This window comes from Triticum urartu, chromosome 2A, assembly GCF_056163025.1.
Source record: "Triticum urartu cultivar PI428250 chromosome 2A, HENAU_Tu73, whole genome shotgun sequence".
In the NCBI taxonomy this organism is placed as follows: Eukaryota; Viridiplantae; Streptophyta; class Magnoliopsida; order Poales; family Poaceae; genus Triticum; species Triticum urartu.
In genome coordinates this window covers 28,228,983-28,301,071 of record NC_141874.1, presented here as the reverse complement: position 1 = coordinate 28,301,071, position 72,089 = coordinate 28,228,983, and the positions used below count along the sequence as shown (strand labels likewise).

At 44.1% G+C, this 72,089-nt stretch overlaps 2 protein-coding genes across 2 annotated transcripts; both read left to right on the top strand.

Annotated features, from left to right (window-relative positions):
- Positions 1-19,461: 19,461 nt before the first annotated feature.
- On the top strand, positions 19,462-21,237 carry LOC147983140 (uncharacterized). Its single transcript, XM_087539450.1, has 3 exons — positions 19,462-19,734; positions 19,847-19,990; positions 20,559-21,237. The coding sequence occupies exons 1-3, from the start codon at positions 19,657-19,659 to the stop codon at positions 21,114-21,116; spliced, it is 780 nt and encodes a 259-aa protein (XP_087395576.1). The 5' UTR covers positions 19,462-19,656; the 3' UTR covers positions 21,117-21,237.
- Positions 21,238-29,957: 8,720 nt separating this feature from the next.
- LOC125540737 ((E)-beta-caryophyllene synthase-like) lies at positions 29,958-37,379 on the top strand. Its single transcript, XM_048704311.2, has 7 exons — positions 29,958-30,131; positions 30,383-30,647; positions 30,767-31,130; positions 31,235-31,453; positions 33,038-33,173; positions 33,825-34,076; positions 36,954-37,379. The coding sequence occupies exons 1-7, from the start codon at positions 30,030-30,032 to the stop codon at positions 37,233-37,235; spliced, it is 1,620 nt and encodes a 539-aa protein (XP_048560268.2). The 5' UTR covers positions 29,958-30,029; the 3' UTR covers positions 37,236-37,379.
- The last annotated feature ends 34,710 nt before the right edge of the window (positions 37,380-72,089 follow it).

The window sequence follows — 72,089 nt, the reverse complement described above, 5'->3', positions numbered from 1 at the left end:
GATGTTGGAGGTTTTGCCGGTTCTTCTCGGTTGGAGGTTTCACTCCTCTATTTGTTGACATACCTCCCCTGCCTCTTCTTTCTATAACTAGTCGCTGTTTTGATGCTACTCGTCGTCTTGTTTCCAACAAGCTTGAGTTTGCTCAATTCGGAGCTCATATGCAGAAGTTATGGCAGTTCTGGTTTTCTTGAGTGTGGTTTTTGTCAGTGTCCCAGCGGTAGTACCGTGGTACCAAGAGGTAGTACGGCTGAGGAGTCACAAGCGGTAGTACCGTGGTACCCAGCGGTAGTACCGCCGAGGAGTCACAAGTGGCAGTACCGCTCCGCAGCGGTAGTACCGGCGGTGACTCCGCAGCAGTACTACCGCTGGCTTACCAGGTCCCTACCGCGTCGATTCGAGGGGTCTTTTTCTGTGTCGGATTGTGCGGTACCTCGCCGCAGCAGTAGTGCGGCAGTACCGCTCCTTAGCGGCAGTGCCGCCCTTCCTCCGCGGTAGTACCGCCCGGTCCCTCTTTCCCTTTACCCTTCGTTCTATGCGGCACTACCGCCGAAGGGAGCGGTAGTACCGCTTAACCCAGCGGTAGTACCGCTGTCTCCTGCGGTACTACCGCCCCAAGGTGAAGGAAATATGCCCTAGAGGCAATAATAAAGTTATTATTTATTTCCTTATATCATGATAAATGTTTATTATTCATGCTAGAATTGTATTAACCGGAAACATAATACATGTGTGAATACATAGACAAACAGAGTGTCACTAGTATACCTCTACTTGACTAGCTCGTTAATCAAAGATGGTTATGTTTCCTAACCATGGAAAAAGAGTTGTTATTTGATTAACGAGATCACATTATTATTTGAATGATCTGATTGACATGATCCATTCCATTAGCTTAGCACCCGATCGTTTAGTATGTTGCTATTGCTTTCTTCATGACTTATACATGTTCCTATGACTATGAGATTATGCAACTCCCGTTTGCCGGAGGAACACTTTGGGTGCTACCAAACGTCACAACGTAACTGGGTGATTATAAAGGAGCATTACAGGTGTCTCCAAAGGTAGATGCTGGGTTGGCGTATTTCGAGATTAGGATTTGTCACTCCAATTGTTGGAGAGGTATCTCTGGGCCCTCTCGGTAATGCACATCACATAAGCCTTGCAAGCATTGCAACCAATGAGTTAGTTGCAAGATGATGTATTACGGAACGAGTAAAGAGACTTGCCGGTAACGAGATTGAACTAGGTATTGGATACCGACGATCGAATCTCGGGCAAGTAACATACCGATGACAAAGGGAACAACGTATGTTGTTATGCGGTCTGACCGATAAAGATCTTTGTAGAATATGTAGGAGCCAATATGGGCATCCAGGTCCCGCTATTGGTTATTGACCGGAGATTTGTCTCAGTCATGTCTACATTGTTCTCGAACCGTAGGGTCCGCACGCTTAACGTTACGATGACAGTTATTATGAGTTTATGCATTTTGATGTACCGAAGATAGTTCGGAGTCCTGGATGTGATCACGGACATGACGAGGAGTCTCGAAATGATCGAGACATAAAGATTGATATATTGGAAGCCTATATTTGGATATCGGAAGTGTTCCGGGTGAAATCGGGATTTTACCGGAATACCGGGAGGTTACCGGAACCCCCCGGGAGCCATATGGGCCTTGATGGGCCTTAGTGGAAAGGAAAAAGGGGCAGCCCATAGGTGGCGCGCGCCTCCCCCCTCCCCTAGTCCTATTAGGACTAGGAGAGGTGGCCGGCCCCCCTCTCCCTCTTTCCCCCTCATGGAAACCTAGTTGGACTAGGATTGGGGGGGGGGAGTCCTACTCCCGGTAGGAGTAGGACTCCTCCTGCGCCCTCTCCCTGGCCGGCGCACCTCTCCCCCTTGGCTCCTTTATATACGGAGGCATAGGGGCACTCTAGACAGACAAGTTGATCATTGAGATCGTTCCTTAGCCGTGTGCGGTGCCCCCTGCCACCATATGCCACCTCGATCATATCGTTGTAGTGCTTAGGCGAAGCCCTGCGTCGGTAGAACATCAAGATCGTCACCATGCCGTCGTGCTGACGGAACTCCTCCCCGAAGCTTTGCTGGATCAGAGCCCGGGGATTGTCATCGAGCTGTACGTGTGCTAAGAACTCGGAGGTGCCGGAGTAACGGTGCTTGGATCGGTCGGATCGGGAAGACGTACGACTACTTCCTCTACATTGCGTCAACGCTTCCGCAGTCGGTCTGCGTGGGTACGTAGACAACACTCTCCCCTCTCGTTGCTATGCATCACCATGATCTTGCGTGTGCGTAGGAATTTTTTTGAAATTACTACGAAACCCAACAGTGGCATCCGAGCCTAGGTTTTATGGTTTGATGTTATATGCACGAGTAGAACACAAGTGAGTTGTGGGCGATATAAGTCATACTGCCTACCAGCATGTCATACTTTGGTTCGGCGGTATTGTTGGACGAGACGACCCGGACCGACATTACGCGTACGCTTACGCGAGACCGGTTCTCCCGACGTGCTTTGCACACAGGTGGCTTGCGGGCGACTGTCTCTCCAACTTTAGTTGAACCGAGTGTGGCTACGCCCGGTCCTTGCGAAGGTTAAAACGGAGTCTATTTGACAAACTATCGCTGTGGTTTTGATGCGTAGGTGAGATTGGTTCTTGCTTAAGCCCGTAGCAGCCACGTAAAACTTGCAACAACAAAGTAGAGGACGTCTAACTTGTTTTTGCAGGGCATGTTGTGATGTGATATGGTCAAGACATGATGCTAAATTTTATTGTATGAGATGATCATGTTTTGTAACCGAGTTATCGGCAACTGGCAGGAGCCATATGGTTGTCGCTTTATTGTATGCAATGCAATCGCGATGTAATGCTTTACTTTATTACTAAGCGGTAGTGATAGTCATGGAAGCATAAGATTGGCGAGACGACAACGATGCTACGATGGAGATCAAGGTGTCGCACCGGTGACGATGGTGATCATGACGATGCTTCGGAGATGGAGATCATAAGCACAAGATGATGATGGCCATATCATATCACTTATATTGATTGCATGTGATGTTTATCTTATTATGCATCTTATCTTGCTTTGATTGACGGTAGCATTATAAGATGATCTCTCACTAAATTATCAAGAAGTGTTCTCCCTGAGTATGCACCGTTGCGAAAGTTCTTCGTGCTGAGACACCATGTGATGATCGGGTGTGATAGGCTCTACGTTCAAATACAACGGGTGCAAAACAGTTGCACACGCGGAATACTCAGGTTATACTTGACGAGCCAAAGCATATACAGATATGGCCTCGGAACACGGAGACCGAAAGGTCGAGCGTGAATCATATAGTAGATATGATCAACATAATGATGTTCACCGATGAAACTACTCCATCTCACGTGATGATCGGACATGGTTTAGTTGATTTGGATCACGTGATCACTTAGAGGATTAGAGGGATGTCTATCTAAGTGGGAATTCTTAAGTAATATGATTAATTGAACTGAAATTTATCATAAACTTAGTACCTGATAGTATCTTGCTTGTTTATGTTGATTGTAGATAGATGGCTCGTGCTGTTGTTCCGTTGAATTTTAATGCGTTCCTTGAGAAAGCAAAGTTGAAAGATGATGGTAGCAATTACACGGACTGGGTCCGTAACTTGAGGATTATCCTCATTGCTGCACAGAAGAATTACGTCCTGGAAGCACCGCTGGGTGCCAGGCCTGCTGCTGGAGCAACACCAGATGTTATGAACGTATGGCAGAGCAAAGCTGATGACTACTCGATAGTTCAGTGTGCCATGCTTTACGGCTGAGAATCGGGACTTCAACGACGTTTTGAACATCACGGAGCATATGAGATGTTCCAAGAGTTGAAGTTAATATTTCAAGCAAATGCCCGGATTGAGAGATATGAAGTCTCCAATAAGTTCTATAGCTGTAAGATGGAGGAGAACAGTTCTGTCAGTGAGCATATACTCAGAATGTCTGGGTATAATAATCACTTGATTCAATTGGGAGTTAATCTTCCAGATGATTGTGTCATTGACAGAATTCTCCAATCACTGCCACCAAGCTACAAGAGCTTCGTGATGAACTATAATATGCAAGGGATGAACAAGACTATTCCCGAGCTCTTCGCAATGCTGAAAGCTGCGGAGGTAGGAATCAAGAAGGAGCATCAAGTGTTGATGGTCAACAAGACCACTAGTTTCAAGAAAAAGGGCAAAGGGAAGAAGAAGGGGAACTTCAAGAAGAACAGCAAGCAAGTTGCTGCTCAAGAGAAGAAACCCAAGTCTGGACCTAAGCCTGAAACTGAGTGCTTCTACTGCAAGCAGACTGGTCACTGGAAGCGGAACTGCCCCAAGTATTTGGCGGATAAGAAGGATGGCAAGGTGAACAAAGGTATATGTGATATACATGTTATTGATGTGTACCTTACTAGAGCTCGCAGTAGCACCTGGGTATTTGATACTGGTTCTGTTGCTAATATTTGCAACTCGAAACAGGGACTACGGAATAAGCGGACACTAGCAAAGGACGAGGTGACGATGCGCGTGGGAAACGGTTCCAAAGTCGATGTGATCGCGGTCGGCACGCTACCTCTACATCTACCTTCGGGATTAGTATTAGACCTAAATAATTGTTATTTGGTGCCAGCGTTGAGCATGAACATTATATCTGGATCTTGTTTAATGCGAGACGGTTATTCATTTAAATAAGGAATAATGGTTGTTCTATTTATATGAGTAATATCTTTTATGGTCATGCACCCTTGAAGAGTGGTCTATTCTTATTGAATCTCGATAGTAGTGATATACATATTCATAATGTTGAAACCAAAAGATGCAGAGTTGATAATGATAGTGCAAATTATTTGTGGCACTGCCGTTTAGGTCATATCGGTGTAAAGCGCATGAAGAAACTCCATACTGATGGACTTTTGGAACCACTTGATTATGAATCACTTGGTACTTCCGAACCGTGCCTCTTGGGCAAGATGACTAAAACACCGTTCTCCGGTACTATGGAGAGAGCAACAGATTTGTTAGAAATCATACATACAGATGTATGTGGTCCGATGAATATTGAGGCTCGTGGCGGATATCGTTATTTTCTCACTTTCACAGATGATTTAAGCAGATATGGATATATCTACTTAATGAAACACAAGTCTGAAACATTTGAAAAGTTCAAAGAATTTCAGAGTGAAGTTGAAAATCATCGTAACAAGAAAATAAAGTTTCTACGATCTGATCGTGGAGGAGAATATTTGAGTTACGAGTTTGGTGTACATATGAAACAATGCGGAATAGTTTCGCAACTCACGCCACCCGGAACACCACAACGTAATGGTGTCTCCGAACGTCGTAATCATACTTTACTAGATATGGTACGATCTATGATGTCTCTTACTGATTTACCGCTATCGTTTGGGGATACGCTCTAGAGACGGTCGCATTCACGTTAAATAGGGCACCATCAAAATCCGTTGAGACGACGCCTTATGAACTGTGGTTTGGCAAGAAACCAAAGTTGTCGTTTCTAAAAGTTTGGGGCTGCGATGCTTATGTGAAAAAACTTCAACCCGATAAGCTCGAACCCAAATCGGAGAAATGTGTCTTCATAGGATATCCAAAGGAAACTATTGGATACACCTTCTATCACAGATCCGAAGGCAAGACTTTTGTTGCTAAATTCGGAAACTTTCTAGAGAAGGAGTTTCTCTCGAAAGAAGTGAGTGGGAGGAAAGTAGAACTTGACGAGGTAACTGTACCTTCTCCCTTACTGGAAAGTAGTACATCACAGAAAACTGTTTCTGCGACAGCTACACCAATAAGTGAGGAAGTTAATGATAATGATCATGAAACTTCAGAACAAGATACTACTGAACCTCGTAGATCAACCAGAGTAAGATCCGCGCCAGAGTGGTACGGTAATCCAGTTCTGGAAGTCATGCTACTAGATCATGATGAACCTACGAACTATGAAGAAGCGATGGTGAGCCCAGATTCCGCAAAGTGGCTTGAAGCCATGAAATCTGAGATGGGATCCATGTATGAGAACAAAGTATGGACTTTGGTTGACTTGCCCGATGATCGGCAAGCAATTGAGAATAAATGGATCTTCAAGAAGAAGACTGACGCTGACGGTAATGTTACTGTCTGCAAAGCTCGACTTGTCGCAAAGGGTTTTTGACAAGTTCAAGGAATTGACTACGATGAGACCTTCTCACCCGTAGCGATGCTTAAGTCTGTCCGAATCATGTTAGCAATTGCCGCATTTTATGATTATGAAATTTGGTAGATGGATGTTAAAACTGCATTCCTGAATGGATTTCTGGAAGAAGAGTTGTATATGATGCAACCAGAAGGTTTTGTCGATCCAAAGGGAGCTAACAAAGTGTGCAAGCTCCAGCGATCCATTTATGGACTGGTGCAAGCCTCTCGGAGTTGGAATAAACGCTTTGATAGTGTGATCAAAGCATTCGGTTTTATACAGACTTTTGGAGAAGCCTGTATTTACAAGAAAGTGAGTGGGAGCCCTGTAGCATTTCTGATATTATATGTAGATGACATATTATTGATTGGAAATGATATAGAATTTCTGGATAGCATAAAGGGATACTTGAATAAGAGTTTTTCAATGAAAGACCTCGGTGAAGCTGCTTACATATTAGGCATTAAGATCTATAGAGATAGATCGAGACGCCTAATTGGACTTTCACAAAGCACATACCTTGACAAAGTTTTGAAAAAGGTCAAAATGGATCAAGCAAAGAAAGGATTCTTGCCTGTGTTACAAGGTGTGAAATTGAGTAAAGCTCAAAGCCCAACCACTGCAGAAGATAGAGAGAAAATTAAAGATATTCCCTATGCTTCAGCCATAGGCTCTATCATGTATGCAATGCTGTGTACCAGACCTGATGTATGCCTTGCTAGAAGTTTAGCAGGGAGGTACCAAAGTAATCCAGGAGTGGATCACTGGACAGCGGTCAAGAACATCCTGAAATACCTGAAAAGGACTAAGGATATGTTTCTCGTATATGGAGGTGACAAAGAGCTCATCGTAAACGGTTACGTTGATGCAAGCTTTGACACTGATCCAGACGATTCTAAATCGCAAACCGGATACATGTTTACATTAAACGGTGGAGCTGTAAGTTGGTGCAGTTCTAAACAAAGCGTCGTAGCGGGATCTACATGTGAAGCGGAGTACATAGCTGCTTCAGAAGCAGCAAATGAAGGAGTCTGGATGAAGGAGTTCATATCCGATCTAGGTGTCATACCTAGTGCATCGGGTCCAATGAAAATCTTTTGTGACAATACTGGTGCAATTGCCTTGGCAAAGGAATCCAGATTTCACAAGAGAACCAAGCACATCAAGAGACGCTTCAATTCCATCTGGGACCTAGTCCAGGTGGGAGACATAGAGATTTGCAAGATACATACGGATCTGAATGTTGCAGACCCGTTGACTAAGCCTCTTCCATGAGCAAAACATGATCAACACCAAAGCTCCATGGGTGTTAGAATCATCACTGTGTAATCTAGATTATTGAATCTAGTGCAAGTGGGAGACTGAAGGAAATATGCCCTAGAGGCAATAATAAAGTTATTATTTATTTCCTTATATCATGATAAATGTTTATTATTCATGCTAGAATTTTATTAACCGGAAACATAATACATGTGTGAATACATAGACAAACAGAGTGTCACTAGTATACCTCTACTTGACTAGCTCGTTAATCAAAGATGGTTATGTTTCCTAACCATGGACAAAAGAGTTGTTATTTGATTAACGAGATCACATCATTATTTGAATGATCTGATTGACATGACCCATTCCATTAGCTTAGCACCCGATCGTTTAGTATGTTGCTATTGCTTTCTTCATGACTTATACATGTTCCTATGACTATGAGATTATGCAACTCCCGTTTGCCGGAGGAACACTTTGGGTGCTACCAAACGTCACAATGTAACTGGGTGATTATAAAGGAGCATTACAGGTGTCTCCAAAGGTAGATGTTGGGTTGGCATATTTCGAGATTAGGATTTGTCACTCCAATTGTTGGAGAGGTATCTCTGGGCCCTCTCGGTAATGCACATCACATAAGCCTTGCAAGCATTGCAATCAATGAGTTAGTTGCGAGATGATGTATTAAGGAACGAGTAAAGAGACTTGCCGGTAACGAGATTGAACTAGGTATTGGATACCGACGATCGAATCTCGGGCAAGTAACATACCGATGACAAAGGGAACAACGTATGTTGTTATGCGGTCTGACCGATAAAGATCTTCGTAGAATATGTAGGAGCCAATATGGGCATCCAGGTCCCGCTATTGGTTATTGACCGGAGATTTGTCTCAGTCATGTCTACATTGTTCTCGAACCGTAGGGTCCGCACGCTTAACGTTACGATGACAGTTATTATGGGTTTATGCATTTTGATGTACCGAAGATAGTTCGGAGTCCTGGATGTGATCACGGACATGACGAGGAGTCTCGAAATGATCGAGACATAAAGATTGATATATTGGAAGCCTATATTTGGATATCGGAAGTGTTTCGGGTGAAATCGGGATTTTACCGGAATACCGGGAGGTTACCGGAACCCCCCGGGAGCCATATGGGCCTTGATGGGCCTTAGTGGAAAGGAAAAAGGGGCAGCCCATAGGTGGCGCGCGCCTCCCCCTCCCCTAGTCCTATTAGGACTAGGAGAGGTGGCCGGCCCCCCTCTCCCTCTTTCCCCCTCATGGAAACCTAGTTGGACTAGGATTGGGGGGGGGGAGTCCTACTCCCGGTAGGAGTAGGACTCCTCATGCGCCCTCTCCCTGGCCGACGCACCTATCCCCCTTGGCTCCTTTATATACGGAGGCAGAGGGGCACTCTAGACACACAAGTTGATCATTGAGATCGTTCCTTAGCTGTGTGCGGTGCCCCCTGCCACCATATTCCACCTCGATTATATCGTTGTAGTGCTTAGGCGAAGCCCTGCGTCGGTAGAACATCAAGATCTTCACCACGCCGTCGTGTTGACGGAACTCCTCCCCGAAGCTTTGCTGGATCGGAGCCCGGGGATTGTCATTGAGCTGTACGTGTGCTAAGAACTCGGAGGTGCCGGAGTAACGGTGCTTGGATCGGTCGGATCGGGAAGACGTACGACTACTTCCTCTACGTTGCGTCAACGCTTCCGCAGTCGGTCTGCATGGGTACGTAGACAACACTCTCCCCTCTCATTGCTATGCATCACCATGATCTTGCGTGTGCGTAGGAATTTTTTTGAAATTACTACGAAACCTAACACAAGGTTCATGTTTTGTTGCTCCTTTTTCCCTGTTTCTTCCACCTGAGCGGTAGTACCGCTCGTGGAGCGGTAGTACCGCTCGTGTGCGGGCTGAGCACATAACGGTTGGATTTTCCCCCTCCTATAAAAGGGGGTCTTCTTCCCCAATGAACCTTATCTCTTGAGCTCGTGTTCTTCCCCCATTGTTGACCTTCTTCGAGCTTGCTAACTCTCAATCCCTCCATGGATTCTTGCTAGTTTTTGAGGGAAAAGAGAGAGGAGATCTAGATCCACATTTCCACCAATCACTTTCTCCTCTATGTGAGGGGAATCCCTTGGATCTAGATCTTGGAGTTCTTGGTGTTCTCTTCCTTGTTCTTCCTCTCATTTTCCTCCCTAGCATTAGTTGCTTCGGTGGGATTTGAGAGAGAAGGACTTGGGCACTCCGTGTGCCCTTGCCATTGCATTTGGTGCATCGGTTTGAGTTCTCCACGTGATACGTGGAAGTTACAAGTTGAGAAGCTTATTACTCTTGGGTGCTTGGTACCCTTGAGCTTGTTCCTCTTGGGTGCTTGGGCGCCCTAGACGGTTGTTGGTGTTCGGAGCTCAATCATTGTGGTGCAAAGCTCCGGGCAAGCATCGGAGTCTCCAATTAGGTTGTGGAGATTGCCCCGAGCAATTTGACAGGTACCGGTGACCGCCCCCAAGGGTTGCCAAAGTGTACGGGTTCGGTGACCGCCCCCAAGGGTTGCCATTTGTACGGGTTCGGTGACCGCCCTCAAGGGTCCCTTAGTGGAATCACGGCATCTTGCATTGTGCGAGAGCGTGAGGAGATTACGGTGGCCCTAGTGGCTTCTTGGGGAGCATTGTGCCTCCACACCGCTCCAAACGGAGATTAGCATCCGCAAGGGTGTGAACTTCGGGATACATCGTCGTCTCCTCGTGCCTCGGTTATCTCTTACCCGAGCCCTTTACTTATGCACTTTACTTTGTGATAGCCACATTGTTTCTTGTCATATATCTTGCTATCACATAGTTGCTTATCTTTCTTAGCATAAGTTGTTGGTGCACATAGGTGAGCCTAGTTGTTTTAGGTTTTGTGCTTGGCAAATTAACCGCTAGGTTTATTCCGCATTTGTTCGAGCCTAAACCGTAATTATTTTAAAACGCCTATTCACCCCCCCTCTAGGCGACATCCACGATCTTTCAACTGGGACATATGTGGGGAGGAGGTTATGAATGCAGTTATACGTATCATTGATGGGACGGAATCAGCAGCATCTATCAACGAGACAGTTTTGGTTTTAATTCCAAAGGTAAAAAATCCGACCCTGCTTTTATAATTTCGGCCGATTAGTTTGTGCAACGTTCTCTATAAGATTGTTTCAAAGGTGGTCTCTAATCGTCTGAAGCAAGTGCTGCCGGAGATAATATCTGAAGAACAATCAGCTTTTGTCCCGGGAAGGCTCATAACTGATAATATTATTGCTGCATATGAATGCCTTCATTTTATGAAGAGGAATAAAGCAAAAAAGAATCAACATTGTGCGCTTAAGCTGGATATGATGAAGGCCTACGACAGAGTTGAATGGGCATATTTGAGGGCGATCATATTAAAACTGGGATTTACAGAGAGGTGGGTAAACATTGTTATGGATATGATCAGCTTGTTAAGTTCTTAGTTATGTTGAATGGGAATAAACTGGATCAGTTCACGCCTACACGAGGTATAAGGCAAGGGGACCCTATATCCCCATACTTGTTCCTGATAGCAGCAGAGGGCCTTTCGTGCCTGTTGAAATCGAAGAGTGAGTCATCAAACCTACAGGGTCTGATTGTGGCACCTACGGCGCCACCAGTCAACCATTTACTTTTTGCAGATGACAGCCTGCTGTTTTTTAGGGCAAATAGTATGGGTGCTACGGAGGTGCACCAAGCCTTGGATGCTTATTGTCAAGCTTCGGGACAGCGTATAAGTTATGATAAGTCCTTGATTTATTTCAGCAAAGGGGTTCCTGATAGCGTTCGCCAGCAAATCAAAGATCTACTCCAGGTGCCCAATGAAACTTTGAATGAGAAGTATCTTGGTATGCCAAGCGATATAGGAACATCGAAGAATGGGGCCTTCAAGTATTTGAAAGATCGGTTGTGGAATAAAGTTCAGGGATGGATTGAGAAAACCTTGTCTATGGCAGGTAAGGAAGTATTGGTGAAGGCGGTTGCCCAAGCAGTACCGGTCTATTCAATGTCTTGTTTTAAACTACCAAGAGGGCTGTGTGAGCATTTGAACATGTTGATTAGAAATTTTTGGTGGGGAAGCAAGAACGGTTAGCGTAAGCCCCACTGGGTGTCATGGAAGGCAATGACACAACCCAAAAACATGGGAGGCTTGGGTTTTAAAGATTTTGAACTTTTTAACTTGGCTATGCTAGCTAAGCAACGATGGATGATTTTGCAAAATCCTGATTCACTGAGTGCTCGTATCCTCAAAAGTGTCTACTTCCCGGCTTCTTCTTTTCTGGACGCTGTCCTAGGAAGTTACCCGAGCCAAATTTGGAGGGCTGTGATCGAAGGGAAAGATGTATTGTAACAGGGACTCATCAAACGGATCGGTAATGGTGAATCAACTAATATCTGGAATGAAAATTGGTTACCACGAATAGAGATGATGCGACCGTATGGAAGTAGAGTTACAAACCTGCCTGTCCAGGTCGCAGAACTAATTGACGCCACTTCCGCTACCTGGGACAGGGAAAGGATAGCACAAGTGTTTCTGCCGATGGACGTGCCTTTTATACTGGGTATACCTCTTTGCACAAGGAATATGGGTGACTTCTGGTCTTGGCACCATGAAAAAACTGGTTCTTTCACAGTCCGGTCAGCATATGCCATGTTGATTTCTACCAGAAGTAGAAGGGAGGCATGGCTTGAAGAAACTGGGTCTTCGAGTGTGGACCACAATGGCAGCGCATGGAAATCGTTATGGACAACAAAAGTACCAGGCAAAGTACGCATGTTTCGTGGAGACTTGCGAGGCAATCTCTGCCAACTGAGGATGTCAGATCACATAGAAATATGTCAACGACAAGCTCGTGTGGTTTGTGTGAAGCGCAGGATTCCTGGCGGCACTCGTTGTTGGAATGCGCTTCAGCAAGGTGTGTTTGGGCCCTAGCTGATGTTGAACTATCGGAACACCTGAGTATCTCAACAGAACCGAATGCTAAACACTGGCGCTTCATGATGATGGAAGTACGTTCGCATTTTGCCTTTGTAAAGCTTTCAGTAACCCTCTGGGCTATATGGTGGGCTCGTCGGCAAGCAATTCATGAACGAATTTTCCAAAGTCCTTATGCTACTCATGGTTTTGTCGAGAAGTTTATAGGGGAGCTGGAGACTATTGGTACTAGCAAACCAAATGGTACCATGAGGGGAACAACAAACACAAATGCCACAGCCTCTACCCGACCTAGGGCACCACCAGCAGGCTTTGTCAAAATCCATGTTGATGCGGGAGTTGCACGGCACAATAGGGGAGGAACAATGGCAACAATCTGTAGGGATGACAGTGGCAATTACCTAGGCAGCTCAGCTTTGGTAATCCCAGGAGTGTGTGATGTGGCGACTTTGGAAGCTCTCGCTTGCCGGGAAGCACTCGCGCTCGCTGAAGATCTGCATATTCATCAGTTTATCATAGCTTCAGATTCAAGAGAAGTGATCAACGACATAAACAAAAGCTACAGACGGAAGAATGGTGCGATCATCTCAGAGATTATCCTCCGAGCCTCTGGTTTTAATTGTTCTTTTACTTTCGAAGGACGACAATCGAACGGCGATGCCCATAGAATAGCTAGATCATCACTTTCTTTACAGCAGGGGTGTCATCTTTGGCTTGTTTATCCCCATGCAAATTGTATTCCACAAACTGTGGCTTTTGATCAATAAAGTTTGGTCTTACCCCTAAAAAAAGATGTTCATAACATTTTTCTTTTGTTTCCAGTTTCCATATTTTGATTATATATATTAGAAAATATTACTTAAATTTTACAAAACCTTACCCACGCATTTAGAAAATGTTCATACAATGTAAAGAATTTATTTGTGCAATGTTTATTTTTTTTACCATTATAAAAAATTTCCACATTTTACAATTTGTTCACAACCTTCTTTCAAAATATTCACACAAATATAAATATTAATGTAACATTGAAAATATTATTCGGGACATTTATAAAATGTTCGCACATTAAAAAATATTTTTCATGGCATTTACGTAAAAATGTTGCGAATTTTGATTCTCGCCATTTTTTAAAATACTTCATAACATATGAAAATTCTGTGACATGAAAAAAAAGGTTTTCATGTTTTTTGTTCTTATGGGAATATACTCTAAATACATATATTCCAAAAGTATAAATATACTTTAAAATTTTAAAATCCATGAATTGGAAAATGTTAACATGGTGTAATTTTGTTAGCATAGTTTTGAAAAAGTTGATAGCATTAAAATGTTTTTTGTTACATTTAAAACATGTTGACATACATTTAAAAAACGCAGTTGACATTCACGAAATAAGTGTATGCAATGTAAATAAATATTGGTGCAATGAAGAAAAGTTTTGTACCACTCACAAAAAAAATGAAAATTTTAAAAATGATCATGCATTTCACAAATCTGTTTGTAACATTTTTAAATTGTTTTTAAAAAACTAAGAAAATACACGTGTACTATAAAAATCAATGTTTTGAATCATTCAAAAAATGTTTCAATGTGTATTTGAAAAAATTTCAGCACATATTTAAAAATTAATGACATTATTTTAAAAATTTGTTAATTACGTATTCGAAAAATGTTCAAGGTGTGCAGGCATATACAAAAAATATACTTAAAAAGTAGACATCTATTGACAAAAGGAAAATTTAAAACAAAGGAAATAATGAAGACTAAAGAAAACCAATGAAAATGATGAAAACCGAAAAGAAAAAACACACAATAAAAACAAGGCGTGAAAGCTTCTAAAACTGAATCGAACCGACTCATAGAAGCTTCCCAAAACCGCTCTACTGGCCCGACCCACTAAGTCAGGCCACAACCAAGGGCGAAGGCGAGGCTATCCTAAAAATCAGGACGGGTAAGAAATATCTCCCGCAAGAGGGAAAGCAGCGCCACTATAAGCACCGGCTAAATGGTCACCTATTGGCATGACCCATTAGCACATATATTTTGCCTTTTCCATGGTCTAAATGGGTCAGCCATGTGAATCTCTATGGTTTCATGTTTTTTCCTCCCTTCCTCTACGAAATCACTAATTAAGGGTTACCTCTTGCAACGGTCACTCCCATCTCCATTGGTGGTGATAAGTGGCGCACTGCATTGCACCATTTCTCGTCATTGTGGAGTTTTAGTGGGATTTCTTTCCATGGATAGGAGAGATGGGCGGGTTATTTGTGCTTTTTTCATGGATTCGGTTTCCACAATAATTTATCTCTTGACCGTATTCAAATCACAAACTGTTTTCGCTGTTCTTTTTCTCCCAAATTGATAAGCTTGGACCACTTTTTTGGGGCAAAATTTGTGATTCAAAACTGTATTGACACGTGGTTCAAAATTGTACATAGCTATACATAAAAAACTGCAGTAATTGTGCTTCACTATTGGGAAACTACAATTATAGTTTTCACATGAGAAGTATAATTGAGCTTCATGCCGAAGCACAACTATAGCACAATTGGGCTCCACTTTTTGTGGAAGCATAGAAATACAATTGTGCTTTAGGCGAACGCACATCTATGCTTCACTTTTGGGGGTGGCATAATTATTATGCTTTCACACGAGAAGCACAACTATGCTTTCACTTGGAAACATAACTGTGCTCCACACTCAAAACAGCAAAAAAAGAAGAAAAAAACGCAAAAAAGACAAAGACAAAAAAAAATCTAAAATGGAAAAAATATTCCCGATGCAGGAATCACCCAATGCGCGACATAGCAGCGCTGGGATGCTCTAAAACAATGCCCACATGGGGTACCCTCCAACTTGTTGCTCACCTCCCTCCTCTATCTCATCTTTTCTTTTTGAGATAATCATCTTTTCTATATATATGTAGACAACTTTGCATCAACGTTTCCACCAACTAGCAGCCCATGTTTGGCCCAGCATGGCCCGTAGAACTTTCTAGCATACTAAAGAAAACTGAAAAATAAGTGTGCCCTCCTTTACACATGGCTTGTCTCACTCAGAAACTGGGGAAATAATGCACCACTCCATGAAGCGCTGCAAGGAAAAAAACAAAAAATGGTGAGAGGAGATGTCATTTTGTTTCTCGGGAAAATATGCTCTCGTCTCCCTGATGAACGGTTAAACCATAAAAAATAGTTCGAAAGAAAAAATCAGATTTTTTTCTGACATATATCTTCAATTGCATGCATAATTTTATGAAAAAATAACATATATGTTAGAGCATGGTTAATAATATAGCCAGCTGATGGCTATAAAGAACTGTCATATCATCTATAGCTATCATCTATAGACACTCATACAATAATATGACCTATAAGGTTGATTGTTACATTAGAACTTTTTACTATCTTCTCTCTATCGTTTTCTTCATATTTATTGCATTTACCTATGGAATGCGTATATAGCTAGGCTCTTGCATGAGAGCTCACTCCCCTTACGTTTTCACATCTCTCTCCTTCATATAGGCAAAAGTGCCATGTAAGCTAAAACAGATTTTCAGAACATGGGGGCAACAGAGCACTTTATTTTGAACTGCTACAAAAAGATGCTTAAAATATTTCTTTAAATGATTTTTTACATGAATACGCATGCATGTGGTCTAAGTACCCGTGAAAATTTCGTTCAATAATACGTTGTATTATGCGCTGCACAAAAAAGACAATTTTTCTGCCCAAAAACACCAAAAAACAAGCCCCTAATTTTCATGTATTTTGTATTTTTTGTATCTTTCACATGTAAGCATTTATATTGCTGAAATTTTGCCCCAATATACTGCATTGCTATACATTCATGCACACAAAAATTTGAAAAAATTCGAGCCGTAAAAATGTGCCTTTTTGAACTTTAAAATAAAGTGCTCCGTTGCACCCGTGCTGAAAAGTCAATTTTCGCATGTAAGCGGGCTGTAAGCCCACCATTGTACTTGCTTTTATGCGCTAGAAATATCTGAGCTGTTAAAAAGCTACTCTGTCAAAATAGAAGAAGGAGGACCCCGATGTGCTGTTTTTGTCCGAGAGGAAGATGGTGCAAAGACGGCTGGAGTGGTTGAGGTGGAAGATGAACATGACATGTATGATCGTGCGAAATTGTGAGGGGCAAAGTGGTGGCCTTGCGATGTTCTGGAAGGAGATTAACCTGAGAGTAGTGTGTTTCATGTCCAAATACCACATCGACTCTGAGATAACCGAAGAGGATGGTTTTAAGTGGAGATTTACAGGCATCTATGGGGAGCCAAAGATGGAGGAGAAACAAAAAACGTGAAGACTCCTAAGAACCCTAAAGCACCAAAACAATATCCCGTGGTTGTGTGCGGGTGATTTCAATGAGGTGTTACATGAGTGGGAGAAAGAGGGTGGTGTGCCAAGGGGGCAGGTGTATATGGATAGATTCAAAGAGGCTCTTGAGTACTGTGAACTGGGAGACCTCGGGTTTGTTGGCGACACGTTCACGTGGAGGAATAATAGTCACAACGCTGATAGATACATTAAGGAGAGGATTGATAGAGCAGTGGCCTCACAAGCGTGGCGCAACCGATTCACATCATATCGAGTTGTTAATGGTGATCCCCGACATTCAGATCACAGGCCGATCGTCATAGAGACGGCGGGTGTAGCAACAGTCAGAGGGAGACCGAGCGGGGCAAACAATCAGAGGTTTCAGGCGAATTGGTTAGAGGAGGAAGGATGCAAGGAGATAGTGAAGAATGCCTGGGAGCGGGAGGTAGTGGGAGAAGGAAAGGAGGTTCCGGGAGCGATGCGGGGTGTTATGCGGGATCTAGTCGATTGGAGCCGGAACATACTGGGGGACCTGGAAAAACGCATCCATCGGGTGAAGAAGGAGTTGGAAGAGGTGAGAAGGAAGGATATCAGCGACGAGCAAGCCCGGAGGGAGGGTGTGCTTAGATTCAAACTGAACCGGCTCGAGGAACAACTTGAAACATACTGGAAACAACGATCCCATGTCAACTGGCTGAGAAGAGGAGACAGGAACACAAAGTTTTTTCATGCGTCAGCCTCGGAGAGGAAAAGGAGAAATAAAATAAAGAGGTTGCGGAAGGAGGATGGCACATTTGCAGAGAGAGAGAGGAGGACATGAAGGAAGTGGCTACTAACTATTTCTTGAATATGTTTACTTCACGTGCAGGTGTGAGGCAAGATGAATTACTTGCATGTATTCTGCCTCGAGTTACCCCACATATGAATGAACTCCTCCAAGAAGAGTACACCAGGGAAGAAATTTACCAGGCTTTGCAATCCATTGGTGATCTGAAAGCCCTGGGCCCGGATGGCATGCCTTCGGTCTTCTATAAGTAGTGTTGGGACGTGGTGGGAGACAAGACAGTGGATGAGGTGCTGAGTGTTCTGAATGGTGGTCCGATGCCAGAAGGATGGAACGAGACAGCGGTGGTCCTCATTCCCAAAGTAAAGAACCCGCAGAGCATGAATGATTTGAGACCGATCAGCCTATGCAACGTGGTATAGAAGTTAATCTCTAAAGTTCTAGCTAACCGGTTGAAACAGATCCTTCCTGAAATCATATCCCCAAATCAGAGCGCCTTTGTGCCAGGCCGGCTAATTATGGATAACATACTGCTGGCCTACGAGTGCACACACTATATGAAGAGAAAGACAAAGGGGGAAAGATGGATATGCAGCCGTGAAACTCGATATGAGTAAAGCGTATGACCGTGTAGAGTGGCACTTCCTGGAGAAGATGATGTATAAAATGGGGTTTAATGAACAGTGGATAAGCCGTATTATGTTGTGCATATCCTCGGTGACCTACAAAGTTAAAGTCAATGGGGAGACCACAGAGATGATTGTGCCACAACGGGGACTGAGGCAGGGGGACCCCTTGTCCCCTTATTTGTTCCTCTTGTGCACGGAGGGTTTCTCGGCCCTGTTACACAAGGAGGAGATGGATGGAAGAATGACGGGTATCCGGGTTTGCAATGCTGCCCCAAGTATTAACCATTTGCTGTTTGCGGATGATTCCCTAGTACTCATGAAAGCTAACCGTGAGAGTGCTATGGCTCTGCAACATGTTCTACAGTTGTATGAGGTTTGCTCGGGGCAGGTTGTGAACTATGATAAAACTCGATTATGTTCAGTAAGAACACACGACAATCAAAGAGAAGAGAAGTGATGGATGCCTTACATATTAGAGCAGAAACGTGGAACGAAAGGTACCTGGGACTTCCGGTATATGTGGGGCAATCTAGAAAACAAGTGTTTGAATATCTTAAGGACAGAATATGGCAGAAAATTCAGGGGTGGCTGGAAAGATTGTTGTCCAAGATGGGAAAAGATGTCCTCATAAAAGCGTGTGCACAAGCGATCCCAACCTTCGCAATGTCTTGTTTCGATCTCACAAAAGCTTTGTGCGAAGAGATTGGGACAATGATCTGTAGGTTTTGATGGGCGAAGCAAGATAAGACCAACACCATGCATTGGCTGAGTTGGGAAATGATGAAGAAACCGAAGAAGGAGGGGGAATGGGCTTTCGTGACATATATGGTTTCAACCTAGCTATGTTGGCTCGACAAGCTTGGCGCATGTTGTCCAATCCAGACTCGCTTTGTGCCCAAGTGCTTAAGGCGAAATACTTCCCAAATACGAACATACTTAAAGCTACTGCGCACCAGGGCATCTCATATACATGGCATAGTATCCTGAAGGGTGTGGAGTTGCTAAAGGAGGATCTCATATACTGTGTTGGTGATGGAACAACAATCAATATCTGGTCGAGTCAATTGCAAGAAACCACCACATTTGTGGCTAGGTTTGCAGGAAACTACCAAGTCGTTAATCTATTGCAAAAAACACCGTAAAATCTCTTAACCCGTTGCAAAAAGCACTGAACAGCCGTTTAGCCTCGTTTGATCTCTTTTCCGAAAGGTGGGCCCCGAAAACGCTGACGCGGCTTGACGGACAGGCAAACGGCGCCGTTAGGAACAAAACGGTCAAGACGCCGCGCCGGTCGGTCCTGTCGGTGCTCGCCAGACAGATCCCCCGCGCCCCCTCTCTCTCTCTCTCGCCCCTCTCCTCTGTCTCCTCTCTCTGGCTCTGGTCGCCGTCGGTGAGAAGCCAGCTCGCCGCCGTCCGCCATGGTTTCGTGGAGCGACGACAGCGAGGAATCGGGCTACGAGTACTCTTTAGGCGGCTCCCCTATCAAGCTCAGTGATGTGTACTCGTAGCTAGGGATCTCTGAGCTAGGGTTTCGGTTTGGGGATTTTGTTTTTCCTGCTCATTTTGAACCCGTGAGATGGATTTTGTGCGTTTCTTTTGTTGATGTAGATCCCGGCTACAATCGAGGACCCGAACTACTCTGGTGTTGACGATGAGGTGATGGTGATGTGTGAGCATGGCCAGCCAGCAAAGAGGCATGTTTGCTTCTCAGGCATTAGCACTGGGAGGAGGTTCCTTGCCTATGGACTTGATGTGAGTGCTAGCAAAAATCTGTAGTTTGCTTATTTTGTGAAGAAACTACAAGTTGTTCATATGCACTGTTCATTGTTCATGTTCACTGTTCATTGTTCATGTTCACTGTTCACCTAGTAGTTTAGTTAAAGGTACTGTCATGTTCCATACCATAGTGAGTGAGTGAAATAAATGAATTGTTCATACATATAAATGAACAACACCACAGTGATATAAATGAAGTATATGAATTAAATTGTGCTGTTAAAAATTAAGTACATAGATATAAAATTAAGGTATCCATAGTGACTGAGTGAAGTAAATTGTGTTGTTAAAAAGTATCACAGTGCATTGTTCATAGATATAAATGAAGTAAATGAATTAAGGTATAAATGAATTGAAGTGAATTGTATTGTGCTGTTAAATGAATTAAGGTATAAATGAAGTAAATTCAGTGTAGTATGCTGTTAAAAATTCAGATATAAATGCAGAATTGTGCATGTGCAGTATACAATAGTTGTTTTGAATTGGACTGAATAGAAGTGAAGTGAAAAAGGAAGTAAATGCATTTGTACTTGTTGTTTTGCAGGAAGCAAGCAGCTGTGGTGTTGTTCAGTGGGTAGATGAGGAGTGGCCAGAGCATCTGCAGAATGCTCTTCACAAACTATGGCTTTTGTATGAGGATTGCCAGCGTGCTAATAGGATGGCATGTCTGGAACATGCATCACTTGTCCACAATCTCACATCACAGAAGAACAAGCTACAGGAGACTTATGAGAAGCTTGTTGAGGATGTGAACAACCTACTTGATACCCAGGACAATATTCCCAAGGAAAATGAAGTCCAACAAGGTGAACATGAGGAGATCACTCCTCCTTTGGACAACAATATTTCAGCTTTGAAGGAACAGCTGGGTGCAATGGATGCTGAGAACAAAGAACTCAAGCAAAAGGTTGACCAGTTGAGGAGCATTCAGATTGCCCAAGGTAATGTGATTAGGAATCTGAAGTTTGCTCATTTGAAGGAGAAGGAAAAGTTGAGCACTGAGAGGAGGAATTTGGAGTTTCACATTGCTGATCTTGTCAAAGCTAGTGACAAGAACAAGAGAAAGCTGAAGGACATCAAGGATATTTGTGATGAAGAGTGATTTGTAATCTGACCATGTGGGTCATTATCTTAAGTTTCAAGCATTGAACTATGGCTTGTAATGTGTGAACTAGTGGCAGTTTGCAGTATTTGAAGTAGGGTGTAGCCTTGAACTATGTCTTGTAAGCTTTGAACTATGGTGTCATGATGTTAATTAACTATGTTGTTGACTAGAGTTGTTAAGTATGATGTTAACTATGGTGTCATGATGTTAACTATGTTAGTGACTAGAGTTGTTAAGTATGATCTTAACTATGTTAGTGACTAGAGTTGTTAAGTATGATGTTAAATATGTCATTGATGTTAACTATGGCACCCTAAATGATGGAATGAGGATATGTTGGATATCGTCGACGTCGAGGCACCGTAGATGATCAAATTAGGTTATCTTGGATGCCGTCGACGTCGAGGCACCCTAGATGATCAAATTAGGTTATCTTGGATGCCGTCGACGTCGAGGCACACTAGATGATCAAATTAGGTTATCTTGGATGCCGTCAACGCCGAGGCACCCTAGATGATCAAATTAGGTTATCTTGGATGCCGTCGATGCCGAGGCACCGTAGATGATCAAATTAGGTTATCTTGGATGCCGTCGACGTCGAGGCACCCTAGATGATCAAATTAGGTTATCTTGGATGCCGTCGACGTCGAGGCACCCTAGATGATCAAATTAGGTTATCTTGGATGCCGTCGACGCCGAGGCACCCTAGATGATCAAATTAGGTTATCTTGGATGCCGTCGACGCCGAGGCACCATAGATGATCAAATTAGGTTATCTTGGATGTCGTCAACGTCGAGGCACCCTAGATGATCAAATTAGGTTATCTTGGATGCCGTCGACGTCGAGGCACCCTAGATGATCAAATTAGGTTATCTTGGATGCCGTCGATGTCGAGGCACCCTAGATGATCAAATTAGGTTATCTTGGATGCCGTCGATGTCGAGGCACCCTAGATGATCAAATTAGGTTATCTTGGATGCCGTCGACGTCGAGGCACCCTAGATGATCAAATTAGGTTATCTTGGATGCCGTCGACGCCGAGGCACCCTAGATGATCAAATTAGGTTATCTTGGATCACAGTAGTAGCCACATTCATCACACTTATTAGCAAACAATAAGAAAATTAGGAGCCACAACTAACCAGAAGCAACACCAAGTTTAGAACATCAACAGCTAACCAGAAACAACACCAAGTTTCCATCACAGCCCAACAATTCCACTAGGTACCTTACATGAAAGTACTCATGACAACCAGAATAAAGATGTTTAGAACATCAACAGCTAACCAGAAGCAACACAAGTTTTCTTCATAGCCCAACAAGTCCACTAAAATGGAAGTACTCATGACAAGTTTAGAACATCACAACCAAAATGCAGATGTTTTGAACATCATCAGCTCAACACAACTTCACCTGCTCCCTTGAGAACAGTTGAACCACTCAGACATCTTAAAGGATGGCTTCCTCACTCTTCCACTACCTGCAACTCTTGGGGGATGAACTTGTTTCTTCCTCTTGGCCCAGCAGCAGTTTGAGAATACTACAACAATGCCATGTATGAAATTAATAAACAAAGACAATTAATAAGCAATGCAAGCAATGATTGGAGTAGAGATAGTAGTACCTTTTGCCTGTCAGATATAATAGTGTAGTACGCAAACTTGCCTGACTCACCACCAATGGCATATTTTAATTGAGTAAGAAACCAAGACCAGCTTGCTGTGTTTTCCTTGTCCACTATTGCAAAAGCAATGGGAAATATTTTATTGTTTCCATCTCTTCCAGTGGCAGCCAAGATTTGCTGCCCTGTGGTCAACTTTATGAAGCAACCATCCACACCTATCATACAAGATCACAAGTAGATTACCAACAAATTATTGGGTGTGCACATATAAATGTAGAGTCACTAGTTATTTAGTAGGTGTGCACATACCTATGAATGTTCTGCAACCATTAAGGAAACCCTCTTTGCAAGCATTGAGGCAGATGAACAAGCCATGGAATCTTGGGTTTTTGCTTGGATGTAGTTTCAGATGCTTTGTTGTGACAATATATCTACTTCCTGGATTGGTTTCTAGCACAGCTTCTAGGCAATCCCTTATCCTATGATATTGTGCCTTCTGATCTCCTAGGACTACATTTTTGGCTAGCTTTCTTGCCCTATAGGCCATATGTATAGATACCTCTATTCCATGCTTTTGCTTCAAGTTTGAAATTATAGTCTGGACAGGTGTGTTGGGGTCTGTCCTCAACTGTTGCTCACATTCATGTGCCAACCACTTAGCAATAACTTTTGTGCTCTCTCCTACTACTGGGCAGCTGTGGTGCAAGTTCAGTTTCTTTATACAGAATGTCTTCTCATGTGCTATCTGAGAAGCTGCAATGAAAAATGGACAATTCTCAAATTTGCAGACAGCTATAATCCTGTCTGGACAGTTCCTGTGGAAGGCATGGTTCCTATTTTGTGAGATGTGAAAATTAAGAAGTGCCCTCCTGAACTGGGTCACATCTAGGAAACAAAGCTTCTTCATAAATTGCTCTTCTGGGTTCTCCCTTTGCTCATCATACCAAACTCTAGGCTTCTTCTTTTTAGCCCTGCTCTTCCTATCAGCTGGAAGCTTCACACATGGTATTTGAGCCCCATCATTATCCTCCTGACTTAGGTCACCAGGGTTGCTCTCCTCATCAGATGAAGGAAACCAATCTTCCTCAATAATCTCATCCAAACTAGCATGAGATCTTGTAGTTGGCCCCTTTCTTTTACTTCCTCTGCTACTTCCTCCTATGCTGCTCCCTTCCTCCTCCTCCTCCTCCTCTGGTGCCTTCTCCTCCTCCTCCTCATCTGCTTCATATGGCTCATCCACATCAGTGTCCCCTTCAATATGATGAAGTGGATCATCTCTATGCTTCTTCATTGCCTCAAGCCTAGCAATTATATCCTCATCTGCTAGTAAATCTGTGTCACTGTCACTATCAGTGAAATCTTCAGCCATTAGCTCTGGAAGTTTTCTTTTAGCTGCCTTGTATTTCTCTTTTTCTTTCCCCTTTTTCCTGAACTTCTCAATCTCTTCAGTCCTCTTCTGCTCCATCAGTTGCTCAATTTGCTCTTGATCTTGGTCTTGCTCCATGAAATACTCATGCCTCTCTTCACCAATCTCCATTGCAAATACTGGTACTGGTGCACACTTCTGCTTCAAAAATGAACTCTCCTGTGTGTTAATGACCTGCACTGGCACTGGTTGTGGCTTTGTTGGGCTAGGAAACAGTACTCCTGCTGTATCTATCTCATACACCACTGGCACACCTATTTCAGATAATGGAACCTGCTCCTCACAAACTGGTCCAATGTTCAAATCACTAGGTCTTGGAGCATCACTTCTGATGACTGTTATGTTCACCACCTTCTGACCTTTGATAACTAGGTCATCCAACATTTCCTCCACCTTATCATCATCTGTCAGTTCTTCCATACCTGAAACCCCAACACCTGGATCTCTGACATAATACATAAAGTCTGTCATCCCATAACCTTCAAGCTCTATTAGTGCAATCAGATTGTAAAATGTGATATCATCCACATTTAGGCTTCTTTCAAGATTATCTCTGTCATGGAAATGGAATCTGACTTCCCACACTTCATCATTCAATCTACAGTTCAAGTAAAGCAATTCAGTTCAAGTAAACAATTCAGTTAAAAGTTAAAGATTCAGTTAAAAATATAGTTTCAGTTAAAAATTCAGTTAAAAGTTAAAGATTCAGTTATATATTCAGTTAGTAGAAACAATTCAGTTAATGTTTCACTTAAAGATTTAACTAAAGTTTCAGTTAAAAATACAGTTTAAGTTAAAATTACAGTTTCAGTTAAAAATTCAGTTAAAAGTTAAAGATTCAGTTATATATTCAGTTAGTAGAAACAATTCAGTTAATGTTTCACTTAAAGATTTAACTAAAGTTTTAGTTAAAAATACAGTTTAAGTTAAAATTACAGTTTCAGTTAAAAATTCAGTTAAAAGTTAAAGATTCAGTTATATATTCAGTTAGTACAAACAATTCAGTTAATGTTTCACTTAAAGATTTAACTAAAGTTTCAGTTAAAAATACAGTTTAAGTTAAAATTACAGTTTCAGTTAAAAATTCAGTTAAAGTTTCAGTCCAAAATACAGTTAAAGTAATTTGTTCACTTAGCAATTCAGTACAGGATTCAGTTATAAATTCAGTAACATTTTCATTTAAATATTCAGTTGTAAATTCAGTAATTGAGTAGGTTGAAATTGAGTTTAACATTCAGTAATTTCATGTAATTGAGTAGGTTCAAATTGAGTTTAACAATCAGTAATTTCAGTTAATGTTTAGGTGCCTACTACATACACTTAGAACCCTAGAACTACATAAACACTTCACTTACATGTCTGACCACATAAACAACCTACAAAAATAATCCTACAACACTAGAATCACAAACACTTAGAACACTAACCCTAGAACCCTAACCCTAGAAACCAAATCCGGGTACGGAAAGAGAAAACTTACGAGACACCGCCGAAGGAGGATGCGTAGTGATGGCTCCCCTCTGGATCTTCCTTCACGGCCTTGGCGAACGCCCTCGCCGTCGCGTACTCAACACAGTAAGACAGCGACGGCGGCTATGGAAGAGGCGGAGCCTGAGATGGGTTTGAACTGCCGCAAACCTCTGTTGGATCTGCAGGAGCACCACTGCCACCAGATGCATCACCAGCACCACCGCCACCGCCATCATCACCGCCACGCGAGGTGGCCATCACGGGCGGCGAGCAAGGGCGAGAGAGGAGAGGGGAGCAGGACGAGAGAGGAGAGGGGAGCGGGGCGAGAGAGAGGACAGGGGCGCGGGGGGGGGGGGGGGGGACTGTCTGACAAGGACCGACCAGCGCGGCGTCTTGACCGTTTTGTTCCTAACGGCGCCGTTTGCCTGTCCGTCAAGCCACGTCAGCGTTTTCGGGGCCCACCTGTCGAAAAAGAGATCAAACGAGGCTAAACGGCTGTTCAGTGCTTTTTGCAACGGGTTAAGAGATTTTACGGTGTTTTTTGCAACAGATTAACGACTTGGTAGTTTCCTGAAAACCTAGCCACAAATTTGGTGGTTTCTTGCAATTGACTCTATCTGGTCTGACCCGTGGCTGAATAGGGGAGGTGGTCGAATCCCAACAACTCCGCGTGGTAGATGCTTGCTAACCAGAGTATGTGAACTAGTGGATCCGGACACGCAAGAGTGGGATGAGAGTCTGGTAAGGGACATATTCAGTGAGGAAGAAGCACAGATAATCTTGGCTACCCCAGTCGGGGATGATTATGAGGATGTCCATGCTTGGTTCTACGATCGGAGGGGACAATTCTCTGTCAAATTGGCCTACAAGCTTTACGTAATGCTAAGAGATCGAGGCAAACTGGAGTCATCCAGCCCGCAGCCTTACGGATGGGAATGGAAGGAGATATGGTCTCTGCCCTGCCAACCAAAGATCCAACAGTTTATGTGGAGGTTTGCACACAACAGCCTACCTTTGAGGCTCAATATGAAACGCAGGGGGATAGAGTGTGATACCTGCTGTGTCTGTTGTCAAAGATTGGACGAGGATGGGGCGCACCTGTTCTTGCGATGCAAGTTGGTTAAAAACATATGGCGAGCGCTGCAACTGAGGTGCGCCAGCAGATGTGCGAATGCAGCAATGCCATGGAAGTTATGCTTGTGGCCCTTCGACTACCAGAAAATAAAAAGATGCTTGTTGCATGCCTGCTGTGGAGATGGTGGACATGGAGGAATAAGAGAAATGCTGGAGAGGGGACAGTGGCGCTTGATGGCATGCCAGCTGAAATCAACTACTGGGCGAGGGAGTCCGAGTTACTCGGCAAGCAACACCGAGCAAAACCACCCACGCAACCAGAGCAGCAATGGAAGCGACCCGAGATGGACTGGCTGAAGATTAATTGTGATGGGGCTTTCCTGGCGAATCACCGGACGGGTGGCTGGGGTTTTGCCATTCGGGACCATGCGGGTGATATAAGGGGATCCGGGGCAGGTCGCTTTCGAAATGTTGCATCGGCGCTACAGGCGGAAGCTGAAGCATGTGCAGCGGCGTTGGCAGCAGCAGCTGATTGGGGAATGGTCAACGTCCAAGTGGAGATGGACTGCAAAGAACTGGTGGGACCCTGGGAGCACTAACTGGTAGGGATGCGGACTTGGCAGCAGAGGGTCTCCTATTCAGAGAAATCCGTAACTTTGCCAGGCACAATTTCAATCATGTAATCTTCTCTTTTGCCCCGAGGGCATGTAATAAGCTAGCGCACGCTTTAGCGGCTTTCGGTGCTCGCCGTGATGTTCACCGGGAGGTTTGGACTGAAGCCATCCGGAACATAAGTTTTAAATAACCGGCTATAGCCTCACTATAGCTCTGCTATAGCTGTTTGAGGGTGTTGCCGCTAAATGATTTCATGTACAATTTACCGCTATAGCTCCGTTATAGCCCGCTATAGCCCAACTATAGCTGTTTTTAAGGGTCGTCGCTAAATGCCATAGCCCGCTATTTAAAACATTGATCCGGAACAATGTAAGTGTCTACCAGGCCAGCATGTTGGCTGGATCTGGGTTATGTATGGAATCAGTGTGTTCCATCTCAAAAAAATAAATAAATAAAATAGTGATGTAAACGCTTTTATATTTTTTTACTGAAAGAGTATTTTTGAAACAATAATAATTTAGTTTTTCGATATACTCGGATACTACTAGTGCTCCCTGTTCTGCACCAGAGACTCCAGGGACTCCAGGCCCGATCACGTTTTAAAATCCGCGAGCGCACAAGCCCTCCACCACATCCCCTGCTGTCGTCTTCGCCGCCGGTGGTCGCCTTGCTCAGGTCACCTGTCACCTGTCACCAGTCCGCCGTCTTGGAGCCACACGCTACGAGATAGACGTACGTACGAACCCGTGCGGTTTGCATTCTCTCTCGTTTGTATATGTGGAAAACAAATCTGATGCTATCGGCTCCACCTCCGCATGGACCAATGAAAGTTGCCTGGTGCACACATGCATTTTCTCAGAGAACACCCCCATGCAAGTCAATTGCGTGCAGAATACTGTGAAAGGAATGGCATATACTCCGTATATATTATGACCTAAAAATATCCGTGCTTTAAAAAAGTTATTTTGGAAATAATAGTTTCGTTTTCTGATATACCTCATCGTTCCACCGGACTGTTACCTCGCTAAGTACAGAGACACCGTCCACTCCATGCATGATCATATCGAAATCCGTGAGTGGACAAGCCTCAACCATTTTGTCCTCTTCTCGCTTCAGTAACGCTCTTCTTAACTTCTTGAGCTAATTTTTCTCCTTCGTAGCTTTGTTTCACTTTTCCTATCCAATCCGGCAACAACTTGCACAAAGAGTCACAGGGGTGTAACCACTGAATTGATAATGACACAATGATTTGAAAAATAACCCAAAGATATGTAAAAAACACATACAGTAAAGATAGAAGATCATTTCCGGATAGATAGGAGAGCTATCTCTACTTTTATAACAAACCGAGTTGGTGATGATGGTGTGCCTGCCATCTTGTAATATAGACCGTCCGATCTACATCTGACGGGTAGAAAGCAAACTATGACAATTTTACAAAAGATACCCGCACCTTTCTCTAGATAAGGCCTTGCCTCGTTCATCCTTATCTCCCACAACCTCATTGCCGAGTAATTAAAAAAGAAAGTCTCTGGAACAATCTGGCTTGGTGGCCGCTGCCGGTGGCGTTCATCCCCATGCCTCCGCCCAGTTCGACCACCATTCACCACCACACTTCACTCCTCCTTATCTTATCTCTCATCTTTCTCGAGATATCATTTTTTCGATGAAATTCTCGAGATGCCATTTTTCTGATAAAATTCTCGAGATATCATTAGTTTTTACACATGAGATTACTCCTGCATGGGTCAATCACAACAATGTGTTCTGTAAAAAAAAGCATCTTGATGTTCCGCGCAATGCACATGCATCTTGCTAGTTAAAATCCACAAACATGAATCAGAGGAGAGGTGCCGGGAGACACACAAAAGTCTTGGCATAGCTCACAATTGCCGGGGCACGCAACCGATCTTGGCCGCCGATGGTCGCCTCGCTTAGGTCACTTAGCACCAGAACCAGTCCGCCGCCATCGAGCCACACGCTAGGAGATAGACGTACGAACCCGCACGGTATGTATTCTCTCTCGTTTGTATCTGTGGAAAACAAATCTGGTGCTATCGCGGGTCCCACCTCCACAGGACCAATGAAAGCTGCCCGGTGCAGACATGCATTTTCCCAGAGAAAATAGAAATAGCCTTTCGATTGATACGCATGCATAAAATGCTCCTAATTAAGGCTTGTCAAACCAATAGTGTCGTGACAGATTCTGATTGGATCTCTCTTGTAGGTCATCTATCGTGATCTATATCTTTGTCTCCGCATCGAAATACATATTTAGCACACCAATATCATGCAATGCATCATACATATGCACGCAGCTGCTGCAATCAGACAGTGAGAGTCGTACATAGTACCGTGTACTACTAGTACGACCGTCTAGATGGACGACATTTTTGCGGCCGATTCCTGCCCGACACAGAATTGCAGCCATGCATGCTATTCGTTCAGTGAGCTACAGCCGTTGATCAAGAGTGTCGTGTGATTTTCGTCCGCCATCCATCGTCTGCAGTAATTTCGCGCTGATTATTGTGTCTTCTATGGTGGCGTAGATCCTACTACCTCTCCTTCGTCCGTCTATATAACATGCAAGGTAGTAGCACCGCACTTCTTCAAGCAAAGCAAGCTTACTGATCTTGGAGTGTATCAGGCCTGACTTGAGCACCACACATCATCAGCAACACATTCCCAGCAGTTGATCATATGGCTGCTCCTGTTATTGCTGACCTGCACAAGCCTCGGCCTTACACCCCCAGCCTCTGGGGCGACTTCTTCCTCAACCACAGTCCATGCACTCCATCACAGGTATAGTTATGGATACGTTTTACTCATTTTTTCCAAATAAAGGAAGTTCCCTTACTTTGTGTCGCTGCGCCACATTATCGAATATGTAGTAGCTTTGACTTTTTTTTGATGGCATATATATTGTTTTCCATGTGTTCATGTATGAATGTTTTCAGCTTTTTTTTTAAATGCTCTTGTTGAACCCGAGCATGCACTCTTAGTTGTTGGCTCTAACAAATGTCCAAGATGACATAAGTTTTCCTGCCTTGCAGTATTCGGCTATGAAGGACATGGCAAGTATCAGAAAGGAGCGGGTGAGAAAGATCATCTTGGCCGCCATATCTTCTTCTGATTTACCTATGAAGCTGGAGCTTGTCGACATGCTGGAACGGACTGGCGTGGCCTATCACTTTGGCAAAGAGATCCAAGAGTTACTATGTGGCATGCAAGGTGACGAACAAGGCTTTGGTGACGACCTCCACATAACCGCGTCGCGGTTCTATTTGTTGAGGAAGCATGGGTACCACGTCTCTCCTGGTATAATTATCATCACAATGGTTAATTCCTGCATATACGCACAACTACATTATTTCAATTCAAGTATTAGATACTGTGTACATATAAGCCATAATATATGCCATACCTACTTACTGCAGATGTGTTTCTGAAGTTCAGAGATGATGGAGGAAACTTTGCAAGTAATGATGTGAACTCATTGTTGGCACTGTACAATGCGGCCTATCTTAGGACTCGTGGGGAAGAAGTGTTGGATGATGCTATTATTTTCACCAAGAGCCGTCTACAATGCATGTTAGAACATCTAGAACCGTGGTTGGCAGAAGAGGTCCGGTGTACACTGGAGACACCTAGTTTCAGGAGAGTTGAGAGAGTGGAAACTAGACGTTATGTCCCGGTGTATGAGAAGAAGTCAACACGAGATGAAGACATATTGGAGTTTGCTAAGTTTGACTTCAACATTTTGCAAACACTCTATTGTGAGGAGTTGAAAGCTCTTACTATGTAAGCAGATTAACTATAATTTAAATAGAAAAGTGACCATGATAATTGCTATTTACATAGTATATATGACTTGCGCTAATACATATTTAACTATTAATTTACAGTTGGTGGAAAGGCTTCAAATCACAAATGGATATAAAATTTGCACGAGACAGAATGGTGGAGCTACACTTTTGGATACTTGGAGTTGTCTATGAGCCGCAATATTCCTATTCACGTGTAATGCTAACAAAACTGCTCGTATTTGTGTCGTTATTTGATGACTTCTATGACAACTATAGCACCACAGAAGAAAGCAACATCTTCACCGCAGCCATGGAAAGGTACATTCACATTTTTTTTGGGTAGTCTTTATCGACCTTTCACAAAGACAATGAAATGCAGAATACTTATCATACGTAAATCTCTCCACTTTGTTCTTAATTATTCTAGTTCCCAGCAAGCAGAGACCGTTAGGTGATAGTCGGAGCGCACACCCTGTAGTTTTGAAGCAAAACAACACAACTTTAGCTAGGAAAGTCTTCTCCTTATGAACAGCTCTCCGAAAACAATGTTTGACTTGCATTTGTTGAGGATATAGATAGCGTTCCTTCCAAGCAAGGATCAAACTCTGATATTGGCAATGATTGGGCCGAACGGTGGTAGAATACTTAAAAAATAGGTAAGATTTCATCTTAGGTTTGCCTCTTTTGCTGCCTCTCCTCACCCCACCTCCTTTTTCCATTTTATCGATGTTCCCATCTGTTTTTTAATATTAAAACCACCTCAACCGCTCCACGTCTTTGCTTACAAAACAAATCTTGTTTTCTTTGGTAAGTTAATAAGTATTGATTCAGTTGGCCGCTAAAGTATATTTTTGGTACATAATCACATTAACGATAAAATAGCAGGAAAATCAGCATGGTGCGTACAAAACTTGTGATTGTAAAATGCTTTAGCAAAAACATCCTACATGTAATTGTTTTCACCAACTTGATATATATAGCTATAATTGTGTAGAAGACATATATTTCTCTTTCAGAAGCTATAATTGTGTAGAACACGTATATTTTTCTATCGGAATTAATTTGATCAGTAGCATTTTCTGCCAAAAATATGTATTATAATAATGTCACTAGAAATATTATACCTCCAAGTCAGATTACTCCTTTACTACCAAACAATGTACACAAGCCAAATTTGTCAATACATGGCATGAATTCTTATGATAAGAGAAGCAGCGTCCTGCCATAGTGAATTCCTATAAATCAGTTAATTCTTGATCAGTAGCATTTTCTGCCAAGTCAGATTACTCCTTTACTACCAAACAATGTACATAAGACAAATTTGTCAATACATGACATGAATTCTTATGATAAGAGAAGCAGTGTCCTGCCATAGCGAATTCCTATAAATCAGTAAAGACTCTCCTACACAACCCTAACAATTGTCCTTGACTCAAGTTTATTACATGCCACCAATAAATACTTCTTATAACCCGCAGATGACGAGTTAGCTACTCATTTGTGACTTCCCGTAATTTTGCAAACACTGGCGATATAGCCATAATATTTGTTTTACTCAAGAGTTTTCCGCAAAAACATTTGGTGCTACAGTTCCTGATCTTTACTTCACATCTATCTCAATTTACAATCAAGATTCAACAATACTTAATTATACAACTTTTCTATATGAATTTTTGGGTCATATGTAGTGCATCAAGGTAACAACATATTGTCCAAAGTTGCACTTATAACAATGTGTGCAAGTTATCCATCTAAACGTCTGGGTCCCAAATAAATTAAGTTTTACCATAAAATTTGCATAACCTTGTTTACATGATATATTTGTCATTAGAAATTATATGCAACATTCAGTTCAACATCATATAGTTTTTTATATTAAACTCACATTTTCCTAAACTACAGGTGGGGTGAACAAGCTGCAGAGAATTTACCAGCAAACTTGAAGGCATTGTACATCAACATACTTAACACTACAAATGATATCGAGGAAGAGTTAAAGCATCAGAAAAATAAGAATGCTGAATTGGTAAAAGATTTGGTAAGTGTTTTTCAAGATTGCACCAAATTAGCCAAAAAAAAGAACCTTGATGTGTGCCACAAAAGTAAATACAGTAGTATTCAGGGATTTTGTATCAAGTAATATAATTTTTGTGTGAATGAAGTAATATACAAGTTTATATAAGTAATAAACAAGAGCATCTATGTGTTACATATGAGATTCTTGTCGGATAGGAAATCCAAATATAAGTTGTCCGAGCTTCTCACTCCAATAATTGGGTATCATTATTTTATTGGTTGGTGGTTTCCAAATGGAAGCTAGTGGCGGCATGAGCATATTAGTGAAATTGAAAAAAAGTAGCAAGTTTGGAGGAAAATGTGAAAAATCATCATTCTTTAGTTTTTTCTCTTAGACAGAACATATTGTATAATCCATCTATGAGTTTCATACTAAATATCTATCCTTTGATGCATGTATTGTGTAGTTCAACAAATGTTATTGCATGCTTTTAAGGTTGTTTATGTGCTAAAATTTTCTTGATGTTGCATTTGACAATGAATATGATTATATTTCAAAAGGAAATTATTTATGCTTCGTTATTACCCAATAGACTGCAACTATAAAGGCACCTTGAGAAAAACATTATCCATTTGTATACCATATTTAACATTTAACTGTCACATTGTTTAGGTAATCCATGTGGCCAAATGCTATCACGCTGAGGTGAAATGGCGTGACGAACACTACGTACCAACTAGTGTTGAAGAGCATCTGCAAATTTCAGTGCGCAGCAGTGCTTGTATGCAAATAATAAGCTTTGTATTTATTTCGCTGGGTGATGTGACTACAAGAGAGGTTCTTGAGTGGGCTTTAACCTATCCAAAAATTATCAGATCTGTATGCATTGTTGGGCGCATTGGCAATGACATGGTGTCACATGAGGTACGAACTCTTCATTAAAATTTTGATGTTGTAAACATATATTTTTCATACCAACGCGGTCCTAATTAAAGTTATCTAGTAATCACTTAATCGAACACTTGTGAACTAATATATAAATATAAAATTTTCTTATGGAACCTCACTGGAGGGGAATTCATTCACCATGAACAAAAACCAAGATTGGTCCAGTTTATGAGGGAAATTAGGTCGTAGATGTTACATGGAAAGATTGACTCAAAAAAATTATGCAAAACCTATACATCAGGAAGCGACTGACAAAACTAGGCCTATAGTGACAGCCAAAAAAATAAGCACAACAAGCACACAATATGATCATCCATTAGAAGCACCTGTGAAAGGATCGATACAGTCAACTAGATGGGGTGAATAGGAGACTACAAATTTAATCTTAACTACTAATTTTAGGAATACACGGATAAAGTAGGTTCTCTAGATATGCACTAGATGAACACAACCTATATGGAAAGCAAGCTCAAAGCAATGTAAGCTTGGCAACAATATCAAAGCTGACCAAACGGGTCGTACTAGCTGGGCCGGCCTGGTAGCATGCGGGCACAATACGACCCGGGCTAAACGAGTCATGCCTGGCATGCGACACGCCAGGGGCCATGCTTGGGCCTAGAGGCTGGACACGCGAGTCGGCACGACATGGCCTGCTAATTTTTTTATTTCTGAATTATATAAATATATATGGTCTATATAAACAACCTAATAGGCTGAAAAATGGCCCAAAACAGCCCATTAGGCCAAACTGCACATGGGCTAAGCGTGCTAAACGGCCAGCGTTCTAGCCCGATTAACAAATAGGTCGTGCCTGGGCCTGGAGACGCGGCACGCGGGCCGACATGGCACGACCTGTTTACTAAACGTGCCCATGTAGGCCGTGTCGTGCTAGGCACGATTACGGCGGGCTGGGCCTAGCCGTGCTGTGCCAGCCTGTTTGGCTAGCTCTGAGCAATATCATTAGTAAGCCTACAAGCATACAAAGCAAAGTAAAGTGCGGGAAATGATTAACCACAAGCGAGTTAGTGACGCATATTTTATCGCAAAGTTCACACTTCTTTGGGGAAGTGTGAATCTCCATTGGAGCATGCGGTGCTGGTGCCAAGGCCCCGGAACTCCACCAAGTGGGTCACCATTTTCTCTTTGAGTCACCCCAACTGATGAGCCTCGAATCACTCAGGGTTGTTCTTGAAGGTGACCACCACACCTTTGCATGCGTCTCTAGAGCACACCACAAGCAAGGAAGCTTCCGTGGGAATCCAACCTCTAACCACCTAGGATCCCAAGCTCCAAGAGCTAGTAACAAATTCTGAATGAAATCAATGGGGATACGAAATCGGTTTGGTGGAAGTGTAGACCGGGCGACCCTCTCTATTTTCCTTCAAATGAGTAGAGTGATTGGGTGGAGGGATGAGGAGTAAATGGAGCTTTTGATCTTTCAAAAATGGAGGAAGAGAGATAAAACAACTCAACTCAAGTGCGGGGAGAAGGATACCTCTTGGGGAAGAAAGGAAAACTGATGTCTTTTTCCTTTTTGCAATAGGGGGGTCAACTTCACCCGTAGACGACCATCGAGAGGCCAATGTACTGAGATAAACCGGAGAACTGACAGTAGTCCTCACTAACCCCATTGTCACCAACACCAAAACACCATTATGGATATAATGCACTTTCGACCAGCACTATGATGCCCCAGTCGACAACTTTAATCAGAATTCTACTAGCAAACACAGCCGCCTCAAATAGTAGGGTGTAAATGGAGCTCTTTTTGTTGATCCTAAAAGTAGGGAAGCAATATCTATGGATGCCACTGTTATTGGCCCTAGTGCCCCTGCGGGGGCAAGACTTCTATCTAGATCCTATCAAACTGCCACATTGGCAAAATCCCTAGGCAGGGGGATTCCAAATGCAACAGCCATCACGACCACCTCAAATCCAACCAGCAATGGTCATGTGGAGGTAAAGAAATGATTTCTCAATGATGCCTCCATGGAGTAGAAAAGACTCGTCGGCACTGACACCCATCGGGTAGAAGTTTTCAACCAGAATTTGTCATCCTTTCAACCCGTCGAACCGCATCTATATTGCCACTTTCACCCAGGAGACCTGATCAGATCTAGCCAACGCCCACCATGAACAACTCACCACTTGTAGCAATTGTCCACAAGCAAGCACCAACCATCTAGCATCTAGACACCGCTGAAACCACCCCCATCGTGTGCCTTTCCCAACACCAGGCCGTCCATAATCCCAAGTCAAGAGGTGGCGACTATCCCACTCTGGAACATGCAAGATCAATGATGCTACGCTAAATCTGCACAACAAGTGGTGGTTGAGCTGCCCAATCAAGACGACATTGTGGCTTTTTACCAGGTGCACCATTGAGGCCCTATGCCAGATGACCACCATCCGGCCAGTCAACTCCCATGCAAGGACACGAGCCGCTTTTGTCTAGGATCCAAAACTAGGGGATCAACTACCTCGTTGTCTTTGCAACAACCGCCAGTGGTGGCGGCAATGAGGGAGCACGGAGGCGGCAATGAGGGAGCATGGTGGCGGCAATGTTGGTGTAGCAATTTTCACCTCTTTGGTCGCCCGTGTTTTGCCTTTTTGTTGTTGTTGGGTCGTCTTTTGTACTCTAAGACTTTGTATCTCTTTTCTTCTATATTGTCACATGCAGTTCTCCTGCATGGTTCGAAAAAAAATCACCTCTTTGGTCGCCCGTGCATGAGAGGCACTATAGAATTGGGAGAGTTACATAATCCATATATGCAAAAGCATTTATATCTATGCATCCATGCATGCACATGATGAAACCTCATCTAGTTAATAGTGATATTTTTCTTTTTGTAGCGTGAACAAATATCACAACATGTGACATCCACGGTGCAAACTTGTACAAAAGAGCACGGGATAACGGTAGCAGAAGCCAATGAGAAGCTCAAGGTGATAATTGAAGAAGCATGGATGGACATAGTCCGCGAATGCCTCCACAAAAGACAGCCAATGGTGCTTCTAGAGAAGGCAACCGATCTTGCCCGGACAATGGATTTTATGTACAAGCATGAAGATGCGTTTACCCTCCCGTCTAGTCTCAAAGAGACCTTAACTTCACTTTATGTGAATTACATATGAACCATTTTTATTGCAATGATGAACCTTGTCTCAAGAAAAAAACATATGAGATGATGATCTCACATACACATTGTGTTTTTCAATAAATTCTTGGATAATATGAGGTGTACTACATATTGTATTTATTTTTAGCAACAAATGCACATGGTGTAGCATTATGTAATTTTTCTCGTCCATATCTAGCCATGCATGTATGTGTTTCATTGATATCATGCAAAACATATGCATGCAGCAGCTGCAATCAGTGAGAACTGCACAGTTTGTGTATGTCCCCAACGTCTGTACTACATTGTAGAGGTACTTCATTTAAGTTGTTTAGTGTATGTCTTTTTGTGTTGGCATAGATCATTAGATCCTACCTCCTGCAACTTGTCATCAGCACATAACTTTGGAGCTGACATCTCTTTTCTTTTTTGAGGTAACAACTGACATCTGTTGAGAAAACAACAAGACGTGAGGGGTGAGGTTCGGTTGACAAAGAGCTGCTAGAAAGACAACCAAAGCTTGGACCCACGTGCTCACAACGAAAGGAAAAAACAAATAGTAGCCTGGAAATCAGCAACACACCCAAGGTATAACAAATAGTAGCAAATCGTGGAAGCACTCATCTACAAAGCTAGGAATTTACCGCTTCGAAAAGCGGAAGAAAATTAGCCAGCTCTAGAGTAGTGCTTCCAAGATTTGACTACACGCTAGAATCGACCGCTATAGTCAACAGATCCGTGAACACCACCGCGATACAGAAAGATCAAAACAAAATGATTGAGATAAAAAAAAGCTGTAACAACTTGACCAACATAACAAAAAAAATGGAATTGGAGAACTGCCGAGCAATGTGAAATTAACACTGGTAAGAGCATCTCTAGCAGACCCCGCAAAATCCCAACCAGCATAAGTCTTTTGCAGTTCGCGGAAAAGTGTATATGCAGGCCGGCGCGGACGAGGTCAGACTCAGACCCCGCAAAACGGACCCGTAGAAAAGGATATTCGGTGAATATGCTCTTTCACGGGTCGGCTATGCGGGGTCTGCTCGGGCACCGCCGCGTCGATCTGTAAACCGAAGACGCCCAATTATCGAATTTGACATCGGTTCCGACAAATAAGTTCAAATTCAAACAATAGAACACAGTTCGCGCGCAAATAAAAGCTTAAGTTTTGTAAGACGAACGCAAAAGAGGGTCTTGCAAAAGTGACGACCACGTCCAGCATCGTCTTGATCGATCTTCACTCCGCGCCATCGAGTCCATGGAGTTCATCGGAATCACCGAATCCACCGTCGGCGCTTGTTCCAACTCCCGCACCGAAATCGTCGACTGGTGCACTGAACGCATCGGCGACATTGGTTCCAAACCCCGCTGAGAAAACACCTCCGGCACTGTAACATGCACTGACCGACGCAACCATTCTCCTCTTCAAGATTTCTCTTCTTGCCATATCATGCCATTCTTTGGTGAGGTCATCCATGTCATTGCGGTTCATTGTCATGATCTTGTTCTCTTCGGCGAGCAACCACTAGTAGAAAACAGGGCTTTGGTTCAGGCCTGGCCAGCTCATTAGTCCCGGTTCTTTATGAACCGGGACCCATGGGGGGCATTAGACCCGGTTCGTGAGCCCAGGGGGCCGGCCGGGGCCTCGTGGGCATTGGTCCCGGTTCGTCTGGATCCGTTTGTTCCGGTTCTAGGCACAAACCGGGACCAATGGGTCGCGCTCCTGGCCCACAGCCATTGGTACCGGTTCGTTCCTAGAACCGGTACAGAAGGGGGGGGGGGTTAGTTCCGGTTCCTGCCATGAACCGGGACAAATAAGTCGCCTATATATACCTCATCGCCGCAGCAGAGCACTCCACAGTGCTCTGTTTTTTGCTGGCCAGCGAGGGGGAGGGCATTGGGTGCTCCAGCTCACCTCCTATGCACACGAGGTGTTCGATGAAATGCCCGAGCCACACTAGTGAAGCTTTCTCCTCTCGAAGCTCGACCTCGGAGCTCCATTTTTCCCGAGATTTGTCTAGGTTTAGCGGTCCGTCACACCTCGTCCCCGTTTTCACTGCCGTCGATCGCCCGCGCCGATCTCGTCGCCGGCACCACCATGGTGAGCCTCTTGTTCTTATCTTCTTTCTGATTTTCTTACTTTAGATAGATACTTGTCTGATTTTCTTACTTTAGATAGATACTTGTCTGATTTTCTTACTTTTGACACACATAATTATATATAATGCACACAGATGAACCGGCAATGGATGTACAGTGACAGACACACCTCCGAGTACATTATGGGCGTGCATAATTTTCTCGATGTGGCTGAGGCAAACAAGCATAATGGTTTTATGTGTTGTCCATGCCCTAAATATGGGAATACGAAGTCTTACTCTGACCGGAAAATCCTTCACACCCACCTGCTTTACAAGGGTTTCATGCCACACCATAATGTTGTTGGGGAACGTAGTAATTTCAAAAAATTTCCTACGCACACGCAAGATCATGGTGATGCATAGCAACGAGAGGGAAGAGTGTTGTCTACGTACCATCGTAGACCGATAGCGGAAGCGTTATAACAACGGGGTTGATGTAGTCGTACGTCTTCACGGCCCGAACGATCAAGCACCGAAACTACGGCACCTCCGAGTTCTTGCACACGTTCAGGTCGATGACGATCCCCGGACTCCGATCCAGCAAAGTGTCGGGGATGAGTTCCGTCAGCACGACGGCGTGGTGATGATCTTGATGTTCTACCGTCCCAGGGCTTCGCCTAAGCACCGCTACGATATGACCGAGGTGGAATATGGTGGAAGGGGGCACCGCACACGGCTAAGGAATGATCACGAAGATCAACTTGTGTGTCTTGGGGTGCCCCCTTGCCCCCGTATATAAAGGAGGGAGGGGGGAGGTGCGGCCGGCCCCTAGGGGTGCGCCTGGAGGAGTCCTACTCCCACCGAGAGTAGGACTCCCCCCTCTTGCCTTGTTGGAGAAGGAAAGGGGGGCGCCGCCCCCCCTTCCTTGTCCTATTCGGACTAGGGGGGAGGGGGCGTGCGGCCTGCCCTGGCCGCCCCTCCTCTTCTCCCTTAGGGCCCATGTAGGCCCATTAACCCCCCCCCCCCCCCCGGGGGGGGGGGGGGGGTTCCGGTAACGCCCCGGTACTCCGGTAAAATCCTGATTTCACCCGGAACGATTCAGATATCCAAATATAGGCTTCCAATATATCAATCTTTATGCCTCGACCATTTCGAGACTCCTCGTCATGTCCGTGATCACATCCGGGACTCCGAACAACCTTCGGTACATCAAAACATATAAACTCATAATGAAACTGTCATCGTAACGTTAAGCGTGCGGACCCTACGGGTTCGAGAACAATGTAGACATGACCGAGATACGTCTCCGGTCAATAACGAATAGCGGAACCTGGATGCTCATATTGGCTCCCACATATTCTACGAAGATCTTTATCGGTCAGACCGCATAACAACATACGTTGTTCCCTTTGTCATCGGCATGTTACTTGCCCAAGATTCGATCGTTGGTATCTCAATACCTAGTTCAATCTCGTTACCGGCAAGTCTCTTTACTCGTTCCGTAATACATCATCTGGCAACTAACTCATTAGTTGCATTGCTTGCAAGGCTTAAGTGATGTGCATTACCGAGAGGGCCCAGAGATACCTCTCCGACAATTGGAGTGACAAATCCTAATCTCAAAATACGCCAACCCAACATGTACCTTCGGAGACACCTGTAGAGCTCCTTTATAATCACTCAGTTACGTTGTGATGTTTGGTAGCACACAAAGTGTTCCTTCGGCAAACAGGAGTTGCATAATCTCATAGTCATAGGAACATGTATAAGTCATGAAGAAAGCAATAGCAACATACTAAACGATCGGGTGCTAAGCTAACGGAATGGGTCATTTCAATCACATCATTCCTAATGATGTGATCCCGTTAACCAAATGACAACCCTTGTCAATGGCTAGGAAACTTAACCATCTTTAATCAACGAGCTAGTCAAGTAGAGGCATACTAGTGACACTCTGTTTGTCTATGTATTCACACATGTATTATGTTTCCGGTTAATACAATTCTAGCATGAATAATAAACATTTATCATGATATAAGGAAATAAATAATAAATTTATTATTGCCTCTAGGGCATATTTCCTTCAGTCTCCCACTTGCACTAGAGTCAATAATCGAGATTACACAGTAATGATTCTAACACCCACGGAGCCTTGGTGCTGATCATGTTTTGCTCGTGGAAGAGGCTTAGTCAGGGGGTCTGCAACATTCAGATCCGTATGTATCTTGCAAATTTCTATGTCTCCCACTTGGACTAAATCTCGAATGGAATTGAAGCGTCTCTTGATGTGCTTGGTTCTCTTGTGAAATCTGGATTCCTTCGCCAAGGCAATTGCACCAGTATTGTCCCAAAAGATTTTCATTGGACCCGATGGACTAGGTATGACACCTAGATTGGATATGAACTCCTTCATCCAGACTCCTTCGTTTGCTGCTTCTGAAGCAGCTATGTACTCCGCTTCACATGTAGATCCCGCCACAACGCTTTGTTTAGAACTGCACCAACTGACAGCTCCACCGTTCAATGTAACCACGTATCCGGTTTGCGATTTAGAATCGTTCGGATCAGTGTCAAAGCTTGCATCAACGTAACCATTTACGATGAGCTCTTTGTCACCTCCATATACGAGAAACATATCCTTAGTCCTTTTCAAGTACTTCAGGATGTTCTTGACCGCTGTCCAGTGATCCACTCCTGGATTACTTTGGTACCTCCCTGCTAGACTTATAGCAAGGCACACATCAGGTCTGGTACACAGCATTGCATACATGATAGAGCCTATGGCTGAAGCATAGGGAACATCTTTCATTTTCTCTCTATCTTCTGTAGTGGTCGGGCATTGAGTCTTACTCAACTTCACACCTTGTAACACAGGCAAGAATCCTTTCTTCGCCTGATCCATTTTGAACTTCTTAAAAACTTTGTCAAGGTATGTGCTTTGTGAAAGTCCAATTAAGCGTCTTGATCTATCTCTATAGATCTTAATGCCCAATATGTAAGGAGCTTCACCGAGGTCTTTCATTGAAAAACTCTTATTCAAATACCCTTTTATGCTATCCAAAAATTCTATATCATTTCCGATTGGCAATATGTCATCCACATATAATATCAGAAATGCTACAGAGCTCCCACTCACTTTCTTGTAAATATAGGCTTCTCCAAAAGTATGTATAAAACCAAATGCTTTGATCACACTATCAAAGCGTTTATTCCAACTCCGAGAGGCTTGCACCAGTCCATAAATGGATCGCTGGAGCTTGCACACTTTGTTAGCTCCCTTTGGATCGACAAAACCTTCCGGTTGCATCATATACAACTCTTCTTCCAAAAATCCATTCAGGAATGCAGTTTTGACATACATCTGTCAAATTTCATAATCATAAAATGCGGCAATTGCTAACATGACTCGGACAGACTTAAGCATCGCTACGGGTGAGAAGGTCTCATCGTAGTCAACCCCTTGAACTTGTCGAAAACCTTTCGCGACAAGTCGAGCTTTGTAGACAGTAACATTACCGTCAGCGTCAGTCTTTTTCTTAAAGATTCATTTATTCTCAATTGCTTGCCGATCATCGGGCAAGTCAACCAAAGTCCACACTTTGTTCTCATACATGGATCCCATCTCAGATTTCATGGCTTTAAGCCATTTTGCGGAATCTGGGCTCACCATCGCTTCTCCATAGTTCGTAGGTTCATCATGATCTAGTAGCATGACTTCCAGAACAGGATTACCGTACCACTCTGGTGCGGATCTTACTCCGGTTGATCTACGAGGTTCGGTAGTAACTTGATCTGAAGTTTCATGATCATCATCATTAGCTTCCTCACTAATTGGTGTAGGTGTCACAGAAACCGTTTTCTGTGATGTACAACTTTCCAATAATGGAGCAGGTACAGTTACCTCATCAAGTTCTACTTTCCTCCCACTCACTTCTTTCGAGAGAAACTCCTTCTCTAGAAAGTTTCCGAATTTGGTAACAAAAGTCTTGCCTTCAGATCTGTGATAGAAGGTGTATCCAATAGTCTCCTTTGGATATCCTATGAAGACACATTTCTCCGATTTGGGTTCGAGCTTATCAGGTTGAAGCTTTTTCACATAAGCATCGCAGCCCCAAACTTTAAGAAACGACAACTTTGGTTTCTTGCCAAACCACAGTTCATAAGACATCATCTCAACGGATTTCGATGGTCCCTATTTAACGTGAATGCAGCCGTCTCTAAAGCATAATCCCAAAATGATAGCGGTAAATCTGTAAGAGACATCATAGATCGCACCATATCTAGTAAAGTACGATTACGACTTTCGGACACACCATTACACTGTGGTGTTCTGGGTGGCGTGAGTTGCGAAACTATTCCGCATTGTTTCAAATGTACACCAAACTCGTAACTCAAATATTCTCCTCCACGATCAGATCGTAGGAACTTTATTTTCTTGTGACGATGATTTTCAACTTCACTCTGAAATTTTTTGAACTTTTCAAATGTTTCAGACTTATGTTTCATTAAGTAGATATACCCATATGTGCTTAAATCATCTATGAAGGTGAGAAAATAACGATATCCGCCACGAGCCTCAACATTCATCGGACCACATACATCTGTATGTATGATCTCCAACAAATCTGTTGCTCTCTCCATAGTACTGGAGAACGACGTTTTAGTCATCTTGCCCATGAGGCACGGTTCGCAACTACCAAGTGATTCATAATCAAGTGGTTCCAAAAGTCCATCAGTATGGAGTTTCTTCATGCGCTTTACACCGATATGACCTAAACGGCAGTGCCACAAATAAATTGCACTATCATTATCAAGTCTGCATCTTTTGGCTTCAACATTATGAATCTGTGTGTCACTACTATCGAGATTTAATAAGAATAGACCACTCTTCAAGGGTGCATGACCATAAAAGATATTACTCATATAAATAGAACAACCATTATTCTCTGATTTAAATGAATAACCGTCTCGCATCAAACAAGATCCAGATATAATGTTCATGCTCAATGCTGGCACCAAATAACAATTATTTAGGTCTAAAACTAATCCCGAAGGTAGATGTAGAGGTAGCATGCCGACCGCGATCACATCGACTTTGGAACCATTTCCCACGTGCATCGTCACCTCGTCCTTAGCCAATCTTCGCTTAATCCGTAGTCCCTGTTTCGAGTTGCAAATATTAGCAACAGAATCAGTATCAAATACCCAGGTGCTACTGCGAGCATTAGTAAGGTACACATCAATAACATGTATATCACATATACCTTTGTTCACCTTGCCATCCTTCTTATCCGCCAAATACTTGGGTCTGTTCCGCTTCCAGTGACCAGTCTGCTTGTAGTAGAAGCACTCTGTTTCAGGCTTAGGTCCAGACTTGGGTTTCTTCTCCTGAGCAGCAACTTGCTTGCTGTTCTTCTTGAAGTTCCCCTTCTTCTTTCCCTTTCCCTTTGTTCTTGAAATTAGTGGTCTTGTTGACCATCAACACTTGATGCTCCTTCTTGATTTCTACCTCCGCAGCTTTAAGCATCGCGAAGAGCTCGAGAATAGTCTTTTCCATCCCTTGCATATTATAGTTCATCACAAAACTCTTGTAGCTTGGTGGCAGTGATTGGAGAATTCTGTCAATGACGCTATCATCCGGAAGATTAACTCCCAGCTGAATCAAGTGATTATTATACCCAGACATTTTGAGTATATGCTCACTGACAGAACTATTCTCCTCCATCTTGCAGCTGTAGAACTTATTGGAAACTTCATATCTCTCAATCCGGGCATTTGCTTGAAATATTAACTTCAACTCCTGGAACATCTCATATGCTCCATGACGTTCAAAACGTTGTTGAAGACCCAGTTCTAAGCCGTAAAGCATGGCACACTGAACTATCGAGTAGTCATCAGCTTTGCTCTGCCAGACGTTCATAACATCTGGTGTTGCTCTAGCAGCAGGCCTGGCACCTAGCGGTGCTTCCAGGACGTAATTCTTCTATGCAGCAATGAGGATAATCCTCAAGTTACGGACCCAGTCCGTGTAATTGCTACCACCATCTTTCAACTTTCCTTTCTCAAGGAACGCATTAAAATTCAACGGAACAACAGCACGGGCCATCTATCTACAATCAAACATAGATAAGCAAGATACTATCAGGTACTAAGTTCATGATAAATTTAAGTTCAGTTAATCATATTACTAAAGAACTCCCACTTAGATAGACATCCCTCTAATCCTCTAAGTGATTACGTGATCCATATCAACTACACCATGTCCGATCATCACGTGAGATGGAGTAGTTTCAACGGTGAACATCAATATGTTGATCATATCTACTATATGATTCATGCTTGACCTTTCGGTCTCCGTGTTCCGAGGCCATATCTGTTATATGCTAGGCTCGTCAAGTTTAACCCGAGTATTCTGCGTGTGCAAATGTTTTGCACCCGTTGTATTTGAACGTAGAACCTATCACACCCGATCATCACGTGGTGTCTCAACACGAAGAACTTTCGCAATGGTGCATACTCAGGGAGAACACTTTTAACTATGATAATTTAGTGAGGGGTCATCTTATAATGCTACCGTCAATCAAAGCAAGATAAGGTGCATAAAAGATAAACATCACATGCAATCAATATAAGTGATATGATATGGCCATCATCATCTTGTGCTTGTGATCTCCATCTTCGAAGCACCGTCATGATCACCATCGTCACCGGTGCGATACCTTGATCTCCATCGTAGCATCGTTGTCGTTTCGCCAATCTTATGCTTCTACGACTATCGCTACCGCTTAGTGATAAAGTAAAGCATTACAGGGCGATTGCATTGCATACAATAAAGCAACAACCATATGGCTCCTGCCAGTTGCCGATAACTCAGTTACAAAACATGATCATCTCATGTTTGTCAAGTTGGTGATGTTCTAACCTTCGCAAGGACCGGGCGTAGCCACACTCCGTTCAACTAAAGTTGGAGAAACTGACACCCGCCAGCCACCTGTGTGCGAAGCACGTCGGTAGAACCAATCTCGCGTAAGCGTACGCGTAATGTCGGTCCGGGCCGCTTCATCCAACAATACCGCCGAACCAAAGTATGACATGCTGGTAAGCAGTATGACTTATATCGCCCACAACTCACTTGTGTTCTACTCATGCATATGACATCTACACATAAAACCTGGCTCGGATGCCACTGTTGGGGAACATAGTAATTTGAAAAAATTTCCTACGCACACGCAAGATCATGGTGATGCATAGCAACGAGAGGGAAGAGTGTTGTCTACGTACCCTCATAGACCGACAGCGTAAGCGTTATAACAACACGGTTGATGTAGTCGTACGTCTTCACGGCCCGACCGATCAAGCACCGAAACTACGGCACCTCCGAGTTCTTGCACACGTTCAGCTCGATGACGATCCCCGGACTCCGATCCAGCAAAGTGTCGGGGATGAGTTCCGTCAGCACAACGGCGTGGTGACGATCTTGATGTTCTACCGTCCCAGGGCTTCGCCTAAGCACCGCTACGATATGACCAGGTGGAATATGGTGGAAGGGGGCACCGCACACACGGCTAAGGAACGATCACGAAGATCAACTTGTGTGTCCTGGGGTGCCCCCTTGCCCCCGTATATAAAGGAGGGAGGGGGGAGGTGCGGCCGGCCCCTAGGGGTGCGCCTGGAGGAGTGCTACTCCCACCGGGAGTAGGACTCCCCCCTCTTGCCTTGTTGGAGAAGGAAAGGGGAAGGGGGAAAGAGGAAAGGGGGGCGCTGCCCCCCCTTCCTTGTCCTATTCGGACTAGGGGGAGGGGGCGCGCGGCCTGCCCTGGCCGTCCCTCCTCTTCTCCCTTAGGGCCCATGTAGGCCCATTAACCCCCGGGGGGGTTCCGGTAACCCCCCGGTACTCCGGTAAAATCCTGATTTCACCCGGAACGATTCCGATATCCAAATATAGGCTTCCAATATATCAATCTTTATGTCTCGACCATTTCGAGACTCCTCGTCATGTCCGTGATCACATCCGGGACTCCAAACAACCTTCGGTACATCAAAACATATAAACTCATAATGAAACTGTCATCGTAACGTTAAGCGTGCGGACCCTACGGGTTCGAGAACAATGTAGACATGACCGAGACACGTCTCCGGTCAATAACCAATAGCGGAACCTGGATGCTCATATTGGCTCCCACATATTCTACGAAGATCTTTATCGGTCAGACCGCATAACAACATACGTTGTTCCCTTTGTCATTGGCATGTTACTTGCCCAAGATTCGATCGTCGGTATCTCAATACCTAGTTCAATCTCGTTACCGGCAAGTCTCTTTACTCGTTCCGTAATACATCATCTCACAACTAACTCATTAGTTGCATTGCTTGCAAGGCTTAAGTGATGTGCATTACCGAGAGGGCCCAGAGATACCTCTCCGACAATTGGAGTGACAAATCCTAATCTCGAAATACGCCAACCCAACATGTACCTTCGGAGACACCTGTAGAGCTCCTTTATAATCACTCAGTTACGTTGTGACGTTTGGTAGCACACAAAGTGTTCCTTCGGCAAACAGGAGTTGCATAATCTCAGTCATAGCAACAAACTAAACGATCAAGTGCTACGCTAACGGAATGGGTCAAGTCAATCACATCATTCTCCTAATGATGTGATCCCGTTAATCAAATGACAACTCATGTCTATGGTTAGGAAACATAACCATCTTTGATCAACGAGCTAGTCAAATAGAGGCATACTAGTGACACTCTGTTTGTCTATGTATTCACACATGTATTATGTTTCCGGTTAATACAATTCTAGCATGAATAATAAACATTTGTCATGATATAAGGAAATAAATAATAACTTTATTATTGCCTCCAGGGCATATTTGCTTCTAATGTTTGGACGAGGCACGGAGAAATAGGGGTTATGATGGAAGACGGCGAAGAAGAAGAGGACAGTGACAACTATGTGCCCCCTGAATACGGTGATGCTGCAATGGGGGAGCTGCTGAAGATCAAGAGGAACCAGACGATGTGTCCGATGATGTTGCTGAAGATCAAGAGGAACCAGACGATGTACCTAATGATGATGATCTCCGCCGGGTCATTGTCGATGGAAGGACACAATGCAAAAGTCAAAAGGAGAAGCTGAAGTTTGATCGCATGTTAGAGGATCACAAAAAAGGGTTGTACCCCAATTGCGAACATGGCAACACAAAGCTCGGTACCGTACTGGAATTGCTGCAGTGGAAGGCAGAGAATGTTGTGCCTGACAAAGGATTTGAGAAGCTACTGAAAATATTGAAGAAGAAGCTTCCAAAGGATAGCGAATTTCCCGACAGTACGTACGGAACAAAGAAGGTCGTATGCCCTCTAGGATTGGAGGTGCAGAAGATACATGCATGCCCTAATGACTGCATCCTCTACCGTGGTGCGTACGAGGATTTGAACGCATGCCCGGTATGTGGTGCATTGCGGTATAAGATCAGACGAGATGACCCTGGTGATGTTGACGGCGAGCCCCGCGGTAAGAGGGTTCCTGCGAAGGTGATGTGGTATGCTCCTATAATACCATGGTTGAAACGACTGTTCAGAAACAAAGAGCATGCCAAGTTGATGCGATGGCACAGTGAGGACCGTAAGAAATACGGGAAGTTGAGAGCGCCCGCTGACGGGTCGAAGTGGAGAAAAATCGAGAGAGAGTACTGGGCTGAGTTTGCACCTGACCCAAGGAACGTATGGTTTGGTTTAAGCGCGGATGGCATTAATTCTTTCGGGGAGCAGAGCAGCAATCACAACACCTGGCCCGTGACTCTATGTATGTATAACCTTCCTCCTTGGATGTGCATGAAGCGAAAGTTCATTATGATGCCAGTTCTCATCCAAGGCCCTAAGCAACCCGGCAACGACATTGATGTGTACCTAAGGCCATTAGTTGAAGAACTTTTACAGCTGTGGAATGGAAACGGTGTACGTACATGGGATGAGCACAAACAGGAGGAATTTAACCTGCACATGTTGCTGTTTGTAACCATCAACGATTGGCCCGCTCTCAGTAACCTTTCAGGACAAACAAACAAGGGATACCATGCATGCACGCACTATTTAGCTGACACCGAAAGTATATACCTAGACAAATGCAAGAAGAATGTGTACCTGAGCCATCGTCGATTTCTTCCGACCAACCATCAATGTCGAAAGAAAGGCAAGCATTTCAAAGGCGAGGCAGATCACCGGAAGAAGCCCGCCATGCGTATCGGTGATCACGTACTTTCTATGGTCAATGATTTACACGTAATCTTTGGAAAGGGTCTCGGCGGAGTAGCTATTCCGAATGACGCTGAGGGACGTGCACCCATGTGGAAGAAGAAATCTATATTTTGGGACCTACCCTATTGGAAAGACCTAGAGGTCCGCTCTTCGATCGACGTGATGCACATGACGAAGAACCTTTGCGTGAACCTGCTATGCTTCTTGGGCGTGTATGGGAAGACAAAAGATACAGCTGAGGCACGGGAGGACCTGCAACATTTGCACGAAAAAGATGACATGCCTCCAAAGCAGTTTGAAGGTCCCGCTAGCTACGCTCTTACCAAAGAAGAGAAGGAAATCTTCTTTGAATGCCTGCTTAGTATGAAGGTCCCGACTGGCTTCTCATCGAATATAAAGGGAATAATAAATATGCCAGAGAAAAAATTCCAGAACCTAAAGTCTCATGACTGCCACGTGATTATGACGCAATTGCTTCCGGTTGCATTGAGGGGGCTTCTACCGGAAAACGTCCGATTAGCCATTGTGAAGTTATGTGCATTCCTCAATGCAATCTCTCAGAAGGTGATCGATCCAGAAATCATACCTAGGCTAAGGAGTGATGTGGTGCAATATCTTGTCAGTTTCGAGCTGGTGTTCCCACCATCCTTCTTCAATATCATGACGCACGTCCTAGTTCATCTAGTTGACGAGATTGTCATTCTAGGCCCCGTATTTCTACACAATATGTACCCCTTTGAGAGGTTCATGGGAGTCCTAAAGAAATATGTCCGTAACCGCGCTAGGCCAGAAGGAAGCATCTCCATGGGCCATCAAACAGAGGATGTCATTGGGATTTGTGTTGACTTCATCCCTGGCCTTAAGAAGATAGGTCTCCCTAAATCGCGATATGAGGGGAGACTGGCTGGGAAAGGCACGCTTGGAGGGGACTCAATAATATGCAGGGACAGATATTCTTGGTCTTAAGCACACTACACAGTTCTACAGAACTCTACCTTGGTGACCCCGGATGTCGATGAACACAAGAACAGTCTACGTTCCAAACACCCGGAGCAGTGCAACGACTGGATTACATGTGAACACATCAGGACTTTCAGCAGTTGGTTGGAAACACGTCTCAGAGGTGACAACACTGTTTGTGATGAGCTGTACTCGTTGTCCAGGGGACCATTTTCGACTGTATTGACTTACAAAGGATATGAGATAAATGGGAATACATTTTACACGATCGCCCAAGATCAAAAGAGCACCAACCAAAACAGCGGTGTCCGCTTTGATGCAGCAACCGAGAGGGGAAAGGACACATATTATGGTTACATAGTGTACATATGGGAACTTGATTACGGACATGATTTTAACGTCCCTTTGTTTAAGTGCAAATGGGTCAATCTGTTAGGAGGCGGGGTACAGGTAGACCCATAGTACGGAATGACAACAGTGGATCTAAACAATCTTGGGTACACTGACGAACCGTTCGTCCTAGCCAATGATGTGGCACAGGTTATCTATGTGAAGGACATGTCTACCAAACCGAGAAAAAGAAAAGATAAGGAAGCGAATACATCATACGATGAGCCAAAGCGCCACATAGTTCTTTCAGGAAAAAGGGACATCGTGGGAGCGGAGGGCAAGTCAGACATGTCCGAAGATTATGAAAAGTTTCATGAAATTCCTCCCTTCAAAGTCAAGGCTGACCCAAGCATCCTGATAAATGATGAAGATTATCCATGGTTACGGCGCAATAAGGAAAGGACACAAGCGAAGAAAAACTGAAGACTTTCTCTCCACAACTATTATGACGATACCATGCCAACTTTCAACCTTTTCGTAGTTCATTAGAAATGCCTGTTGTGACAGACGAGTTTCCGTATGAAATCTTGATACTTTGAAAGAGATTGTCCGTTTTGTACACGAAGTGCATCTAGTTTTTGCCGTAACCCTCTCAACTTTCTTGCACATGCTATGTGGATGAAATGATGATACCATGTCAACTTTTAACCTTTTCAGAGTCCATTTGAAATGGTTTTCAATTTTAAGGTCTTATAGCTCAAAATAATCAGTAAATGCATGAAAAATAACAAATGAAGTCAGAAAGGGTAGAAAATTGATGATGTGGCTTTGAATGGTGCATTTTGAACACACAAATAGCCAGGAGTTCAAATAAGTTAAAAAAAATGAAATCCCTTTGTAACAGACGAGTTTTCGTATGAAATCCTGATACTTCGAAAGAGATTGTCCGTTTTGTACATGAAGTGCATCCAGTTTTTTCCGTAACCCTCTCAACTTTCTTGCACATGCTATGTGGATGAAATAGTGATACCATGCCAACTTTCAACCTTTCCAGAGTTCATTTGAAATTCTTTTCAATTTTAGGGTCTTATAGCTCAAAATAATCAGTAAATGCATGAAAAATAACAAATGAAGTCAGAAATGGTTGAAAATTGATGATGTGGCTTTGAATGATGCATTTTGAACACACAAATAGTCAGGAGTTAAAATAAGTTTAAAAAATGAAATCCCTTTGTAACAGACGAGTTTCCGTATGAAATCCTGATACTTCGAAAGAGATTGTCCGTTTTGTACACGAAGTGCATCTAGTTTTTGCCGATACCCTCTCAACTTTCTTGCACATGCTATGTGGATGAAATAATGATACCATGCCAACTTTCAACCTTTTCAGAGTTCATTTGAAATGCTTTTCAATTTTAGGGTCTTATAGCTCAAAATAATCAGTAAATGCATGAAAAATGGTGCATGAAAAATACGAAATAAAATAAATAAGTAATTTGAAACAAAATAATATAAACTTTAATAAAATATATAAGTAGAAACAAAATAAAATAAAATAAACTTTAATAACATAAATAAAATTTATGAAACTAAAATTATTAAAGTATTTTCTGTTCAAAACATTATAAGCAACCTCTAGTATTATTGAAACTAAAATTATATAAAATTGATGCAACTAAAATTATCGAAGTATTTTATGTTCAAAATCATTAAAAGCAAAAAAGAATTTTCGTAAAGAACTTTTTTTGTTGGAAACTTTAATAGCAAAAAGAATTATCATAAAGTAAAATAAATAAGTAATTAGAAACAAAATAAAATAAATAAGTTTTTTGTTGTAAGTAGAAACAAAACAAAATAAATAAAGCAAAAAAGAAAACAAAAAATAGGGAAAAAAATAAAAAAATATGCCACCTACTGGGCCACCATGGCCTGAATACGACTAGAAACCTAGCCATGGGCCAGGATTCAGGCCCGCAGAAGGCCCAGTAGGCACATCAGGCATAGCAGTGACAATTAGGCCTGTAAGCCTGCAATGGAGAGGAGCTCGAGAGGGGTGCGGCAGTGGGGCTTATAAACCACTGCGTGCCCCTCTCAGCTAGCGAGGTGGGACTAAACTTTTGGCCGCGACGTGGGTAGCACGAGGCCTTTGGTCCCAGTTGGTGCCACCAACCGGGACTAAAGGGCGGCTTTGGTATCGGTTCGTGCCACCAACCGGTACCAATGACCACCTTAGTCTCGGTTGGTGCCACCAACCGGGACCAAAGGCCTCTGCTTCCCGCCCTTTGGGCTGCTGAAAAGAGACCTTTGGTCCCGGCTGGTGGCACCAACCGGGACTAAAGGAGGGCATTGGTACCGGTTTGTGCCACCAACCGGGACCAACGCCTTGTCTATATAATCAGGACTTGTGAATTTTTTGTTCAGTTCCTCATTCTCCCGCCGCGACGCCGCCAGGCTACCCGTCTGCCTCGCCGTCGCCGTCGTCGCCCCTGCCTCTGATGCGCCGCCCCGACACCGGCCCACCGCCCCGATGTCGTCCCGCCCCGCCCCGACGCCGTCGCCGGCCCGCGCCGCCCCTGCCCCGACGCCGCCGCCCCTGCCTCCTCGTCGCCATCGCCACGCACCCTGTGAGCGCCGCCCCGATCCTCTCCTCCTCCTCCCTGTAATGGCCGCCACCGCTGCCGCCGCGCCCCCTAGCTCTTATGTGTAGTTTAGATGTTGTAATTTAGTTGTATTAATTTGGATGTAGTTAGATGTGTAGTTAATTTAGTTGTTGTAATTTAGATGTGTAGCTTAGATTTTTTTGGTGATATTATTATTGAATATGCAAATGTTTGTATGTTCATATGCAAAGAATATGTCAATTTTTTCATAGAATTTTTATGATTTTTTTCTGTTGTAATTTTGCTCATAGAATTTTTATGATTTTTTTCTGTTGTAATTTTGTTCATAGAATTTTTATGGTTTTTTTTGTTCATAGAATTTTCTTTGTCAATTTATGTATATGTTCATATTGTGTAGGAATCTGAAAATTGTGTATGATCAAAGTCATTTATGTATGTTCATATTTAGAAGAAAAAGAAGGAGAGAAAAAGGAAAATAAGAAGAGGAAGAAGGAGAAGAAGAAGAAGAATAAGAAGAGGAGGAGAGGAAGAAGAGGAGAAATAAATAAGAAGATGAAAAAGAAGAAGAAAAAAGAGGATAAGAAGAAGAAATAGAGGAGAAGAAGAAGAAATAGACTAATATATTATTCTATTTTTTCTTCTTCTCCTCTATTCCTTCTTCTTCTCCTCTTTTTTTTTTCTTCGATCTCCTCCTCTATTCCTTTCTTCTTCTCCTCTTTTTTTCTTCTTCTTCCTCTTCTTATTTTTTTATCGGGTATGTCGTTGTCGATATACCCCCCTCCCCGATAACTTTTAGTAAGTACTATTTAGAAAGTGTTTAATAGAATTAGTTAGAAAATAAATAGAACTAGTTAAACTAGTTTATTTTTAGTAAGTACTACTTTATTCTATTTATAGTAAGTGCTTAGTAGTTGAACTAGTTGATTTAATAAAACTAGTTTATTTTACTATAGAAGTAGTTTATTTTTAGCAAGAAAATTAATAGAACTAGTTTATTTTTTTAGTTAAAGCAATTATTCCCGCATCGACGTCGACGATGCCTATCCCGCATCCTCATCGTCGACTCGGCGGAGGAGGCCGGCTTGATCAGAGGGGCCATGTCCGGGACTGGGCTCCGCCGGGCTGGTTTTGGGAGGTGCTACCTTCCGGGGGGCGTAGGTTGGTGAGGAGCCAGCCCGTCGTTGACCTGATCCTTGTTTGGTGGCGGTCACGTGGGCCAGTGACAGTGCCGAGGCTTCCGGACACCGCGGAGGTGGTACGTCACCGTGTCAGCGAGGAGGATGAGCACGTCCGTCGCTACATGGTTGTGTTGGAGGGCAGGTTCGACAATACCTGGCAGGTTTTTCAGGGATCTCACTGGAGCTATGATCCTGTGATGGTTCTTTCTCTTTGGGTGTCCACCGCCTACGCCGATACCCGTCGGGCGCTACGGTTCTAGCTGTACTATCGATGCTATATGTATGATAGTATTCGAGGTGTATTAGTGATAATATTCGACAATGTACGGACGCATGGAGATGATGTAGTTTTGCTTATAATTGAATGCATCCTAATTTGAATACTACTTTATTTTGCGATTTGATTTTGCTTATTGAATGCTCAAATTGGAAAACTACTCCTACTTTGAATGCTAAAATTGGAGAGCACAATGCAAGGCGTATGCATATGATTAGTTGATAGCTTATAGGGTTTTTGTTTTCGCAGAAATCTAGGAGCCCCCTTCCATCATCCCCGTCGCCGTCCCCGTCACAGACCCCCTCCGACCTCGAGGTGAGACCAGCCACGAACCGGTTTTAGAAAGATAATTAAACGATATTTCGGGTTGACTTTAAGTCTGTCAAGTCTCCACCATATATGAGAGGACAAAGAATCCCGACTGTTGTTGTGGGGGTAGCTTCTCCTTCGTTCCTGTGTGTTAGATAATTTGGTGTAATGCACTCGGGAACGAAAGGAGGAGCTACCATCACCGACGGTTGCAAATGTCAGAGAGGAATCAGTGAGGGAGAGTTCCACCATATATATATATATATATATATATATATATATATATATATATATATATATATATATATACTAGTACAAATGCCCGTGCGTTGCAACGGGCGATTTTCTTTTAACATGCTTCATGTGGCATTACACAACACTTTTTATATCCTAATGGCATTTGTTAGGACCTAACTCCCGTGCGTTGCAACGGGCGAAAGATATCATAAAACCTGCTCCATGCGATAGTGCGCGTCATTTCTTACATAGAGTTCTGATAAACATCGGTAATAAGTTTATATTGTTATCGCTTTTCGAAGTATGAAGTGTGGACGTAAAGAAGAGCCACCCTAACGTACTTCATCTGATGGAATAGTAGTGGTGCATGGAATAGTCTAGTAACTTGTTTTATATTACATTTTTCAGAAAATTTCTTTATTTTTAAATAATTAAACAATTTTAAAATTTTAATCTTTTTATTAGAATTGAAACGTGTTTTGAAAATGAACATTATTTGAACATATGTTTTTTAAAGAGATTTTTCTAAAAAAATTGATCAATTTTAATGGGTTTTTAAGAAGTTAGAACAATTTTTTTTAGAATTTTGAGCATTTTTTTAAAAGCGTTAACATATTTAAAAGCGTTAATTTTTTAAAGGAAGAAGATTTGAAACACTCCTTATCTTAAATAAAAGAACATGCTTGGTGTGCTTTTAAAAAAGGATTGTTGGTGTCCATGCCATGTAGTATAAAGTTGAGAAATTCGTTAGGATGCCCTTTGATGGCGGTCCTTCAGCTTAGCACTATCATTGGATGGAAGAGGAATGGCGTAATTGTTTTTAGCAAGATATGCAAACAGTGGAATTGTTGTATACTATTCGAGAGTTTAATAACTAATCCAAACGTTTTTCATAGAATTTTCAAAAGACTTGCAAAGTAATTATTTTGCATTAAGGTGTAGTGATGCATTGAAGTGGGATTGTTTATATAAAAATTTTCTGTTATATTCGAAAGCAAACATATTTTACTTTGTTAATTATTTTTTAGAAAATGTTGATTATTTGATTTGCAAGATTATATTTTGTTCTTTTTCTTTTGCACTATTCGAACTTGGCGATCATCTTCATAAGAAAATGCGAGCTTTTCTCTATTCCCCATCACACGTAAATTTTAGATGGGTTGTTTTAAAAAAAGGTAAATTTCAAGATGCACCGTTGTAACATTCTCTCTACTCTTCACCCCCCCCCCCCCCCCCCCCCATCTCCTCCCTGTCTCACCAACGACGTCGGTGACATATCCAGAGTTGAGTATCTTAATTGTCAGCAAGTCCCGATGAGCTCCAAATATCTTTTCCCTTGAGAAACATTTATTTCCACTATTTCACTCATTTTAAATTATTGTAACTGATAATGTATTCCTAAGATGCGGTAGGCATGAATTACAGTAACAACAAACAATTGCACTTCCAAGTAACTGTATCGATGCTCATTTAGCAGGAAAGTTGTGCAACCGAAGCTAGCACGCATAGTTCCTGTGGCTTCTGGTCGGTTCAGCCATTAAAAAAAGGGCATCAAAAATCCCCACCGAGCAGCTTCTATGTGGACCTTATCCACATCAAAAATCCTCTCTAGCAGAGCTGCTTCTCCTTCCTTCTCTCTATCCATCCATCAGCGGCTCTGCTCTCCTTCCCCTCTCTCTCTCTCCGTGCTGCAGCCACACACGCACACGCCCACGGCGCTGCTTTCCCCCTCTCTCTTCTTCCTCCACAAGGAACCAAGCATCACTCTCTGCCTGACCGTGGCGCCAGAATCGAGCTCGGATTCGCGCGCTAAGCTCCTCCCTCCCCGCCCCTGATCCCCTCTTCCTTTGGCGTTCGTTCCATTGACCCCATCTCTCTCTTTCGATTTCCCTGGCTGTCTCGCCCGCGACCGGTGGCTGCTTCGTGTTCGTCGGTAGGTTGCGGCGCTGTTGCTGCCCGTATGGGCTCTTTCAGCTTTCTTCTCTCTCTAATCTCTGCTTTCTCCAGAGAAGGGAGTCGCCACAAGGAACACAACCAGAACACCTCGCCTTGGAGCTCGTTGCCTCCGGCAATCTCTCTGTCGGCCTCGTGCTCCTCCGCCACGAGCGCCGCCTCCTACCCGTCGTCCATCTCCTGGAGGTGCCTGTCAGGCAGGGGTTGATGCTTATCCTCGACTCTCTCTGTCAGCTCTCTCCTTCTCCAAGCCGAGGAGGATGAATGGGGCTCTCGCAGGTCGGCCGCTACGTCCGCGTTGACTGTGGGCGAGTGCGCGCGACCGACACATACGGCCCCGCCTCTGCTCCTCCTCGTTCTCTCGCCCAGGCAGCGTGCCGCCCGCGTCCTTCATGTGCTCGACGTCGTCGTCCTGCTCCCGATCGGATCGGGAGCGCCGCCGCTCGATCCCAAAAAGAATCTCTAACCGTTTTTTCTAAACATACCGAGAACTGTGGGTTGAATAGCAAAAATAGAATGGTCTTTTCTGTAAAAAGGCCACGCCGTACGAATCAGATGCGGGACAAAACCAAAAATATCACCTTGCTTTAATAGTAGGTATAGATATAGATATATATGAGAGGACGAAGAATCCCGACTATTGTTGTGGGGGTCGCTTCTCCTTCATTCCCGTGTGCTAGACATTTTGGTGTAATGCACTCGGGGATGAAAGGAGGAGCGACCATCACCAATGGTCGAATGTATACACCACGTGAGCTGAGAGTTTTCAAGAAAAGACTCGACAGACCGATAGTCAACCCGTGATGAATAATAATGATCTAACTTAGGTTTTTTAGTACATATATTTAATTGTAGACGTTTAATATTTGAATTATGAACATAGGAAATGTCGTACTCGGACGACAAAAATCTCCCGGGGGAGTGCGACTGGTGCCACGACGACCGAGGTCTGTGCGACAGGCCTCACCTGGATGAAGATCGGCGCTTCAGTATTAAGCTGGAGGAGACCTTCGATGTTGAAACGGTATGCAACGACGACAAGTGTTATTTTTTCGTAATTAAGCACGACTTCAACTATTTCAACGTGTACTTTTCATCTTTTACAATTCGACTAGCTTATCCCATGCCATGCAAGACGCTACGTCTTGGAGAGGATGGGTTTTGAAGACCATGAAAGTATGGAAACAAAGAAAATTCACCTAAGGACCCATCATGATATAGATTTTGAAGTAAATCTGTATAATTCTGAGAGCATAGCCCATTTTGGTTGCAAAAATTGGGAAGCATTTTGCAAGATGTATGATTTTGATGAGGGTATGCTTGTCACCATGGATCTTGGTGATCCTGACATCGAGCAAGACAATATGGACATTTGGGTCCTTGTTGATACGCCTCCAATTCTACCGCTATGTGAGTTTCTCAAACATAGTTATTAGCTAATTTATATTGTTCATTTCAAAATAGTTGACAACTTATTTCCATTGACAGCTTATTTTGATTGTTCAAACAATGTGTGGAACATGGTAGACAGAACCTACTACACCGATGGCTCTGAATTAACTTATAAGGAGAAAACTCATCTGGTCAGATTTTGTACTGATCTTGAGAATTACAATATCTATTGTAAAACTCCTCCACATTATGGTCAATACGTGCCACTAGTGCACGTGTTGAACTACGGTAATTACTATGGAGATACCCTGGTAAGATTTCTTACTATTACAACATCCGTGCATCTTTTGCATACTTATAAACTAGTAAATCATTGCTAACTATGAAGTTATTGAAGGAAATATGCCCTAGAGGTAATAATAAAGTTATTATTTATTTCCTTATTTCATGATAAATGTTTATTATTCATGCTAGAATTGTATTAACCGGAAACATAATACATGTGTGAATACATAGACAAACAAAGTGTCACTAGTATGCCTCTACTTGACTAGCTCGTTAATCAAAGATGGTTATGTTTCCTAACCATGGACAATGAGTTGTTATTTGATTAACGGGATCACATCATTAGGTGAATGATGTGATTGACACGACCCATTCCATTAGCTTAGCACCCGATCGTTTAGTATGTTGCTATTGCTTTCTTCATGACTTATACATGTTCCTATGACTATGAGATTATGCAACTCCCGTTTGCCGGAGGAACACTTTGTGTGCTACCAAACGTCACAACGTAACTAGGTGATTATAAAGGAGCTCTACAGGTGTCTCCAAAGCTACATGTTGGGTTGGCGTATTTCGAGATTAGGATTTGTCACTCCGATTGTCGGAGAGGTATCTCTGGGCCCTCTGGTAATGCACATCACTTAAGCCTTGCAAGCATTGCAACTAATGAGTTAGTTGCGAGATGATGTATTACGGAACGAGTAAAGAGACTTGCCAGTAACGAGATTAAACTAGGTATTGGATACCGACGATCGAATCTCGAGCAAGTAACATACCGATGACAAAGGGAACAACGTATGTTGTTATGCGGTCTGACCGATAAAGATCTTCGTAGAATATGTAGGAGCCAATATGGGCATCCAGGTCCCGCTATTGGTTATTGACCGGAGATGTGTCTCAGTCATGTCTGCATTGTTCTCGAACTGTAGGGTCCGCACGCTTAACGTTACGATGACAGTTATTATGAGTTTATGCATTTTGATGTACCGAAGTTAGTTCGGAGTCCCGGATGTGATCACGGACATGACGAGGAGTCTCAAAATGGTCGAGACATAAAGATTGATATATTGGATGACTATATTTGGACACCGGAAGGGTTCCAGAGGAGTATCGGATAAAACCGGAGCACCGGGGGGGGTTACCGGAACCCCCCGGGGGGGTTAATGGGCCTCATGGGCCTAATGTGGAGAAGAGGAAGGGGCTGCCAGGGCAGGCCGCGCGCCCCCTCTCCCCCTAGTCCGAATTGGACAAGGAGGGAGGGGCGGCGCCCCCCCTTTCCTATTCTCCCTCCACCTCTCCTAGTTGGACAAGGAACGGGAGGGGAGTCCTACTCCCGGTAGGAGTAGGACTCCTCCTGCGCGCCACCATAGGGCCGGCCGCACCCCCTTCCCTTGGATCCTTTATATACGGGGGCAGGGGGCACCTCTAGACACACAAGTTGATCCACGTGATCGTTCCTTAGCCGTGTGCGGTGCCCCCTGCCACAATTTTCCACCTCGATCATATCGTTGTAGTGCTTAGGCGAAGCCCTGCGTCGGTAGAACATCATCATCGTCACCACGCCGTTGTGCTGACGGAACTCATCCCCGAAGCTTTGCTGGATCGGAGCCCGGGGAGCGTCATCGAGCTGTACGTGTGCTAAGAACTCAGAGGTGCCGGAGTAACGGTGCTTGGATCGGTCGGATCGGGAAGACGTACGACTACTTCCTCTACATTGCGTCAATGCTTCCGTTGCGGTCTACGAGGGTACGTAGACAACACTCTCCCCTCTCGTTGCTATGCATCACCATGATCTTGCGTGTGCGTAGGAAATTTTTTGGAATTACTGCGTTCCCCAACAGTGGCATCCGAGCCTAGGTTTTATGTGTTGATGTTATATGCACGAGTAGAACACAAGTGAGTTGTGGGCGATATAAGTCATACTGCTTACCAGCATGTCATACTTTGGTTCGGCAGTATTGTTGGATGAAGCGGCCCGGACCGACATTACGCGTACGCTTACGCGAGACCGGTTCTCCCGACGTGCTTTGCACATAGGTGGCTTGCGGGTGACAGTTTCTCCAACTTTAGCTGAACCGAGTGTGGCTACGCCCGGTCCTTGCGAAGGTTAAAACAGCACCAACTTGACAAACTATCGTTGTGGTTTTGATGCGTAGGTGAGATTGGTTCTTGCTTAAGCCCGTAGCAGCCACGTAAAACTTGCAACAACAAAGTAGAGGACGTCTAACTTGTTTTTGCAGGGTATGTTGTGATGTGATATGGTCAAGACATGATGCTGAATTTTATTGTATGAGATGATCATGTTTTGTAACCGAGTTATCGGCAACTGGCAGGAGCCATATGGTTGTCGCTTTATTGTATGCAATGCAATCGCGCTGTAATGCTTTACTTTATCACTAAGCGGTAGCGATAGTCGTGGAAGCATAAGATTGGCGAGACGACAACGATGCTACGATGGAGATCAAGGTGTCGCGCCGGTGACGATGGTGATCATGACGGTGCTTCGGAGATGGAGATCACAGGCACAAGATGATGATGGCCATATCATATCACTTATATTGATTGCATGTGATGTTTATCTTTTATGCATCTTATCTTGCTTTGATTGACGGTAGCATTATAAGATGATCTCTCACTAAATTATCAAGAAGTGTTCTCCCTGAGTATGCACCGTTGCGAAAGTTCTTCGTGCTGAGACACCACGTGATGATCGGGTGTGATAGGCTCTACGTTCAAATACAACGGGTGCAAAATAGTTGCACACACGGAATACTCAGGTTATACTTGACGAGCCAAGCATATACAGATATGGCCTCGGAACACAGAGACCAAAAGGTCGAGCGTGAATCATATAGTAGATATGGTCAACATAGTGATGTTCACCAATGAAACTACTCCATCTCACGTGATGATCAGACATGGTTTAGTTGATTTGGATCACGTGATCACTTAGAGGATTAGAGGGATGTCTATCTAAGTGGGAGTCCTTAAGTAATATGATTAAATTGAACTTAAATTTATCATGAACTTAGTCCTGGTAGTATTTTGCAAATTATGTTGTAGATCAATAGCTCGCGTTGTTGCTTCCCTGTGTTTATTTTGATATGTTCGTAGAGAAAATTGTGTTGAAAGATATTAGTAGCAATGATGCGGATTGGATCTGTGATCTGAGGTTTATCCTCATTGCTGCACAGAAGAATTATGTCCTTGATGCACCGCTAGGTGACAGACCTATTGAAGGAGCAGATGCAGACGTTATGAACGTTTGGCTAGCTCAATATGATGACTACTTGATAGTTTAAGTGCACCATGCTTAATGGCTTAGAATCGGGACTTCAAAGACGTTTTGAACGTCATGGACCATATGAGATGTTCCAGGAGTTGAAGTTAATATTTCAAGCAAATACCCGAGTTGAGAGATATGAAGTCTCCAACAAGTTCTATAGCTAAAAGATGGAGGAGAATCGCTCAACTAGTGAGCATGTGCTCAGATTGTCTGGGTACTACAATCGCTTGAATCAAGTGGGAGTTAATCTTCCAGATAAGATAGTGATTGACAGAATTCTCTAGTCACCATTACCAAGTTAGTAGAACTTCGTGATGAACTATGATATGCAAGGGATAACGGAAACAACCCCCAAGCTCTTCGTGATGCTGAAATCAATGAAGGTAGAAATCAAGAAAAACATCAAGTGTTGATGGTTGACAAGATCACTAGTTTCAAGAAAAGGGCAAAAGAAAAAAAGGGGAACTTCAAGAAAAACAGCAAGCAAGTTGTTGCTCATGTGAAGAAGCCCAAGTCTGGTCCTAAGCCTGAGACTAAGTGCTTCTAACTGCAAAGGGACTGGTCACTGGAAGCGGAACTACCCCAAGTGATTGGCGGATAAGAAGGATGGCAAAGTGAACATAAGTATATTTGATATACATGTTATTGATGTGTACTTTACTAGTGTTTATAGCAACCCCTCAGTATTTGATGCTAGTTCAGTTGCTAAGATTATAACTCGAAACGGGAGTTGCAGAATAAATAGAGACTAGTTAAGGGTGAAGTGACGATGTGTGTTGGAAGTGGTTCCAAGATTGATATGATCATCATCGCACACTCCCTATAATTTCGGGATTAGTGTTGAACCTAAATAAGTGTTATTTGGTGTTTGTGTTGAGCATGAATATGATTTGATCATGTTTATTGTAATACGGTTATTCATTTAAGTAAGAGAATAAATTGTTGTTTTGTTTACATGAATAAAACCTTATATGGTTACACACCCAATGAAATTAGTTCATTGGATCTCGATCATAGTGATACACATAATCATAATATTGAAACCAAAAGATGCAAAGTTAATAATGATAGTGCAACTTATTTGTGGCACTGCCGTTTAGGTCATATTGGTGTAAAGCGCATGAAGAAACTCCATGCTGATGGGCTTTTGAAATCACTTGATTATGAATCAGTTGATGCTTGCGAACCATGCCTCATGGGCAAGATAATTAAGACTCTGTTCTTCGGAACAATGGAGCGAGCAACAGATTTGTTGGAAATCATACATACTGATGTATGTGGTCCGATGAATATTGAGGCTCGCGACAGGTATCATTATTTTCTGATCTTCACAGATGATTTGAGCAGATATAAGTATATCTACTTGATGAAACATAAGTCTGAAACCTTTGGAAAGTTCAAAGAATTTTAGAGTGAAGTGAAAAATCATCGTAACAAGAAAATAAAAGTTTCTACGATCTGATCGTAGAGAAGAGTATTTGAGTTATGAGTTTGGCCTTCAGTTAAAAACAATGTGAAATAGTTTCACTATTCACGCCACCTGGAACACCACAGCATAATGGTGCGTCCGAATGTCATAACCGTACTTTATTGGATATAGTACAATCTATGATGTCTCTTACCGATCTACCACTATCGTTTTTGGGGTTATGCATTAAAGACAACTGCATTCACGTTAAAAAAAAGGGCACCATCTAAGTCCGTTGAGACGACATAATCTGAACTGTGGTTTGGCAAGAAACCAAAGTTGTCGTTTCTTCAAGTTTGGGTTGCAATGCTTATATGAAAAAGTTTCAACTTGATAAGCTCAAACCCAAATCGGAGAAGTGCGTCTTCATAGGATACCCAAAAATAAAAATGTTGGGTACACCTTCTATCACAGATCCGAAGGCAAGCTATTCGTTGCAGGGAATGGATCCTTTCTACAGAAGGAGTTTCTCTCGAAAGAAGTGAGTGGGAGGAAAGTAGAAAACTTGATAAGGTAATTGTACCTTCTCCCTTATTGGAAAGTAGTTCATCACAGAAATCTGTTCTTGTGACTACTACACCAATTAGTGAGGAAGCTAATGATGATGATCATGTAACTTCAGATCAAGTTACTACCGAATCTCGAAGGTAAACCAGAGTGAGATCCGCACTAGAGTGGTACGGTAATCCTGTTCTGGAAGTCATGTTACTAGACCATGACGAACTTGCGAACTATGAGGAAGCGACGATGAACCCAGATTCCGCGAAATGGCTTGAGGCCATAAAATCTGAGATGGGATCCATGTATGAGAACAAAGTATGGACTTTGATTGACTTGCCCGATGATCGACAAGTAAATGGATCTTCAAGAGGAAGACGGACGTTGATAGTAGTGTTACTATCCACAAAGCTAGACTTGTCAAAAAAGGTTTTTGACAAAGTTCAAAGTGTTGACTACGATGAGAGTTTCTCACTCGTATCCATGCTTGAGTCTGTCCGAATCATGTTAGCAATTGCCGCATTTTATGTAATCCGGCAAATGGATAAACAAAACTGCATTCCTTAATGGATTTATTAAAGAAGAGTTGTATACGATGCAACCAGAAGGTTTTGTCAATCCTAAAGGTGCTAACAAAATATGCAAGCTCCAGCAATTCATCTGTGGACTGGTGCAAGCATCTCGGAGTTGGAATATACGCTTTGATGAGTTGATCAAAGCATATAGTTTTATACAGACTTGCGGTGAAGCCTGTATTTACAAGAAAGTGAGTGGGAGCACTACAGCATTTCTGATAAGTATATGTGAATGACATATTGTTGATCGGAGATAATATAGAATTATTCTGTAAAGCATAAAGGAGTGTTTGAAAGGAGTTTTTCAAAGAAAGACTTCGGTGAAGCTGCTTACATATTGAGCTTCAAGATCTATAGAGATAGATCAAGACGCTTGATAAGTTTTTTCAATGAGTACATACCTTGACAAGATTTTGAAGTAGTTCAAAATGGAGCAGTCAAAGAAAGAGTTCTTGCCTGTATTACACGGTGTGAAGTTGAGTAAGACTCAAAGCCCGACCACGGCAGAAGATAGAAAGAGAATGAAAGTCATTCCCTATGCCTTGGCCATAGGTTCTATAAAGTATGTCATGCTATGTACCAGATCTATTGTATACCCTGCACTGATTTGGCAAGGGAGTACAATAGTGATCTAGGAGTAGATCACTGGACAGCGGTCAGAATTATCCTTAATGAAATAAAGGATATGTTTCTTGATTATGGACGTAACAAAAAGGTTCGTCGTAAAGGGTTACGTCGATGCAAGTTTTTTGACACTGATCCAGATGATTCTAAGTCTCAATCTGGATACATATTAAAAGTGGGAGAAATTAGCTAGAGTAGCTCCGTGCAGAGCATTGTAGACATAGAATTTTGCAAAATACATACGGATCTGAATTTGGCAGGCCCGTTGACTAAATTTCTCTCACAAGCAAAACATGATCACTCTTTGGGTGTTAATCACATAGCGATGTGAACTAGATTATTGAATCTAGTAAACCCTTTGGGTGTTAGTCACATGGAGATGTGAACCAATCACATAAAGATGTGAACTATTGGTGTTAATCGCATAACGATATGAACTAGATTATTGACTCTAGTGCAAGTGGGAGACTGAAGGAAATATGCCCTAGAGGCAATAATAAAGTTATTATTTATTTCCTTATTTCATGATAAATGTTTATTATTCATGCTAGAATTGTATTAACCGGAAACATAATACATGTGTGAATACATAGACAAACAAAGTGTCACTAGTATGCCTCTACTTGACTAGCTCATTAATCAAAGATGGTTATGTTTCCTAACCATGGACAATGAGTTGTTATTTGATTAACGGGATCACATCATTAGGTGAATGATCTGATTGACATGACCCATTCCATTAGCTTAGCACCCGATCGTTTAGTATGTTGCTATTGCTTTCTTCATGACTTATACATGTTCCTATGACTATGAGATTATGCAACTCCCGTTTGTCGGAGGAACACTTTGTGTGCTACCAAACGTCACAACGTAACTAGGTGATTATAAAGGAGCTCTACAGGTGTCTCCAAAGCTACATGTTGGGTTGGCGTATTTCGAGATTAGGATTTGTCACTCCGATTGTCGGAGAGGTATCTCTGGGCCCTCTCAGTAATGCACATCACTTAAGCCTTGCAAGCATTGCAACTAATGAGTTAGTTGCGAGATGATGTATTACGGAACGAGTAAAGAGACTTGCCAGTAATGAGATTAAACTAGGTATTGGATACCGACGATCGAATCTCGGGCAAGTAACATACCGATGACAAAGGGAACAACGTATGTTGTTATGCGGTCTGACCGATAAAGATCTTCGTAGAATATGTAGGAGCCAATATGGGCATCCAGGTCCCGCTATTGGTTATTGACCGGAGATGTGTCTCAGTCATGTCTGCATTGTTCTCGAACCGTAGGGTCCGCACGCTTAACGTTACGATGACAGTTATTATGAGTTTATGCATTTTGATGTACCGAAGTTAGTTCGGAGTCCCGGATGTGATCACGGACATGACAAGGAGTCTCGAAATGGTCGAGACATAAAGATTGATATATTGGATGACTATATTCGGACACCGGAAGGGTTCCGGAGGAGTATCGGATAAAATCGGAGCACTGGGGGGTTACCGGAACCCCCCGGGGGGTTAATGGGCCTCATGGGCCTAATGTGGAGAAGAGGAAGGGGCTGCCAGGGTAGGCCGCGCGCCCCCTCTCCCCCTAGTCCGAATTGGACAAGGAGGGAGGGGCGGCGCCCCCCCTTTCCTATTCTCCCTCCACCTCTCCTAGTTGGACAAGGAACGGGAGGGGAGTCCTACTCCCGGTAGGAGTAGGACTCCTCCTGCGCGCCACCATAGGGCCGGCCGCACCCCCTCCCCTTGGATCCTTTATATACGGGGGCAGGGGGCACCTCTAGACAAACAAGTTGATCCACGTGATCGTTCCTTAGCCGTGTGCGGTGCCCCCTGCCACAATTTTCCACCTCGATCATATCGTTGTAGTGCTTAGGCGAAGCCCTGCGTCGGTAGAACATCATCATCGTCACCACGCCGTTGTGCTGACGGAACTCATCCCCGAAGCTTTGCTGGATCGGAGCCCGGGGAGCATCATCGAGCTGTACGTGTGCTAAGAACTCGGAGGTGCCGGAGTAACGGTGCTTGGATCGGTCGGATCGGGAAGACGTACGACTACTTCCTCTACGTTGCGTCAACGCTTCCGTTGCGGTCTACGAGGGTACGTAGACAACACTCTCCCCTCTCGTTGCTATGCATCACCATGATCTTGCGTGTGCGTAGGAAATTTTTTGAAATTACTGCGTTCCCCAACAGTTATTACTATGTTTTTCAACAGATAATCCCAGAGGATTGTGTGCCTCATCTGATGTATCAGAGTGGTCGCCTTGATGTTTTGAACATACGTCCAGGTCATCCTACGAATCTGAACTGTCCATACCGGATTTCTAAAAGAAGTGGAGACATGGAAATCAAGGAATGGAAAAAATGTATGGACAGTCGTAAGGGGGTTCTTAGAAGCAAAAGGAAGCGAAGCGCAAGAATTGGAGACATGATGATCTCCATTCTTCATAATGGAGAGTCAGGGTCTATATTGTTTTATGCTATTTTACCTTAAAGAGGGTATTTAGGTCCTACCTAATACTGATGATCATGTGCCTAGAACAATTAAGTAGGGTTGGTTCGATGACTATGAGGATGATGATCGTATGACTTGTTATTAATAACGAGTAGAAGTTGTATGATGATGATTAGTAGGACTTGTTATTATGATGATGCATGATGCGGGCATGAAGAGTTATTATATATCAGTGGGTGAAATGAACATGGATTGAATTGAAGTGAAGGGAACAAGCATGTGGTGCATGTCGAAAGTAGTACTAATCCAAACTTGATCAAGTTAGGATTAATATTACTTTCGACATGCACCACATGTTGCCTTCACTTTAATCTAAGCCATGTTTAGGCATATCAGTAGCGTTGGTAAACCAAGCACGAAAATAAGAGAGGACACTTCTCTCTGTTAGCTAGCTTACACACCCTAAATTAACCCCTAAACCCTCCCCCCCTTTAAAAAAACAAAAACTCCAGCCCCTGAAATGCTGACGCGTGGATGCCTTTTGGTCCCGGTTGGTGTCACCAACCGGAACCAAAGGCCCTCCTGCCTAGGCTGGCCGCAGAGGCCACGTGGAGGCCCATCTGTCCCGGTTCGTGTAAGGGCATCTCCAGCCGTCCGGCCCCCCAGGGCGCCTAAATAGAGCGGCCTGGGGGCGTGCCGGCGCTAGTTCGGCCCCTGGGGGCGACCTAGCTCCCAGTCACGCCCCCAAGCGCCGCACGCCGCAAGTTCGCGTGCGCAAGGAATCACTCGGCGGGGTCGGCTCCAGGCGTTGGCGTCGGCGTGCGCGGGCTCGGCGGTGTCAGAGCTGCTTCGGTGCTGGGCTGTGTCGGCGCGGCTTCAGTGCTGCTGGGCGGCGATGTAGAGGCATCGTTCGGGCTTGGCGTCCGTGTGGCCGTGGGCGCGGGAGCTGGCGTCGTCGGCGTTGCCGTCTGCATCTGGTTCAGGATGAGGCCGCGCTTCGCCATGTACCACGCCCTGAGCTGCTCATCGTTGCTTTGGAGCATGTCCGCCCCGCCCATCAGAAAAGCCATGTCGGTGTTCCTCTTCTTCGCGGCGACGTTCGTCTAGAGCAGGTCGACGTTGGTCCAGAGCAGGTCGAGCTTGATGGTGCTGTTCGTCATCAGCGACGACCACCGCGCCTCGGTCTTCTCTTCACGTAGGACGGCCCGGGCCTGGGCGTCAGCGAGGCAATGCTCGATGGACTCCTGCACTCGCGCGGTTGCCGCGTTGGCGTTTTTCCCCTTCTTTGCCAATTTGTGGCCGTCCGGCCGCCCCTCTGACGCGCTCGGAGTCGTCGCGTCCGGCTTGTATGTCTCCTTGGCCTTGTCGAGGGTACGTCGGACTTCCGCCCACTTCTCGCACTTGTCAATGCGCTTGTAGATGTGGAGGTGCTTGAAGTCGGCGTCGAGGTTGTCGCGCCGATACATGGTGAACATACGCAGCAGCTGCGCGGAGGAACAAACAGTTGGCGGGCGGCGGGCGTAGACGACGAAGAGATGCGGGCGAACGGCATGCGTACCTGATCCTCAACGCTGGCGCCGCTCTCCGGGCGAGCCGCGACCTCCTCGACGATTCCATGCCATTTGTTGCATGCCCCCTGGATACACCCCCAATGGTTCGCCATCGCCTTGGAGCCGCGCTGCATGTAGACGCCTTTGAAGTAGGGGTCGACGAGCTTCCGCTCGTCGAACTCGGCCTTGATGCGGTCCCAGTACGTGTCCAAGCTCTGGTTCGCGCCGGTGGTCGGGCCGAGGCAGACGACTTTCCATGCTTCGGCGAGGCATTCCTCCTCCTTGGACGTCCACTTGGTGCGCGGTTCGCCTGGCCTAGCCGCCCGCTTCTTCTTCTGGCGCCCCTTCGCCGGATCAGGAGCCGGCTCCTCCTCCTCCTCCTCCTCGGGTTCCTGCGCTTCGTGCGCGTCCTCACCGTAGACGTAGCCGAGCTCGGCCTCCATGTCGCCGCTGAGATCCACTACCTCGTCCTGGGTGGCGAACCCGGGAGACGCGGCGGCCGCGGTCGATCCTGTCGTGATGATGTCATCCATGTCGGCTCCTGTGTCGTCGGTGTCGCCGAGGTGCGAGAAGGGCAGCGGTCCACGGCGGAGATGGGGCGTCGGTGTGGACGCGTAGGCGGGCGGCGAGTAATTGTATGGAGGGTACTGCACGCCGACGAAGGCGGGCGAGGGTGTGTGCGTCGCGGGGTGGCCATGGGGGAAGGTCACGTTTGGGTTGAACCCACCGTGTGCGTCGCCATCGGCGTAGCCAGGCGACGACAAACCCCATGGAGATCCGACGCCTTGCTGTCCCCAGGGCGCGTACTGGGCGTGGCTGACGACGGGTGGATTCATCATCCCCGCGTGGTCGACCGATGAGGAGGACGCCGCCGCGCGCGCCGCGTTGTCGCGGGCCTTCTTGGCGATGGCCCTGTTCCGCCGGTCGGCAGTGACTGCGTCGCGTCGCTGAACTTCCACCCTCCACTCGGCATTCGACATGCCCGGTGGCTTCAATGGCGGCGCCCTCGGCTTCCTCTGCTTCGGCTGGGCGGTGCCAGTCGTGGTTGCCGCCGCGCGCGGCATGGCGTACTTCTTCGGTGGCATGGCGGCGACTGGAAGGCGAGCGGGAGGGGGTTTGGCGGGAGAAAGGGAGGGAATGGCGGGAGGAAGGCGAGCGAACGGGAGGGATGCGAGGGAAAAGCGTCAAGAAACAGCGGGAAAAGGCCCTCGGGTCGCCTCCAGGGCAGACCCACGCGCCTTTTTCGCTTGTGCCGGCTCCCCAAGCGCCCCCAGGGCGCCGGGTTCGGCCTGAGTCCGCCGGCACCAGTTTTGGCCCGAGCCGGCAAAAAACGTGCTTCTGGGGGCGCGTCTGGGCCGTTTTTTTGGCGCCGGCGCGGCAAAAACGCCTGGGGAGGGCCTGTTGGGGGCGCGGCTGGAGATGCTCTAAGAACCGGGACTAAAGGCCTAGGGCATTAGTAACGACCTTTTAGTCCCGGTTCCTAAACCGGGACAAAAGGCCCTTACGAACCGGGACAATAGGCCCTTTTTCTACTAGTGAACTTGGACATGGCTTTGTTTTCAGCGGCACATGCTCTTCTCTCCTCAATGGTCGCTTTGCGCAACCCCTCTTCCTTAAGCAATTGCTATTTTTCTTGCTTCTCCCTTGCCTTCTTCTCGGCCAACTCTTTCTTGATCTCCAACGTCTTCGCTAACATCAACTCATTTGATTGCACCATGACATCAATCTTCTCCCTCAAGCTCGACGCTTCATGCTCTCTCTTCATCTTCTCCTTAGTCTTCTTGTCACCATCGGGCTTGTTCAAGTTTCTTGGGCCATCATCATCCTCATCTTCATCCATGTTTGTAAGTGAACCTCTCTTCGGTAGGGATTCTTTGTCAATCAACTTCCACTTCTCGCACTCTTTGAGCAAGTCCCAACAATGCTCTAGTTTGAAGAATTTGCCCTCCGAAACTTCCATGTCTTTGTATCTTTGTTGGGCAATTTTATCCTACACAATTTGAACAAAGTCAAAGGATGCAATCATTTCATATGATGCAATATGATGTGCACAACTTGAACAAAGTCAAAACGAACTCACATAGTCGGATTCCACGGTTCCACTTGGAGGTGCATTGCGTACTTGCTCCAAGCAAGCTGCCCAACGGCTGCAAATAGGCTTGATCATGTCCCAACGCCCTTGGAGCGACCGAAAGGTGCGTGGAGTCCTATTCGGATACTTTGCCATCATGCGGAAGTATTTATCTTCGATCCTTTGCCAATACCTCTTGGCGGTTTGAGAAGTACACGTGCATGCATCAAGAGACACCGCACTCCATGCCTTGATCAAGATTTGGTGTTCCAAGATCATGTAGTTCTTTGATCCCTGGCTTTTTCCACTTCTTGTTTGCGATTGCTCATACAGCCCCTCATCGATCTCCTCCACTTCTTCTTCTTCACCACCATGATCATCCATGCCGCCCTCCGTTTCATTGTAATCGAATGCGGCGAGCGGGGCTTGATCGATGTCAACGGTGTTGG

Bases quoted from the DNA above. Each gene is read 5' to 3' on its own strand.
- LOC147983140 (XM_087539450.1), top strand. From the start codon at position 19,657: ATGGTTTCGTGGAGCGACGACAGCGAGGAATCGGGCTACGAGTACTCT. The intron at 19,735-19,846 runs GTGTACTCGTAG...TTGTTGATGTAG, and splicing joins CCCCTATCAAGCTCAGTGAT to ATCCCGGCTACAATCGAGGA. The intron at 19,991-20,558 runs GTGAGTGCTAGC...GTTGTTTTGCAG, and splicing joins TCCTTGCCTATGGACTTGAT to GAAGCAAGCAGCTGTGGTGT.
- LOC125540737 (XM_048704311.2), top strand. From the start codon at position 30,030: ATGGCTGCTCCTGTTATTGCTGACCTGCACAAGCCTCGGCCTTACACC. The intron at 30,648-30,766 runs GTATAATTATCA...TACTTACTGCAG, and splicing joins TGGGTACCACGTCTCTCCTG to ATGTGTTTCTGAAGTTCAGA. The intron at 34,077-36,953 runs GTACGAACTCTT...TTCTTTTTGTAG, and splicing joins ATGACATGGTGTCACATGAG to CGTGAACAAATATCACAACA.